The sequence below is a fragment of the Anoplolepis gracilipes genome, unplaced genomic scaffold (genome assembly GCF_047496725.1).
Source record: "Anoplolepis gracilipes unplaced genomic scaffold, ASM4749672v1 Contig24, whole genome shotgun sequence".
Lineage (NCBI taxonomy): Eukaryota > Metazoa > Arthropoda > Insecta > Hymenoptera > Formicidae > Anoplolepis > Anoplolepis gracilipes.
In genome coordinates this window covers 185297-257385 of record NW_027328672.1, presented here as the reverse complement: position 1 = coordinate 257385, position 72089 = coordinate 185297, and the positions used below count along the sequence as shown (strand labels likewise).

Sequence of the window (72089 nt, the reverse complement as noted above, 5' to 3'; positions counted from 1 at the left end):
TATATATAAAAATATATATATGTATTTATGAAAATAAAAAAGAAAGAAAATAAATAGAGTTTTTAATTTACTTTAAATTAATATTTAATATTAATATATGTATAATTTAATCATTAATATTTAAAAAAATTTTATGATAATATCTAAATTTTTGTAATATTATATATATATATATATATATATATATATAAATAGGTCTTTATATTTGTCTCACTCATACGAACAATGCCGTTTCTCTTTTCTTTTTATTTATTCTTTCTTTATTGATGCATTACTAGGAGACCGCGTTTTTCAACTTTTTATTTCCTTTCTATTTTTGTTTTATTAAATTATTTATCGTGGTGCCATAGCGAAGAACGCATTAATTATCGCGATAAGTGTTACGATGCCTCAAAACTTGTGTCCTGAGATACGAGGTCGCATCGTCGGACAGTGGCAGGCCGGAAGAACAGTAGCGGAAATCGCTGCTGCGATTCCGTGCTCTGACAAAACTGTTCGACGATGGATACAACGATTTGCCGATGGTGGTGATCATGCTTTGCATGATCATCGTCAGCATAATCGTAGGCCTCGTAAAACCAGGGCGGAAGAAGATGAGGCTATCGTTGCCGCAGCAGTTGAGCAGCCCTTCGGCGCTGTCCAAGAGGCTCTCAACGCGGCAAACGTCCAAGTATCGGATCGGACCGCCCGGCGATGTCTGAACGAAGCTGGGTTACATTGTTACCGTCCAGCCCACAAAATTCCGCTGACTCCTGTTCATCGGGAGCAGCGCATCGCGTTCGCTTTGGAGAACCTGGTGACGAGCCGTGAGGAGTGGGAGGCTGTGATCTGGACCGATGAAAAGGTCTTTGTATCATCTGTCGACCGCACACCTCATGTATGGCGACCAAGAGATCAAAGGTTGCATCCGAACCATGTTGTGCCTCTTCACAAAAGTGAAAGGATTTCGTGTGGAATGTGGGGCTGGATTTCGGGAACTGCAATCGGCGAATTGGTGCAAATTCCCTCGCGGATGAACTCTGCGGACTATATTCGCATACTGGAGGATGTTCTTCTTCCTTCAGTACGCGCAATTTATCCCGCAGAGGATGTACCAGTTATCCGGTTAGTGCAGGATAACTCCGGAGTCCATACTTCACATGAAACACGGGCATGGTTTCGGGATCATCCGGAGATTCAATTGGTCAACTGGCCTGCACGTTCACCAGATCTAAATTTAATCGAAAATGTCTGGGCACAAATGGTTCAACGATGGGAACCAAGACGGGAGAGGACGGTAGCAGCGTTAGTCAACCATGCGAGAGAAGTCTGGGAAGGGCTTCGGCATCGACCAGACTTTCTCGCAAACTTGATTGATTCGATACCAAATCGACTCAATCAAGTTATTGACCGGGACGGATACTGGACAAATTACTAATGAAATGCAGCTTCCGCGCTTGTCCCACGATCGGCCCTTTTCAGGGCCAATAAAACTTTCACACCGCGAGGAGAAGCGTCTATAGGCGTCTCACTCGTTCGTATACTCTGATATATATATATATATATATATATATATATATATATATATATATATATATATAGAGTATATATATATGTATATGCTCTGTATATATATATATATATATATACAGAGTATACGAACGAGTGAGACGCCTATAGACGCTTCTCCTCGCGGTGTGAAAGTTTTATTGGCCCTGAAAAGGGCCGATCGTGGGACAAGCGCGGAAGCTGCATTTCATTAGTAATTTGTCCAGTATCCGTCCCGGTCAATAACTTGATTGAGTCGATTTGGTATCGAATCAATCAAGTTTGCGAGAAAGTCTGGTCGATGCCGAAGCCCTTCCCAGACTTCTCTCGCATGGTTGACTAACGCTGCTACCGTCCTCTCCCGTCTTGGTTCCCATCGTTGAACCATTTGTGCCCAGACATTTTCGATTAAATTTAGATCTGGTGAACGTGCAGGCCAGTTGACCAATTGAATCTCCGGATGATCCCGAAACCATGCCCGTGTTTCATGTGAAGTATGGACTCTAGGCGTCTCATATATATATATATATATATATACGCTAGTTTTTGAGTTATAAGCATATATATATATGTATATGCTATACAGAGTATGTATATATATATATATATATATATAGTGTTACGTCCGAAAGCAGACTCGTCTTCTTTCTTGCGATGCTCGTTTTTTTTCAAACTTTTGACCGATCGATATATCGATTACCTCACAGCTGACACGGACGTAACAGTATATATAATTCTATATAATTATATATATATATAATATTTTTTATATATAAATTCTCTCTCTCTCTCTCTCTATATATATATATATATTTTTTTTTTTATTTTATATTTTATATATAATTATATGTAAAAATATATATATATATGTATGAAAATAAATAAAAAAAGAGAGAAAATAAATAGAGTTTTTAATTTACTTTAAATTAATATTTAATATTAATATATGTATAATTTAATCATTAATATTTAAAAAACTTTTTTATGAAGATATCTGAATTTTTGTAATATTACGCAGCATAACGTTATCTTTCCTAAATTAGTTACATTTTTATATAAGTATTGTAAATTTACAGTTAAATGCTCGTTGGTTCATTTGTGACAAACCATGAATTCGATCAGATATCGATATTGTGTTATAAACCCGGTAAAAAATTTGTATATATAATCAGACAAAAATAGTCGTATCTAATTATACAAATTTATATACGAAATTTGTCCATTTTATATATGATTATATATAATTATTAATAATTATAAATAAAATGTTGCAGGCATTGTGTATAAGTATGTATAAGCTTACATATACATAATTCTAATTGTAGCTATCAATCCATTTATATATAAATATACGTAACGTTTTATACGGTGTCATCTATAATAATTATACATATTTTTACACAATTGTGTTGAATCCTGTATAATAATATTCAATTCTGTATAACTATACATAAGAAATTTTTTATCGAGAATTTAAAATTTGAGTTTTGTAATAATACAATTACGAAAAATATTTTATATCACGAATTATCATTTCTACACGTTTATTTATAAGTAATTATAAATTTAATTACAAACGGATGCAAGTTTACAATTACTGTTCTAGTGAATCTCAAAATTACTCATAATGATACATGTATATATATATTTTTTTAGCAAATTTTTTTACATAAATAGAAAAAAAAATACGCAATCATAAATAAATTAATATTTAATTAGAATAATCATATTTTTTTGATATATGTGAAACCGAACTTCTAATATTTTAATATAATATAATTATAATTTTACGAATGCCGGCATTCGATGCGCAGAGTTCAGCCACGTTTCTTGAAAGAATAAAAAAGAAAGCATGATATAAGCGCGAGAGCGAACGAGACGCATATAGAGACAACGCGGTGTCCTATAGCTCTCTCGCTCATTCCTCCTGCATTCAAGCGTAGAGTGAGTGAGGCAGTGCTACAGGACACCACTAATCGGCATCACGTCTTGTCATGCTTTCTCTCTCGATCGTGCGGCTTGCGCTAAGGATGCAACATCGAATTGCCTCCCACTTTTTTCTCCTCCGCTGCATGAACTCTGCCGCGCTTCAAGTGACACGTACGTACGCGCTGCATGTGTATGTAACGCTCTCGGTTGTCATACACGTACGTACATACACATTTACCGACGGACACCATTTATGCCGGTGCGTGTACGTGTATGTTTGTGTTTAGTAAGAGTGATGACGGCGAGGTGGAGTGAACATTGACTTATATTATCGCTATTACTTAATTTATGCTATTCTATTGACGCGTACTTAATATTATGTTTCCTTTTTATTTTTCACGTACTGCAACTAGAGTGACAAAACTAAATGGGTAATTATAATAAAATTAAGATGTTCGACCGATTTGGCAGGCCGTTTCTCTTCCCTTTTTCAGGTGCTGAGGATGCGGACTAGAAGGTGATATACCGGGTGGCCGGAAAATAGGTGAGAATTTTCATTAGACAACTAATTAATTATTTTCCTTTATTTTTAGGTAGGTGATAGGGGAGAACCAGTGATGGGGATAAAACAAGAAAAAGAAAAAAAAATGTTCTAGCCGGAAACATAATAAAAAGGTATTTATCGGCTTAATCTAATTTTGATAATAACTATATGTATATATATATAAGAAGAAAAAGAAAAAAAATTTTTATAGGTGCTTAACGCTTACTATGTCTACTTAACAGGTGGCATATGGAGTCAACGGACAGCGACTGGTGTCAAGCGGAGGCGCTGGACGTGACATACATATACAGGGTGTCCCGAAAATGTCGGTAATATATTTTAATGGCAGGTTCTTTAGAACATTTTAAGGCGAAAAATTTAATACAAAAATGTCGAGGCTACAATAGTTTTCAAATTAAAAAGATTTAAAGATCACGAATGACAGGCTAGGGCGATTTCGTGCGCTCAGGTACGGCAAAATAACAAGTGATAAAAGAATTAGATAAATTAGATATATTCATAGAAGCACTCCTGTCATTCGTAATCTTTAAATCTTTCTATATTGAAAACTATTATAGCCTCGACATTTTTGTATTAAACTTTTCGTTTTAAAATGTTCTAAAAAACCTGCCGTTAGAATATTTATCGGTCATTTCGGGACATCCTGTATATAAAAGAAAGATGTAAGTTGAAGAATAAGAGGATTAAATTTAAAAAAAATTTAATAATAAAAATCCACTCTTGGCCAATATACACGTTTTTTTCTTGTAAAAAATTATTTACAAATAATATTAATAAAAAAATAATATTAATAATAAATACTCTTAATAATTTTAATAACAAAACTTTTCTAATAATATCTATCAATTTTATATGGGCAACAACGTATGTATATGTTGTTGCTCAACGGAAACCGCGAGAAGGTGGTGGTTTCCTCCGTCAAGAAGAAATATAAAAAAAATTCCTTTCATTATTATATTAAATCTAATAAAATTACACACACACGCACGCACGCACGCACACACGCACGCACATATTATATATGTAAGTGCCGTCTGTCTGTCTGTCTGTATGACCGCGAACTACTTCCACATTTGTGGACCGATCTCCACGAAACAGGTGTCAAAATGTTCCTAATTCTTCTGGGATTATGACGATGTGGTTTTTTTTAATTTTCATTCCACCCACGCGTCCACTCACGCATCCACCTATGCGCATTTATGGACCGATTTTCGCGAATTTGGTACCAAAATTTCGCAAATTTTTTGAAGAAAGTTGCTGTGTGTTTTTTTTTAATTTTCATCCAACCCACGCGTTCACCCACACATCCACCTACGCTCGCATATTTATGGACCGAGCGAGCGCGCATTTATGTTACCGATTTGTACGAAATCGGTACCAAAATTTTGCAAATTTTTAGAAGGTTGCTATGTGGTTTTTTTTTTTAATTTTCATTTTACCCGCGCATCCACGAACTACTTCCATATTTATGTTTTCCTCAAAAAAAATTTTTTATTTAATTTTTTTAAAGATTTTTGTGCAGATGTGTTTAAAATGTTTCGAAATATCGAGATATATCACATTTTCATATATATAATTTTTTATTTAATTTTTTTAATTATAGGAGGCTGTAAAAAAATTTTTTTCTAAGCACTCACAAATTTAAGGCACAAAATAACGTCTGTATATATAGATGATATCAGTTATTGATTAGTAATTTCATAAATAATTATATGTATATATAAGTGTATATACACAAAGTGTATATATACAAGTTGATAAATTCAGACAGTAAATATCAGTTGATAATTTCAATACTAACTGTCATATGGAAGTGAATAGTCAAATAAAATGGAAAACGGTATGATTAATAAAAAAGAAATAAATGGACAACATGGGAAAGAAGTGGATGAAAAAAAAGGTAAACTATTATTAATTGTTATTAATAACTATTAATAATTATTATTTTAAATCTATAATAATTTTTATTCTTTAAAATTTTAGTACCTGAGGATGAAAATCATTCAGAAATAAATAGAAAGCAAAAAGAAATAGACGAATATAAAAATGGTAAATGACTTTTATAACAATAAAAATTAGAATAAAAATTAAAATGTGATATATATATATATATATATATATATATATATATATATATATATATATATACAGGGTGGACCATTTTAATCCATCCAGTCGAATATCTCGAAAACCAAGCTTGGGAGAGAAAAATGTTTCAGACAAAAGTTGTGTGGTTTCGAGGGGACCATAAGATGGTACCATTGGTTTGACCTTGAAAAGTCATTTGAAGGTCATGTAAAGGTCACTTTAAGTTTTTTAAATGGAACGCCCTATATATTTTTACATATTCTTGTAGCTCATCTCGAGAGCTTTCCAAAACATTTATGACAAAGTATTTTTCATTAAGTATTTTTTAAGTTATAAGGCTTCAAAGTTGCAGTATTTTGACATAAAATACAAGATATCTCATAAAATATTCATTTTTTGATTATCTTACTCTAATACTTTTATGCACAGAATAACTGATTTTTCAAAAAATTTTTTGTAAGTGATTTAATACTTGAACATGTTACGATATATGTAAGATTAGTGGATAAATAATCCATTATACTCAAACTTTGTTATTTATTTTATCATAGATTGAGTGTATTTACCTTAGTCAGGACACATTTTTGCTCTCTATCGCCGTTTACATTTTATACTTTAGTTTATATTTAAGAGAGCACTGAATTTATTTATTTAATAAATTTAATGTTGTCCTTTCGAAAAATCCTCAAAATAATCAAAAAAGATACAATGCTTCACAAGTTAATGAAATAGCTGTAGTTTTTCAGAATGTAGATGGTGAGCCTCCATTTGAAAGAGACATTCGGATTTATAATAAAAATTCGAACGATGTTCAACAAATATCAATTTTGGATAAAAGATGTGATCCAATGTGTTAGGTTAGGTTAGGTTAGGTTATCCGTTGTTGTATCCATACGGATGGTATTCAGAACTTAAATCATATAATCCTAAATATCCAGAATTTAACTCAAATCGATTATTATGCTCACCTGTTAGCACCAAAAGCTGAATTTAGTCAATTTAATCATTTAAAAAAGCAGGAAGTTGAGGTATCAATTTATACTTGATGCCTATATGAAAACTGAAGCCAATAGACTTAATTATATTAAATTAAATCAACCTCAATTAAGAACAGAACTTTATTCAGGATTAATGGATTGCCTTGATAATCGAGCAGAAAATGAGGGAATTAAAATTGGTGTACTTGTAATATTATTATCTTCATTTATGGGTAGTCATGGCAAGGAACATGCAAGAAAGTTACCAAGATGCCATGTCTTTGGTGAGAAAGTTTGATAAACCAGACATTTTTCTAACCATGACTTGCAATCCTCAATGTCCCGAAATTAAGGATAACCTTGATGGATGTCTAATAGAGTTTCGACCTGATTTAATCGTTAAAACATTTAATTTGAATGTAAAAAAGGTTTTAAAAGATTTAATTCAAAATAAAATTTTTGGAAAAATTATAGCTTATGCAGGTGTGATTAAATTTTAAAAAAGTAGGCCTACTTCCACATTTGCATTTACTTGCAATGTTAAGCGATGAAGATAAACCTTGACTTCAAGAGGTCATCGACTGATGATATGGGCTGAAATTCCTAACGAAAAAAAATATCGAAAACTTAATAAAAAACTTTTGGAACACATGATTCATGGTCCATGTGGAGATCCCTCGAGGAGATATCCTTGCACTGGGGATGATGGAAAATGTTCTAACGGTTTTCCAAAAGAATTTTGTGATGAAACTAATGTAAATGTAAATGGATATCCTATGTATCAACGTAGGAATACTAGAAAAAAATACATCGTTAGAAATAAAGAGATTGATAATCGATGAGTGGTGCCATATTCACCAATATTGAATCATGAAATATAATCGACATATCAATTTAAAAATATGTTCATCAAGTGAAGAGCGTAAAATATCTATATAAATATATTCATAAAGGATTTGATTGTGCTGCAATTGAGGTGCAAGCACGAAGTACTGGTAGCAAGATTCATTAGAATAGATGAGGTTAACTCATTCCTGGGTATGCAAGATATGTTGCTTCAGAAGCAATGTGGAGATTTAACGGATACGATCTATTCATGAAGTCTCACACAGTAATAAGATTGGCAGTTCATTTGCCTGATCGCCAAATAGTTTATTTCCGAGCAGGAAATGAGGAATAAGCTGTTCAAAGAGAGCTCAATCGAGATACTACATTGACTGCATGGTTCAAACTGAATCAATATGATGAAAATGCAATGCATTTTCTTTACACAGATATTCTTTATTATTATGTTTATGACAAGAAAATTACTAAGTGGAAGCCACACAAAAAAGGTGGTGAGAAAATAATTTCAAGGCTATATACAGTGAGCATAAAAAATAATGAAAGATTTTATCTACGTCTCCTTCTCCTACATGTGAGTGGAGCTAAATGTTTTGAAGATTTAAGAACTGTAAACAGAGTTATATATAAAACATTTAAAGATGCAGCAATTGCGAAGAATTTAATAGAAACTGACGATCTATGGGCACAAACATTAGAAGAAGCAACAGAATAAAAAATGCCTGCACAAATTCGAGAGCTATTTACCTATATTTGCATATTTGGAAATCCAACAGATGTACCAACTTTTTGGAATAAATACAAAGATCAAATGAATGAGGAGGATTGTAAACAACAATGTTGTCGACCCTGATAATATGGCTTTAAATCATATACAAGAAATTCTGAAAAATAATGGAAGTAGTTGTGAAAACTTTGAATTGCCAAATCCAATTCCAGTGAATATTTACGAAACAGAATATAATGTGGATGAAGAAAAAAGACGTGGTGATTATTTATTATCAACATTAAATGATGAACAAAAACACGTATATGATATAGTCATTAGAGCAATTTACAATGAGAACGAACCTCAGCGGTTATTTTATATTGACGGGTTTGCAGGAAGTGGAAAAACTTATCTATTTAACACATTTTTGAGTGTTATTCGAGGAAAAAACGAGATGATTATTCCATGTGCTTCAACTGTCATTGCTGCACTTCTTAAAGGAGGAAGAACTTATCATTCTCTGTTTAAACTTTCAATTCCAATTGATGATGGAGCTAAATCAAATATCAGAGGAAACACTCAGGCTGCACGAAAATTGATCTCTGCAAAACTCATCATATGGGATGAAGTGAATATGACTGTTGGACATGCCTTAACAGCAGTTGATAAACTCTTGAAGGATCTAATGAAGAATCAAAGACCATTTGGAGGAAAAAGTAATTTTATTTGCAGGAGATTTCAGACAAAATCTTCCCGTAGTGCCACATGCACAAAAAGCAGTTATAATTGAATCTGTAAAATACAATCCTATATGGAGGAATGTAACTGAGATTAAATTAGAGCAGAATATGGAGAGCAGAGAACTGGAGAAGAAAAAGATTTTGCATATTGGCTAATGCAACTCGGAGATGGTAAATTATCAAATATTGATGGACTAGATCTCGATACAATTGAAATACTCCAGGATTTTATATCAAAAGAATCTCTTAGTACTGAGATTTTTGGTGATAGAATCACCATGGAGCGTATTAGAGAAAATCCAGATCGAGCAATTCTTTGTCCTAAGAATGAAGATACTTTCATAATTAATGACGAAATTCTTTGTCTAATGGAAGAAGAAAAAAAGAATATTTATCAATTGACTCTATTGTAAGTGATGATCCACAGAAACAATTAAATTTTTCAACTGAATTTTTAAACTCTGACACCTTCTGGAATGCCAATTCATCGGCTTAAAATAAAAATCGGTGTTACAATAATCTTATTAAGGAATTTAAATATTAAAAAAGGATTATGTAATGGAACAAGATTCATTGTTATTAATCTGAAAAATAATTTAATTTATGCGGAAGTTTTAACAGGTCCTGCTCGAGAACAGATTGTTATCATTCCAAGGATAGATTGAATTACAAATGATTTTGAACTGCCATTTAAATTTAAACGAAGACAGTTTCCTATTCGATTATCATTTGCTATGACAATAAATAAATCCCAAGGACAAAGTTTAGAAAAAGTTGGAATTTATTTACCACATCCTGTATTTGCTCATGGTCAATTTTATGTGGCATTTTCTAGAGCAACCAATAGGGAAGTGTAAAAATTAAGATTGATGAATTGAGTAATCAAGGACATCTAATTGAAGGAAGTGAAAAATGTTTTACAAAAAATATAAGATACAGAGAAATTTTGTAAATTGAGAAATTAAAAAAAATTGTACTAATTAAAGCAAGTGAAAAATGTTTTAAAAAATATGTTATATAGAGAGAAATATATAATAATATAATATAATATAGTAATAATATAATATAGTATAGTAATATAATAAAAATATATAATATAGAGAGAAAATATTATACGCTTTGCGCGGTCCAAATAAAAAGGCTTTGAGGACCGCGCCAAGCGCGGTCCGAAAAGCTAGTATATATATATACTACAGCTATTGATAAAATTATTAGGCACCCTTAAATTTTTCGTATTTCTTATTTTGTTAACAGTATATAAATACTAAAAAGATTAAAAAATTTTTAAAAACTATCGATAGCACATTAAAACTGAAATTTCAAGCTTTAAAATGTTTTTCTAATTTTTCGACGAGTATCGACACATATCTGAAAAACACGGGCGGGCGGGCGTGCGTGTATGTGTGTGTGTAATTTTATTATATTTAATATAATATTGAAGGAAACATTTTTTTACATTTCTTCTTGACGGAGAAAACCACCACCTTCTCGCGGTTTCCGTTGAGCAACAACATATACATACGTTGTTGCCCATATAAAATTGATAGATATTATTAGAAAAATTTTGTTATTGAAATTATTAAGATTATTTATTATTAATATTATTTTTTTATTAATATTATTTGTAAATAATTTTTTACAAGAAAAAAACGTATATGTTGGCCAAGAGTGGATTTTTATTATTAAATTTTTTTTTAAATTTAATCTCTTATTCTTTAACTTACATCTTTCTTTTATATATATGTATGTACATATATATATATATATATATATATATATATATATATTATTATATATATTGTGACCGTGTAGACTTTTTCGGTTAATTACCGCGTACGCTCCTTGATACAATTTTTGGCCGACTGGCCTACGGCACACCTTCGGCGCGATCGCTTAATTGATCGTAGTTCGGCTCTATCGGAACGATAATGTTTGGGCGCCAGGCGCGAAAATTCGCGCCGTCTCCAATTAAGACAATATTGGCAGGTAACTCAAAATCGTGAAGCAATTACGATCGCGACGGTAACTAAAGTGGCTAGTCGATACTTAAGCGGCAGAGGGGGGGGGGGTTGCGTAGGAGCTGAACGGGATCGAGAATCGATATTTAGTAAGCAAGGAAATCTCCCGGAAAACAGACACAATTATTAAATTTAAGAATAAATATATTTGACAAGCATTCGGGAAGTAAATATAGTATACAAGAAAACTCTCGGTGTGGAACAAGAAAGCCTTCCGGAGAAATTATTATAAATGCGACAACTAGACATGTACGTCGCACGCTCGTCGCATACGAAGGGCGCGTGACGGCGCGATGTCGCGACCGAGGTATCGAATTATGCGTGATTTCAGAGGAATTTAGACTTCTTCACAGATCGCTCGCGACTTGTTAAGGTCGTGGCGATCGTAAAGATACATTATTCAATAATATGCGGCAGATCTCGACCACGAATCGCCCTCTAATCGCGCTAATCGATTTACGCTAAAACTTCGGGAACATACGTAAACATGCGCGGTCGGCACGCATCGACCTCCGCCATCGATCACCACGGTACTTATAGCATGTGTTATACGGCGTGGGAAATTCTCCCAATAAGCGGGATGCAGATTCGATGTCCTTGTACACAAAATTATACTCGACGAAATTACGTTACGTGTATTGTTCCCGGATCACAAGTCGATAAATGGCGCGGAACGTAAAGTCGCACGCGACACGCGGTATACGAGCTCGCTTCCCGACGGATACAATTTATCATGCGGTAACAAATTTCGACAACTAAACGATACGTAATACGGTAACACAATAATGACTATCGGCGGCGACTATTGAGAGAGACGTTATGCCCTTTTACGACTCGGACGAAATGCGGCCCTCACAAATCTCAACAACGATACGGCAACAAATACGCGACGGCAGAATAAAATCTCCCCGTGAATCGCGACAACTAAAATTACGATAATTATAACAGGGCGCTTTCGTCCGAATCGTACGAGCTACCGGTTTGGCGGTCTTTCAATCCTTCTTCTTCTCCGTCATCCGGTCTCGCACGATGATCTTGGGTAGTCGGGTCGATAGGCCTGTCGTCCTCGATCGCTCGCCGAACAGTGACGAGCGTGAGGCTTGCGGGAGACACGCCGGTGACCTCGTACGTAATCAGGCCACCTGCGGCGCTATCGTGGTCCTTAGGGCCAATCGCGGCCGCTCCTTATCGCGGCCCGTTCGATTCGGGTTATCGACCTTGTGATCCTTCGGTCTCCGCGAGACAACTTCTCGGTGCGGCTTACCAGTAGCTTCCGGTCGGCTCGGTCCGGTGCCCTTGGCTTCCCCGGACCCCATGGTTGAGTCCAACCTTCTAGCTCCATAGTCGAGGCTCCGATGTTCAACATATCGGGAGTGGCCATCCCCTTGACCGTGCCTTTCCCGGTCCTTCGCTCTCGGTATGCTCCTGCAGATTTAAACCTTTTAACGGCAGTCGATGTTTCCGCCGATTTATGAATTATCAGATAAAATGTACGGTCCTTACCGGGCGTGATCTCTCCGCATTCCTTCACCTCCACTCGCCGTCATAACCAGGCTCCTCGGACCCGCGTAGCTGTCGACTAGAGGTTGTTGTCGCCAAACTCGCAAATAACGCGCGAAAATAAAAAGTAAATCTCGCAGGGCGCTCTCTCTATTATTCGAGGACGCAGATCCCGCGAAAATCCTTCCCGATCGGGCCTTTCGACTCTTGTGATGGACGAAAGAAAACGTCACGTCACAATATATATTAAATACGGAAAACATTTTTTTTATCGTGATACTCTTTCTTCAGACATATTTATTTATAATCTTTATACAATTAAAACTTTGATAAATATAAGATATTGCATAAGTGAAACTAATTTTTCTATTATTATATATATAATTAAAAATAATTTTTTATAATTGAGACTTTATTAATTCTAGTTTAATTAATTATAGTTGAAAAATTTACTTTGGGAGGGCAAAAACATTGTTCAAAGTAACATTTCATTATAATTAATTAACTTAGAATTATCAAAATCTCATATTTAATAAATCTTAGTTTCAATTACATAAATTTTAAAAATGTCTAAAGAAAAAGTATAAAAGGTAAAAAATATTTTCTGTATTTTATTATATCAATAAAAAATAATTTTATTACATTATTTATTATGATAATAATACAATATATTTTTTCAAATTATGTGAATATAATAATATGTGTATGTATGTACATGTATAAATTCTCGAATCTCGAGCCACTAGCCGCTACTGCTAACATCATTCTAGAGACATTAGCTATAGCTCTCTCTCGAGAGAGAGAGAAAAGGACAGATCGTATGTCTGTCCTTTCCTACTTCTCGAAGTTTGCCAAGCGCCGGGCGACACACGTACACGACTCTTTTGTTGTGTGTGTGGCCCTACCACGCGGCCCGCTTGAAGGCAATCAGCCAAGAATTGGCATCTCTGGAGGGGTTGGCTATAAATCTTTTATTTATTAATTCTCTGATGGTAGCAGGATTTATTACTAAGGAACGGGGACCTATATCGGTATCGATAGGATGTATGGAATTGTCTTTACAATCTATTATATAAGAAGGATAATCTTGATTAGAAGAGGAAGATTCGATAAGGGGAGTTTGTTCAGAATCTTGTTTAGTATTAAAATATTGAGCGATTATTCTTTGCATTAAATGTTTTCCTACCAGCACGTCGGGTTTTTGGCATAACTACTTTTAATGGTGTTGCTTTCACGAGTCTTTAGTATGAGATTCGCTTCGGCAGACAATCTGAATTTAACACCGGGGATTGTGTGTCGTAAGATCGTGCGGCCTGGACGTATGTCCTTATCCAGCATCTGAACTCACTACACAAATCCGGTTTATTATTGCTGAATACATTTGATTCAATAAGCTGAATGAACTGGGTAGATTGAAAGAATTTAGGGATTGAATATTCTGTTGCAATTATTTATTCTAATTTTGGTTTATGTTGCTTCCGCTAATCTCTATATACGAAGTTGCTTTGGCGATCACAAATCGAATTCTATCACCGGAGATTATGTGCTTTCACAAGTTCAACTATTTGATTGAAGCTTGCTTCCGTCGTGAGATCGTGCGGCCTGAACGTATGTCCTTATCCAGCATCTAAACTCACTACGCAAATCCGGTTTAATGTTGTTATCTAGTTAAGGCTGAATATGCCGTGAGATCGTGCGGCCTGGATGTGTATCCTTATTCAGCATCTAAACTTACTGCGCAAATCTAGTCAAATGATTTTAGTTAATCTTGAACGAGTTGGATAAGTTCGTATAAGTATAAATCAAATATTCAATTATTTGATAAGTACGTGTTATAATAATAGAATTTAGAAAAGAAAAATCACTGTCATTCGGTATTGCAATAAATCTCTGTTATCACCAAATAGAGAAGATGACCCTATGAGGAAAAGCGTAAGTCACTGCTAGTCAGTAACGATTCAGGAACTAGTATCTCGAAGGCCTGCAGGCGCAACGCCACTGTAGGAGCTTACTCTACACCTTTTTATTGCTTATGTGGATGCGACACGCTGAATCAAATCTCGTTTTTGTATGTTTGATATAGGGTGGTCAGAATACAATTCACTTGGCACTAACGAGAAGCTGAGGAAGTTCTAGGAACTCCATAACACCATGACAAATATCATATATACAATGAACGGACGCACAGAAGTGACCTTAAGACAGGATATCATTGAAATAATTTAATAATTCAAAGGTTGAGTTATATTCAACTGAGAAATAATTTAAAGTAAACCAGAATAATTTGAAATTATGTTATAACGACTGAAAAGAAAAGAAGGTGATATTATGTTATAAGGTAGATGGTAATATAGGATAAGAGTATAGGATACAAGTATCGACTGAAGATCAGTGAAGGCTGAAATATTATCATGTATGATGTAAAGAATAAAATAATATAAGTATCGGTATAAAATACAAGTATTAATCGTAAAAATGTAACATTGAATCTATAAAATTAAAGTATTATTCATGAAATAATTCTATCTCAGAATTATTTTATCAAAGGAGTCAGTCAAATAGTATAAGTATAAGATTCAATGGATTCAGTGGCATAAAACAGTATAACTATTAGCATGTATGAAAATATTCTAAGTCCGAAGAGTATAAAATATTTCTAAGTCCGAAGAGTATCAAAATATTTCTAAGTTCGAAATATGAAAATTTTATAAGTCTTTATTCAGTATAATACTTAGTACAATTTTACTTACAAGTATTTAGCTGCTAAGAGAGTTCTACTGCTGCTGGTTAGTTGTTGCTGTCTTGAAAATTTTTAACTGAATGTTCTGGCTAGGTGTTTCTTCCTTAGTTGCTGTCAACTGAATGTTCTTCCTAGTTGTTCCTTGTTCAAAATTTGCCGACTGAATGCTCTGGCCGTCCGCGGACACGCCTTATATTCAGATGAAGTGTAGGCCGCGGGGATCGGAGGGTCGCGAGCTTGTAGGCCCCTCGGTATGTGCAGAGGTAATTCTTAGGACTAAGCGCGGCAGCTTACAAAGGGATGCCGCCGTCTAATCAATCTCGCAAGATAATGCTCGTGCAGCATGTAACCTGATACCTTTTCTCGCACTAAGGCCTTATAATATTTAATACATGATTTCTTTTATAACGCTAATTTTCTTTTTGTATTAGCAGGGAAACCGTTAATAATTTTATAAATATATATATGTATATGTATAAAGTCAAGAATTTTTACTCTACATTTTGATATAAAAATTAAATAATTATTCCGACATTTAATGTTTTGTAGTATACTGAAGGTTATTTGTTATAAGCATATAATATTTTAGCATGTGAGTTGTTTTTATAACTCTAATTTTCTTTTTCTTATATTAAAGTAATTGTCAGTTATTTTATGAACATATATATATAAAGTCAGAAATTTTTACTCAACATTTTGATATAAAAATTAAATAATTATTCCAACATTTAATTTTTTGTATTGGGATGTTGAATAAGTTCTCGCTGTTTTTTCGTGAAAATTATTGCTTTATTTAAAAAAATCAGTAAAAGACCTGTCACTGAAAGTATTGTCCATCGTTAGCCACTACTTTTTCCCATCTTTCTGGCAGCATTTGAATTCCACGTCGGAAAAACGATACGTCTTTTGAGGTTATCCAAGAGTCGACCCATTTTTTGGCATCTTCATAAGAATAGAAGTGCTGCTCAGCCAGGCCATGTGCCATCGATCGGAACAAGTGGTAGTCGGAAGGGGCAATGTCCGGTGAATACGGCGGGTGGGGTAGGACTTCCCATTTAAGCGTTTCCAATTAGATTTTCACCGGTTTTGCAACATATGGCCGAGCGTTGTCATGCTGCAAAATCACTTTGTCGTGTCTCTGCTCGTATAGTAGCCGTTTTCCCTTCAATGCTCGGCTCAAACGCATCAATTGTAGTCGGAAGCGATCTTCCGTGATGGTTTCATTCGGTTTGAGCAGTTCATAGTAAACTGCACCCAGCTGATCCCACCAAATGCAGAGCAGAAGCTTGGATATTCGGCTTTGCCGACGATGTTGATGCATGGTCAGGCTTACCCCACGATTTTCTTAGAATTATCGTAGTGTATCCATTTTTCATTGTGTCACGTCCATCGCCTCCGCTTGACACCAGTCGCCGTCCGTTGACTCCATACGTCACCTGTTAAGTAGACATAGTAAACGTTAAGCACCTATAAAATTTTTTTTTTTTCTTTTTATATATATACATATAGTTATTATCAAAAATAGATTAAGCCGATAAATACCTTTTTATTATGTTTCCGGCTAAAACATTTTTTTTTCTTTCTTTCTTGTTTTATCCCCATCACTGGTTCTCCCCTATTACCTACCTAAAAATAAAGGAAAATAATTAATTAGTTGTCCAATGAAAATTCTTACCTATTTTCCGGCCACCTGGTATATCACCTTCTGGTTCGCATCCTCAGCAACTGAAAAAGGAAAGAGAAACGGCCTACCAAATTGGTCGAACATCTTAATTTTATTATAATTACCCATTTAGTTTTGTCACTCTAGTTGAAGTACCTGAAAAATAAAAAGGAAACATAATATTAAGTACGCGTCAATAGAATAGCATAAATTAAGTAATAGCGATAATATAAGTCAATGTTCACTCCACCTCGCCGTCATCACTCTTACTAAACACAAACATATACGTACACATCACCATAGACACACGCATCGAAAATTAACCACCACCCGGTATAACAAAAATATAAAGAAAACCTATATAACAAGCTAAAATCACGCAAGGAAAGAGATCACAACTAATAAGCGGAAATACAACTCCCGACATATGTTCACCTTAATAAATTGACACCCGGTATATAAACTAACATTGTCATATTATCCAAACATTAGTATAAAATAGTGTTTAACAACCGACCGATTCATTTGGTTAAATTCCATAAGCTTCATATAATAAACTCCGATCGGTACTTTTGGGACACCCTATATATGAACTTTCATTAATTATTAAAACTGAGCAAGCCAAGTAACTCGTATGTGCAATTGTAACTTCCTATGCACAGTCTAAATCACTTTTCTCAATATATCAAAAGTTGTCGCAACATCGAAAAGCACCCAATTTTTAACGGTTTAAACATCACATAAAAAACCCGCCCAGTGACCTTAATTAATTATTTCCTGGCGCCTTGACTCATAAAGAACCAAAAAAAGTAGCAACTTATAGGGCTACAGCCCCGCCATAAAAAGTTAAGCGCACATTGTTGTAGACCCATTTTACTCCAGGAACACCTCATATTTTCAACTTTAATAATTCATTTATTTTAATCCGCACCTCCAATATATAATTATGCCTTCACTATTAAATGCAGTTTAATATCCCAAAGCCGAATTAATACCACAGTAACGTACATATCTAATGATTCTGTCACCCAAATATAATAACTTGTCAATTTTACTCATACTCCACCGCAGCACAGTGATTTCAGTAAATTCAAATTTTAACAACAATAAAAGATTCGATTAAACCCATCATCTGCATAATAATTCCTTACCATGAATCCAATTTGGTTTGCCAATAAAAATCCGGTCAGCTATCATTTATAATTATTTCATATATCAACCATGAAGATAACTCGGTGCATACACATATCATATATATATATATATATATATATATATATATATATATATATATATACATATTATAGTGAAAACAATATAAACATCCCATAAAGAGTTTAAAACGAATAAAACTCTGGAAGATAACGAAAGTTAGACAGTCACACTCAAATATATACAATTACTTAATTAACTCTTACTTATACAAGGTGTCTGAAATAACTTGAACGTGATAATATTCTCAAAACTTCTTTATCATTTTATTGAGGATGAATGATAATTACAGTATACATATGCATAATAAACAAAATGACCATACCTATATATATACGGTGGTACAATAATACACACATCATACACTACATAAACCAAGTATAAACACATAATGAACACCCAGAAATAATTACATAGATACACGCTCCTTAATAAACACACCATAAAATTATATAACAATTGGCACCTAATATACCCGGTGATACAAAAATACGCGCGTTATAAACTTATCATCTACACAATGTTTAATCAGTATCTGACTATTATAGACATATTATCCACCCAGTAACACGCAAATACACACACCCTATAAATAATTTATATACATAGTGACGCATTAGTACGCACAAACGACGCATTCTCAATAAACCTATTATAAACTTATTACAGGCATACTCATATATTAACATACGCATAATCAACATATCATATACACGGTAACACAATATTTCCGGATCTTATAGCTAATTCATACATATTCCATACGCATTATTTAAATTACACACTCAATCTCTCACAATATAAACTTGTCATAAATTTATGCATTTATACACACTTACACACTCCTCATCCATTCATTGTAAATATATCCCGGCATATTACATGTGCATTTATACCACTATTACTTACATATATATGTATATATATATATATATATATATATATATATATATATATATATATTATATATATATATATATATATATATATATAAACTTTTACTACTAGTTATAATGATATACATACATATAGTTATATAATAGCGAGTTTAACGTCTGTAGACTAATTTAGACCTTGTAATCCACGAATAACATTATGCGACATCATAGATAATTGTTAATTAATAAGTTAATTAGCGAAATGCTCTCATATCTCTACAATTATTTAAGTACAACGCTATAATACAATGCGGCGATAAGTAATTAATCAGATAAGTTATCGTAACGCTAGTAATAATTGCGATATATCTAGAAATAACGATGTAAATATTATATTATAATGCTAGTCCCGAAGCTTCTAGAACATTCAGGAACCGCCGGATCACGTGAAAATTTCGGACAAACACCGTGATCGCTTACTATTGCCTGGCGCGTGATATCCGTGACAAACAAGCGTGACCAGGATCAGACCACGTTGCGCGCGCTACAATTCAGAAGGTGGGAACCCTCAGCGACCACGGCTATATAAACGAGAGCACCGTGCGCTCAACATTGAGTATTCGGCTTTTGCCCCGACAGTAAAATCAGTTTGTACGGTTCGTTCTGACAATTCAGTTTTCGCTCAGTCAGTATTCGATCAGCAGTCAATATTCGATCAGTTTACCCAGTATTCATACTCGATTCATACAGTACTCAGTAAATTCACTGTACGTACAGACAGTCATTCATACGATTTAATAATCGGTTATCTTAATAGCATTCGATCGTACATACGCTCTTGCAAATTTTCACACAGTGTAATTAATATTATGTCTTCGAATCAGTGTTTCTAGTTTATTACTCGGTATTATTCACACAAAATCATTAACTCAGAGAGACCTCGAGACTAGCATATCGCAAATACTATTAATTAGCTTTCAGTTTCTTGCGTTTACTGTCGTATAAATTTATTCTTGATTAATTGTTTCCACTGTCACTATTATATTTCCTTTCTCTTTTTCGATTTTCACGGCGCTCACAATACATATCGAATTCTATCTATCACTTTCAAAGACGTTTTATCTTAATTTTCATTCGCAGTAAATTATCTCTATCAACAATATAAGCGTTATATCTTTTCTTCTCCAGACAATCAGATTATTATTAATGCTGCCTATCTATAATATCGTTTAAGCGTCCGAAACCTGTCCACGCGTGAAATTATAGTCAAAGGAAGGTTCTATTAACTGATGTTGTAACCCTAACATTATTGTAGATCCACCTTCTCGTATACACCCGCGTGACAGTGTGTTCCCCAGTGGTTCCTGTAACACATAATAATTTAGTGAAGTGAGTACGTTGTCGTTATTATTAAGATATATTCGTGTGATCATTAATCATATTGTTTACGTGTAATTTACTCGAAATATACATACCTGTGTCAGTTCGCGGCCCCTGTCCATTCCGGGCGTCGGTCATCTTCTCGGTGTGAATTTTTCTCGCCGTTAATCTCTCGTGTCCACACCTGTAAATATAGAGACAAGCTTTCTATTCTAATTTTAATACTGAAATTATCGGGCAAATTAGTGCTACTTATCTGACGAGGTCATCCTTCCTTCACGCCTACGTCGGGCTCTCTCTTTCATCCTGCGGCGACGCGCGCCTCTCCCAGGGCGTTCCGGTTATCTTGCGTCGGTGCGCGCCTCCTCCAGAGAGTTCTTGTATTCCTTATAGCTTCTTCTTTAATTTTTTTTTCTTTCTTTTTCCATATCCGCTCACCAGTGGCAAGGTCCGCGACGTCCGCCTTGACATACTCAGAGTCTCAAATATCTGTAACATATAATTGAAGAGATTAATATTTTATTCGGACGTCTTCATAGGGTGTGTCATTAAACAGAGAGCGATAACCATCCTTACCTACACCGTAGTGCGCCTCCTCCAGGGCGATCTACATCCTTCCTACGTAGTGCGCCTCTTTCAGGGCGACTCTACGTCCCTTCTAGCAGTGCGCCTCTTTCAGGGCTGTTCTGTCTTCATCCCTCGTAGTGCGCCTCCTTCAGGGCTGGACTACCTCTATCTACGTCGCACGCCTCTCTCAGGGCGAACGACTCTCATCTCTGAGGAGCGCCTCTTTCAGGGCATTCCGCCTCCTAGCGTGCACCGCGCCTCTCTCAGGGCGTCTCTCACAATTCCTCCGATCGCTCTTCTTGGTCTGAAATATAAAATAAATATTAAATTAAAGTAAACTCACTAAGGCTCACCCTGTCCCCGCAACCCGTCAGATAAGGTCAAGTCAACTCGTTTAGCAATTTACGTTAACGCGTATATGTTTTTTTTTCGTTCTTTTTCCTTTTTCATCACTCGCGTTACTATTGCTAATCCCTGTCTATATCCCTCCGCGTATTCAACCATGGCGTTGATTATAATTTCGCTTACCTCCTTAGCTGCGTCATGGGTCGGTCACGTCGAGCAGGGCGTGCTCATCAACTGAAGCGCCTCAACCGGTCACTATACCAAGGCGGCTCCTATTTAACGGTCCGACCGGCCGCGTCTCTACCAGATAGCCAGAACCCAGCATCCGTCGGGTACTTCACATACCCTCCATTGGGAAACCATACAGTGGAGTCCTCAGCTCCTGACTCGTTCCATGACGCTGTCACTCCACCGGCATCCAGTAGCGGGGCCAAAGCGTCGCTTTCTCATATAGGCCCTTACCGCCTATTGAATACCGTCCGTGGCCCGTGTCCCCGCCGTTGATAGATTTCGGAACCGCTGAAGCACCTATCGGTTCGCCTCCCGATATTCGCCCGTGATTTAGTTGTTTATTCGTCTTGTAAAATATAAGAAAATATAACTGTACATGTATGTTTAGTATAAAATAATGATAAATACATCTAAATTAGTATACGTAAACAATCTGTACTCATTGTCTACTCACATCACATCCTCCTCACCATCCTTACCCATTACGTCCCGACCGCTAGCTTCCGGTGCAACGCTGATCGTGACAGGTTTACCGCTCGGCCACCGCGATCCGCGTACACCAACCACCGCAACCGCACCTCGCTCGCGATCCAGGACGTAACACACGATACGATGCAAAAATCCTTTCCTTTTCTGCCGTTGAAGCAGCTGTTTACACGTGAAAAGACGCCGTTCGACGTCTCTCGGCTTCAACTGGTACGGCACCCAATGACCTTGCTTTTGAAGCATTCCTAATGCTTTCAAACGTTTAGAAACTGTTGTGTGATCAACTCCTAATGATTCTGCAAGTTCAGCTAGCGTCTGACATGAGTCTTCATGAAGTAATGCCTCCAATTCTTCGTCTTCAAACTTTTTCGGTGCGCCAGAGCGTTCTTTATGTTCAACATCAAAATCATTATTTTTGAAGTATCTAAACCAATCTCTGCATGTTGTTTCCGACAGAGCATGGTCGCCGTAAGTCTCAACAAGAATTCTGTGTGCTTCAACTGCAGATTTTCTTTTAATAAAATAGTGCAGTAAAGTTCACCGCAAATACTCTTTTTTTGGCACGAAATTTTACATGTTTAACACTATGAAAAACAAAGTTGTTTACACTTTGGCGAAATGACATACAGTGATGCCAGAAGTCCGACGAGAACAATGCACAACTACAAGCGAAAACAGCGTACGTGTGAGCTCGGCGCTTCGGCTAGCTTCGGATCGTAGAAGAAGATAGATATATCGTTTTCTATCTCCTTCTTACCAAGCCTTCGCGCGTCGCCCGTCGCTTTCGTGTCGGCTTGGTAAGAAGGAGATAGAAAACGATATATCTGTCTTCTTCTACGATCCGAAGCTAGCCGAAGCGCCGAGCTCACACGTACGCTGTTTTCGCTTGTGGTTGTGCGTTGTTCTCGTCGGACTTCTGGCATCACTGATGACATACACTGAATTTCAAGCTTGCTTTTAGTACTTCTATATAGATGCGTCACCATCTTAAACTACACGCAAGCAGTTCTGGTAACGCCATCAGTTGGAAAACAGCGAGAACTTATTCAACGTCCCAATAGTATACTGAAGGTCATCTGTTATAAGCATATAATAGTAGTAGTAGTTAGTAGTAGACGCTTATTTGGGTCCCCTTGGGGTTTCCAACTCATACAACTTTACATGTGTGTTTTCTGGGGAACACCAACCCCTTACAACCTCCTTCTTATTCTCCCTTCTATACATTTCCTCGTCCTATTTACATCTATGTATAATTCTATTTCTCATAAATCCCCCTCGCACCTCATCCCCTCTCACTATATACCCTCCCTCTTCTTACCTTCTCTCTCATACTTTCTTATGTCTAGCCGCCCACTCCTGCATACATACATACGTTTAAAATCTCCCCACGCGGTCCTGGCCTTGAGCGACCTCACATTTTGAAAACCCCTCTCTCTACTCCCGTTCTGTTCCTCTCGCTCTTCGGCCCTCTCTCTACCCTCTCCCCCTGCATTACCCGCTTCTCTCTAGAAAACCTCTCTCTCATATCCCATCTTCCTCCTCTCTCTCCCTCTCTCCCTCTCTCTCTCTCTCTCTCTCTCTCTCTCTCTCTCTCTCTCTCTCTCTCTCTCTCTCTCTCTCTCTCTCTCTCACCCTCTCTCACTCCTTTTCCTCTCTCTCCTTCTCTCTCTCACTCTCTTCCACATTCTCTCACTTTTTCTCCCTCTTACCCTAGCTCATCCTCACGTTCACCTATCTTGCCCATTATAAACCATAATTACGCCCCTTTCCTCTCCGTGTTTGGCCCTTTTTCGACCTTACATACTGATCCCCTCTCCCTCCCTTCGGCCCACCCTTTCTCTATCGTTTCTCTATCCCTTCCCTTCTCCCCTCCCTTCTCTCCTCTTTCCCTCTCACCCTTTCTCTCACACTACCGCTCCTCATAACCTCTCATCACATGCATCTCCTATCTGCGCCTGTCAGCTCCCATCCGAATTGTACATTTTGTATCAATGATGAGATCATAAAAGATCGAATATATGTAAGAGACTTTAGACAAAGCAAATATTAAATAATATAAAATTAATTTACGTATTATTTGTAAGCAATGATAATATTAAAATGAAGAAAAGTCATTGCACGAGAACTTGTAATGTTTAAAATTTAATTACACTTGGGATGCGTACATAATAAACAGTCTTTTCAATTAAGAAATCTTCAAATAATTTGAAAAAGAAATCATAAAAAATCTCTTACGTAATAAAACAAACTTTAGAACCGTTAATTAGGCTAATATGAAATATTGTAATATATAAACACTTTCACTGTGGTTACAGAAAATGAAAAATAAAGAAGCAAAGCAAAATATATCGAATTACTTTTTCTTTTTTTACATTATTGGCTCGGGTCAATCCATTCTATGCGTCCATTATGAATAATAATGCTCATTAAATAAATGACGTTAGAGTAAGATGATAAAGAATAATAGATAATAATAGAAGATATAATAATATAAAATGCTAAGAAATTCTTTCAAGGAGGAATGAACTTAAAACATTGGATGTACGCATGACGAGCTTGGACACGTCCGAACTCGAGCAAAGCAACACGTCCCCCCTCCAAACTCTAAATATAAAAATATAATAAGTTTTTACCTTTGGAACTGCTGTTGAAACTCAATCACTCTGATTTTTGAGAATCGTACGAATCTCCAACAAATACAATGGCTGCAAACTCACTCGTTCCTTGTCTTAATAGGTTAATAGGCTTAAAACGATTTCTTCACTCTCAATTCACTTCACGAATATTAATGGAAAATGCCAAAATGCACAAATACACTTATACGACACAGTTAAACAAAATAAAATATAAAATCCAGCAAAATTTTAGGCTTTAGGAACACTTCGATGCAGAGATTCTGAGCTCTACCTTTACAACGCAAAGCCGCCGTGCTAATACCATTGCCGTTGTGATATGGAAGAGACAAGAGAATAACGCACACAGCAAACTGCGTACGCCGCGTATATGGCGCCTAGCGACAAACTGTTCTGTGCATTATTGTTCTCGCTTGTATGCGTTAAAAATTTTTTTTATAAATTACATATGTTTTTAAACGTTTTTTCATTACATAAATATACGATTACATAAATATACGATTTTAAGAAGTAAAATAGACGTAGATTCAGTCTAGAAATTAAATTTTTTTTCGTATACTTGTATACTGTTTTTCAACGCATAAAATCCGTTTTGTATTATATATAAACATAATAAAAACCGATAATGGTATAATTTATATTTATAAAACGGCAATTCATTAACGTTTTAAAAACATAAATTATACCATTTGTATAATAGTATTTTTTAAACGTTTATAAATAAAATTTTTTTATAAATTATATACGTTTTCAATAAACGTTTTTTAAATTACATATATACGATTTTAAGAAATAAAATAGGCGTAGATTCAGTGTACAAAGTTAAGGTTTTTTTTCGTATATACGTATACTATTTTTCAACGTATAAATTCCGTTTTGTATTATATAAACGTAATATAAATATATATCATTGTCGTATATTATACAATAGTATAAAAACCATAAAAATTTTAACGTTTATCTAATATACCTATACCATTTTTATACTAACTTTATGTTTAATAAACGCTTAATATACCATCATGCGCTTATTGGGTATTAACATTCACTATTGTCCACCACTTTAATATAATTTCCAAAAATTTTGCTGATTCAAAACCATATTTTTGATTGATCGCAGCAAGTGTAGTTTCATGAAATACATTATTTACTAAATTTACTTTTTATCGTTCTAATGTACTTGGAAAAATAGTTTTAAAATTCAATTTAGGTGCTAACTTAAGTAATTGATTACATTCTTTATGATACAATTCTTTTATGTGTGAAAATTTTGCTCATAGAATGAAGGAAACACGTGTGTATAAAGCTGGCGTATTATTTCGTGGAAACTCATAAATAATTAAAAGTTCTGACTTTATTTTCAATAGTTCTAGAGTTCCTGATAGTTTAAACAAATAGTCCTGGCAATTAAAGCAAAAAAAATGCCTTCGGACAAACTGAGATGCCAACTTCACGCAGCATCTCACTTTGTCCTACGACATTTTCGCTATCAGTAATTATAAAAAATTGAAAGATAAAATAAAAATAAAAAACAAGTCCCATAGATACAGATATCGAGGTGAAACGTTGGTCGATTATTAAGAGTTCTGCTCAATATAAAACAGTTCTCATATAATTATGGGCTTGTACAATGCCTTTTCAAAGAGTTCTGACATTTAAAATAATTAGATAATTTTTTTATTAATTATTTTATCCGAAAAACGCATAATTTCATATATAAAAATGAGATGCCGGTGGATTATCAAGAGTTCTGCTCAATATAAAATAGTTCTCATATAGTTCTGGGCTTGTACAATGCCTTTTCAAAGAGTTCTGACATTTAAAATGTTTGGATAATTTTTTAATTAATTATTATACCCGAAAAACGCGTATTTTCATATATAAAGGTGGGGAAGGAAAGATGACGGGTAGAGAGCGTGAGCGATAGTGAGAGAGTGGAGAAAATTTGGAGTGTTTTAAGAGGAAAGGGAAAGTTGTGAGTGGAAAGAAAGGGTGGAAGGGAAAGTGGAGGGCCAGTGTCATGTGAAAAAGTGGAGTGGAGGAGGAGGGTGAACGGAGATGAGCAAGATAAGGTCTGGAAATTTGGAATGAAAAGATGGGAGAGGATGACGTGGGAGAATTGGTGACGGGAAGAATGAGAAAGCTAGTAGGGCGAGGAGAGAGACGGGGATCAGAAGGCGGAGGGACGATAGTGAAGAAGAGAATAGAGGAAAGAGGCAGTGAAGAAAGGAAGAGAAAAAAATAGTGAATGATGTGATAAAGGAAATAAGTGGAGGAACGGGGTGACGAAGAGAGTGGAGTGGATGGCAGAGAGCGGTCGGTACGCCGAGAGCGGTGTGCTGGAGCGGGCGGCAGAGAGAAAGGAGTTCAGGGTGACAGATGGCGGCAGGTGGGAGATGGAAGGCGTATCGTCGAAGAAGATAACTGATAGATCAATATCGGAAAAAGAGGCTGGCCGAGATATCGATTTGATAGGGGCGAGCAAGCGTAATAAGGAGGTGCACGTGGTAACAGGTGCAGGTTAGGAGAGAAAGTGGTTAAGGAAAAGAGAAGGAAGGATAAGAGTGGGAGAGCAGAGTAAAAGAAAGAAGAAGGGAAGTGGAAAGAAAGAGGAAAAGGTCAAAGAGAGATGGAGGAATTAAGACAGATGAAGAACGAGGTGAAAGAGATGAGAGAGTGTATGGTGGAAATGTTGGCGGTGATGAGCAGGATTTACGAGGAATTAGAGGCAATGAGGCAGATAGCAGGCAGATACTCCTCTACGGTCCTGGTAGAGAGTAGATCTGCTTTAGGGACACGCCCCTGTCTATGCGAGCCATGGTTTTCCTCACAACACCAAATACCTCGTGAGGGAAGTCATGTCCCAACCTCCCTTCCTCCAAACCACCACATACATCCCTACCCATCACAAACCACTCTTCCAACCCGTCCGGCCAACGTGGAAGAAAACTGGCTAAAAACCTCTCAATATGGCGATTTTAAAAAGAAAAGGAAACATACCCTAGGTGGGTGGATCAAAGAATGATAAATCCCACACCTCGAAAAGGGTCTGCCTCAAGGATTCTGGGGGAGGCAAAAAGTCGCCTTTACCATAAAGATACCAAACCGTACCATCATAAAAAACACCTAATATATGTAGCAACATACAATGCTAGAACACTTTCAACAGATGACAAATTACTGAAACTAGAAGAAGAACTTTCAAATATCAAATGGGACATACTAGTCTTAAGCGAAGTCCAGCGCATAGGAGAAAACCAAGTCACCTTAAATAACGGGAATATCCTCTACTATGCAGGAGAAGAAAAGGCAGTAAGAGGGATAAGATTTTTAGTCCATAAAAGACACGTCACAAGAATTGCAGACATCAAAAGAATAAGCCCCCGAGTTATATACATGACCATTCAACTCAACAAAAAATACTCTCTGAAAGTTATTTAAACCTACGCATACTTACAAACGATCACTCAGAGATCGAATGCTTCTACGAAGATATAGCCATAGCTATACAAGACAGAAAATCACACTACACCTTATTAATTGGAGATTTTAATGCTAAAATCGGAAGTAAAATTGATGAAGCTGAAACCGCGGTAGGACAACATGGATTGGGCGAGAGAAATGAAAGAGGAAACACTTTAATAGATTTTTTACACAGTAACAACCTCTACGCAATGAACACCTTCTTTCAAAAAAATGACAACATAAAGTGGAACATGGGCAAGCCCAGACGGTAAAACTAAAAACGCTATTGACTTCATATGTAGCAACAGGAAAGATACTGTCAGCGACGTGGATGTCCTGAATAGATTCTCGACAGGCAGAGTTCATCGCATCGTAATAGCCAAAGTAGAATTAAATATAAGAAAAGAAAGAAAAAAATATAGTCCTTAAAAAGAATCGCAAAATGTGGAGTGCTTCTAAAAACACAATGCTCCTGAATGCACAAATATGAAGAACAAATATCTAAGTCCCTAAACGTAAATAACAATACGACTATAGACACAATATATGAAAACATTACAGGAAGCGTAAATACAGCAATCGAAAAATGCTGCAAAAGCAGAGACAAAGATCAAAAACTAAATATAAGGACAAAATCTTTAATAAAACAGAGAAGAGAAATGACAGACAAGACTACCGAAGAATATAGAAATATCAATAGGGAAATAACTAAAGAAATAAGAAAAAACAAAAGAGAAAAGAATACAGAAACCATAAAAATTACAATAGAAGAAAATAAAAGTTTAAAAGTCTTAGCAAGAAAAAACGCGATAGGGAGAAGCAATATAGAGTCAAAAACAATGGTAGCACGGTAACGAACAAAAAAGACATAACACAAGCCATAGAAGTTTTTTATAGACAGTTATACTCAACACCGAATAAAAAACCAAATGTCAGTATCCCGAAAATTCTAAATCAAGGCTCAAAAGATCTTCAAGAAATCAGTGAGGAAGAAATTACATCAGCTTTAAAAGATATAAAAAACAATAAAGCACCTGGCGAAGACGGCCTCCTGATAGAAAGCCTCAAAATGGGTGGACGAAACATCATTAAAGCCCTTAAAATCCTATTTAACAAATGCCTTATCGAAAGAACAACACCATCTCAATGGGAGAGCGCATAAATTGTCATTATACACAAAAAAGGGGATAACACCAACCTCGAAAACTATAGACCAATCAGTCTTCTCAGTCACATATACAAACTCTATACAAAGATTATAACGACTAACGAATAAGCTCGAATTCTTTTTTTCAAGAGAACAAGCGGGCTTCCGAACAAAATACAGTATCAATGATCACTTATTTACAATAAGACTGTTGATCGAAAAATGCATAGAGTATAATAAACCATTCATGTTAATTTTTATAGATTTTAAAAAGGCGTTCGACACAGTGGACCAACAGAAAATATTGGAGGCACTCGCCGAATGTCGAATCGATCACCGTTACTCCACAGCTATCAACTACATATACATGACATCCACAGCACACGTAAAGATAACGGACAATCAATAATTGACAGGTTCAAAATCGAGAGAGGACTGAGACAAGGCGACGCGCTTTCCCCTAAATTGTTCGTTACTCTGCTGCAAAGTATGCTGAACAAAATAAACTGGGATGACATGGGAATTAATATCGATGGAGAAAATTTAAGTCCTTTGTTTTTTCGATGACATCGTCCTAATAACAGACGATATAACTAAGGCACAAACAATGTTACAAAACTACATAAAGCGGCAGAAAAGGTAGGCCTGGAAATAAATTTGTCAAAGACACAATATATGACAAATCTGGTCCTAAGCAACCCCCTTAAAATTAACAACAAAAATATAGAACAGACACATCTATACACAAATATTTAGGACATAAGATCAGTATCGGGCGAGACAATCAGACACACAAAATTCAGCGCCGAGTGAGTCTGACTTGGGCAGCATTTGGAAAATTAAAATCAGTATTTCGGTCCAATCTCGCAACATGCTTGAAAAAAAAGTGTTTAATCAATGCGTCCTTCCCGTATTGACATACGGCGCAGAAACACTAACAATGACAAAGAGGAACATCAAAAAAATACAAGTGATGCAACGGATGGAAAGATCAATGTTAGGAATCACTTTTCGAGAGTCTCGAATACAACTATAAGACTCAAGACAAAAGTGAGAGATGCTGTCGAGGCTATTTTGCATTCAAAGTGGAACTGGGCAGGACATGTCGCCAGAATGACGGATGGCAGGTGGACAAAGAAGATAACACAATGGCGTCCAACACAAGAAGCATATCGAAACAGAGGACGGCCGCCTGGTAATTGTTAAGTTTAACTATTGTTTTCCTAGCTTTATTTCTAACTAACATTCTTTTTTCTACAGAGAGTTTTTTTAAATTGTTTTCTATATCTTTTATGTACTTAATTATTAGTTTGTTTGTGTTGTTCTCAGGTAAATTAAAATTGTGGCCTAACTGTAATAGGGATTGTACATCTGCAAGAATATAATGGTTAGAGAAACAATTAAAAAGTTCTCTTCGGCAAAAAATAGCTGGCCATTTAATAGATGCAAGAAAACCAGCAACAATATGGCGTTTAGAAGAGGCAAATAAAATTATGAAATTTGGTGATCAAAAGCCACCAGTTTTATTTTCACTTCGTGTTTTACGTAAAGCCAAGCAAAATGAATTAGACAATCGTTTAGGTATTACTGATTGTAATCCAATAGGAAATTTACAAATATATAAATACACTAAAAGACCCGGTTCATCAATACATGGAAATAGGCTTAGATCCATTTTATATTACGTATTGGTCTGAAGAGCAAATGACTCTATACAAAATAATTAATCGTTAAAAAAATACATATTTTACCATGGACGCTACAGGCAATATAGCGCAAAAATTGTCAATGCCTGATAGCACAAAATCTGCCCATCTTTTTCTATACCAATGTGTAATTGTGCCGAAAGACAAACGTGGTATCCCAGTTTTCTAAATAATATCTGCAAAACAAGATGCATCTCTTTTAATTTACTTTCTACTGGAAATTCGGAGAGCGGGTGCTACAGTGCCGTTTGTAATAATAACAAATTTTAGTCGCGCAATACTAGTTACTTTAGCACGTGCATTTGCGGATAGTACTGACCTTAAACATTATTTATAGCGTTGTTATGAAATCGCTGTAAATAATAAAGATGTGGCTCTACCAGCCTCATATTTAAGGTTGGATGTTAGTCATGTAATAAAAATAATAAGTAGTTGGGAATATTTACGACATTTGCCTAATAAAGTACGTCAGTTTTTCTGAGATGCATTGCTCAAGCATACCAAATGCAATCTTTGGACGAATTATGTTCTTTTTTAACCTCCGTACTTGTTGTAGCTTTGAGCGAAGACGTTGGTTACACTGATGGCTGTCTGTTCCAGCTGAGACATGCTTACGATCTGTAAATAATTGTGTTAAAGGTGTACATGTTGAGGATTTTAATCCTCAAGATCTTAAAGATACATCAGAATTATTTAGATTATTTCAATTCTGAAGACACTCTGTTACATTTTAAAACTGGCACTGAAATTGCAACGTCTTCTTCAATCGAATCGCTTTTTGCTGAATATAAGACACGAGTTTTCAAAGGATGCATACCGATGAGGGTCGATAAATTTGTAGCCAGTCTTCTGGATTATCTCGACGGCAGATTATGTTTGGATAATGCTGCAAATACTTTTTCTGCAGAACAAGAATGCAAAACATCCCCGAAATAATGATCGACACAAATAAATTGTAAATCTGAGGATGATAAATATTCCGACTTTTCCAGTAAGTCGCATTTTAATTCAACATCGATTTCTAACATTAATGATAACACTATTGCAAACAGCGTAAATTCTATTAGAGAGTGGATATAATTTGCCCATGTTCGAAATGGCCACGATTAAATTTGACCACATTCGAAACAGCCACGTTCGAAACGACCATGTTCGGAATGACCACGGAAAATATTGCATGGAGTTCAATTTTCCCACGTCCAAAATGGTCATGTTCGAAATGACCACGTTCGGAATGGCCACGGGAAATATTGAATGAAGTTCGATTCGACTACGTTCGTAATGGCCACGTTCGAAACGGACACGTTCGAAATAATCACGTTTAGAATAACCTAACCACGTTCGAAATGGCCACGTTCGAAATGACCACAAAAAATATTGCACAAAGTTCGATTTGGTCACGTTCGAAATAGCCACGTTCGAAGTGACCACGGTCCTGATTGACTACGTTAATATTAACCACAATAATATTGACCACGGTCTCAATTGACCACGTAAATATTGACCACGGTCCCAATTGACCACGTAAATATTGACCACACATACACACACACGAGGGGAGGTGCAAGGGGGGCCTCCGGCCCTCTCTCTCTCCTACACCCACCCCGCCCACCTCGCTTCGCGTAGAAAGTTGCAACCCATGTAAACTTTGCTTTGTCTTGCAACGTACATTGCACGTACGTCAATATTAACGTGATCAATCGGGACTGTCGCCATTTCGAACGTGGCTATTCCGAACGTGACCATTTCGAACGTGGCCGTTTCAAACGTGGCCATCACGAACGTGATCAAATCAAATTTTATTCAATATTTCCTGTGGCCATTTCGAACATGACCATTTTGGACATGGCCATTCCAAATGTGGCCGTTCCGAACGTGACCGTTTCGAACGTGGCCGTTTCGAACGTGGCCGTTTCGAACGTGGCCAAATCGGACGTGTCCATTTTGAACGTGGGTAAATTGAACTCCGTGCAATATTTTCCGTGGTCATGCCGAATGTGGTCGTTTCGAACGTGATCAAATTTAACCGTGGCCATTTCGGACGCTCCTATTACAGACAGTTTTTACGATATACAAAAGAATCATTCAGAAGCATCGATATGCTCCATTTCTGACGACACTGTAATCCATTAAATTTTTAAGAAAATTGGAGGGGTTTAAAAAACAAAGATAAATTTACCAACATTAAAAAAATCATACTTGAACAAATGTCCCGAGTGGGAAAGTATCGAATCAACAGATTTTTATCCCAATAATGAAAAATGGTAATTTATGCCAGCCAGTTAAATTACAAAGACACTATAATGATACAAAATACATACGCTTTTAACTCTCTTTTACATATAACTGCACACATGATAGGTGTCATACAGAGTACAAACGTATTGTACAAGATATGGATGATTCTTTCATGCAGTTAGCAACAAAAATTGTATTTAAAGGAAAAATAACTAAAAACGAGTACACTGAAAGAGCATCCATCCTCAATAATTTGTTATTATTCCAACAAACAAAGTACACTAGACATTTCCAATCGTTAGACGCTATGTGTAACGCTGCTCACCTAGCCGAATATACTTTCGCCTTGTAACCCAGTCTTTGCAGAAGCAAAAAATGGGAAATTTGTAATTACTCCAATGAGAGAAACTTCGCGACTATAAGTATTAACGTGGATGTCTTATTACATAAAGGGCTTGAAGATATCCAAGATGCCATTGATGACGTAATTATGTCGAAACAAACTTGCATAAAATATAATAATTCATGCTACATTGCAGAAAGATATGGTCCGCAGATTATAATAGATACAAGTATTTTAATAGACAAAAATTATTTAAAAAATATAGAATTAGAACCTAAAAGCTATAGTTTACATAGTATTGCAAAAAACATTATAATACGTGATAACAAATACGCATTAAGAGGAGTCGTCAATTACATAAATCATGCACAACATTACAGTTTTATTATTTACTAATGTCTCGTAGTATGAATATGACAACTTAAAATTAAAGAGAACACAAGTGTCTTCAACGAAATATATGATAGTGCCACACGTGTTAATATATGCACAAATAAAATAAAATACAGCTAATTTTATTTTTTATTTATCAGTTTTATTTTTAAGATATATTTATATATATATATATATATATATATATATATATATATATATATTCATTCATGTAAATTTATGTATATTTTTATTATGTTATATGTTTATAATAAATTATTTTTATGTATCCAAGAGTTGTGCGATTTATCAAGTCCCAGCCATTTCACAAAAACTTCATCGCCTTTTTTGCGTATCACCTTTTCCACGAGATACACGTCGGGATTAGCAACACGTTGTAGTTCGTATTCGTAGAATCCTCCGGCTACTGGATTTCTGCGCGAATCTTCGAGTAGATATGTCGCGGGATTAGTATTTTGTATTTTGACAATTTTAAACACTTCGGCTGACCAATTTGGTGTGTAATCTTTATCAAAAATGGTCTTGAATTTACTCACACGTATTGAATCACCCACTTTGAATCTCGCTGGAGCAGCAATTTTTACATTGTTGTATACTGTATTTAAAAGTCTATCAGCGATTGTTGGAGTGACATCGATAGGTCTCATATTGATAGTGTGATGTTTTCGCGCGTTATATTCTGCAACGAGTTGGGATAAAGCGTCGATCCACTTGTAATTACCATTTAGCGTAAACAATTTCCACATATTGTTCTTTAAAGTGCGGTTGAATCGTTCCACGATCGAGGCTTTCATGATGGAATACGTTGAATAATGATTAATGTTATGTTTTTTCATGAGTTTTTGCACATTTGCATTATAAAATTCCTTTCCTCTGTCTGTTTGAAAATTTTTCGGACATCTTCCACCATCTCGAATTAGTTTCGCAATCGTTTCAGACATTTTGTTTCCGCTCTTACTTTTGAGCAATATGGCCCACGCATACTTGCTCAACACATCGATAACAGTAAGTATGTAATTGAAACCTTTGTTGACTCGTGCATAAAGACGCATCTCAACCAGGTCTGCCTGCCACAGATCATCGAATCCGCGTACTATGACGCGTCTACGCAGAAAATTTTTTCTCGGAGCGTGCAATTCTTCCACGAGTTTCGCTTTTCAGAGTTGTTTTTCTTTTCTTGTATATTTGATCGTGGCATATTTCATAATAATGTAAAAGTTCATGTATAATTTTTTATGTATCTTTTCCTGAGTCGGATGTAGTTTGCACATGTGTCTGAAGCATTTTCGGCATTTCATGCATCATTATCTGAAGCGTTTGCACGCGCGTTTCGAGCGCAATAATTGTTTCCTCAATTTCTTTCTGTCTATTACTCAAAAGTTCAACACTCATTTCAACGTACCGTTTGTTAGCAGCATCGTTGTCATCTTCCGGTTGCGCTACACATCGTATCTTGCGCAACCTTGCGTCAAAACCGGCGCTAATCAGACACAGAGTGTTATCTCGCACATACGTTCTTAGTAATCCGTTCCATTCATAGTATGCATTATTCGACGTACCGAGCGATACTCCAAATTTATTAATTGACATTTCAATACGAAATGTTTTGACAGAATGACTAGTATCGTCAACATGTTTAATTTATAATAAGACCTGCCTCGCAAAACTCTTGGATAATTGACATAATTTCATTGCCATGAGCATTGTTAGCTGCTCGACGTGAAGCTTCCAGCAGCCGCAAACGATCTACCAATTCGTTGGGATCGTTTCAATGCACGTATTCAATATTATTCTCACTCAGTGTCATAGTGCGTGGTAGGTTTATACCTTTTCCAATTTTTCTTTTGATAGGAAATAATGAAGCGATTATATATTTATATTTGTATCCTTTGTTACCTAATACTGGATTATGCACACTGCTATCACGTCTATGCGCGTTTGTCGCCAGTAATATACTTTTATATTTATGCATATCGTTCTCTGTATATACAGCATCGTCGGGAATTCTCTTGAAAATTAATTCGTAGAGACCCGGCGTCCCCGCATATTTTACTCCATTGATAATTATATTATCATTCTTATCCATTTCGAAATGTTTATCGCCGAGTATCATTCCTTTGTCGGAAAATTTAACACCATATACGTAATCCATCTCGTTATTTACATCTTGACCCAAAATTGCTCCGATATATCTTTGTCCGAGCAAAACAAGATGTTCTCACAACATTCTGACTCTCGGATGTTTGTAATTGACGTTGAACCGACGTCACAACCGTTTCGGGTGTGGTCTCAAAAATTTCTTCGATGGAAGGAGACAAGATTATTTGAGGTTGTTGTACAGCTTTTATCGGAGTCGATTGTTTCATTCGCTTTGATTGATTTGGTGTAGAAGTTATCAATGAATCGTTTGATCGTTTTTGTCCTCCATTTGATTTTTTTTCATAAGTCAGTGTTTGATCGTTTCTGCTTTATGCTCTCTTCTTCTTCTCTGGGTATACCAAACGACTCCACTTTCGATGCATCAGATTCTACATCGATGGTATTCTCAATAATTTGTTTTAGAGGTTCAGTGATCGACTTAAAATGTTTCCAAAGCGACGTCTTCCTCAATTTTACCAGTTTTTAAAGCGTGATATTTTTTGCAAATTGATTCGCTCGTTTTTGCAATCTCTCACAATCTTTTCACGTTCATCATCAGCATCATTGTTGTTTATCATGATGGATATTTTGTAGACGTTGTTAGATTGATGTGTCGACAGCGACTAACCTCTACGGTATTGCAAATTCATTAAATCCTTTTCTATATCGTCCATTGGTCAGCGAGCTGTCTTTATCAATAACTACGAATCCATACTTGTGCTGCCAGCATTTCTGGCATAATGCGTGAAAATCGTCGTATGACATGTCAGTATTTACATGATCGTTGTACACATGTTTCAGGTTTGTACTATTCTGTTGAAATAAAATCAACAGATTCGCATTGTCGCGTATAAGATGCTTGGATATCTTGGCATACGTTTGACAAAGATAGAAACAGTCGACGCTCGAGTGTCGACCCATTGCAAAGTACTCTCTTATCGTATCTTGTTTATCGCACGCCACGTCATCAAAGATAAAAATGGAATTCGGAAGCGCCTCGCTTAGAGCAACGACTTCACTATTATTAGAAAATGTGGAATAACCAATTTCATCTATCGGTGTCAATAAATATTGATTTTTCGGTTGTTGAAGCGATTTTGAATAACAGGTTCTCAAAGCGAACACCGTACGGACTTTCAATTAGACTTATCAATACATTAGTTTTACCACAATTTGAAGGACCGCAAATAATACCTCGTATAGTAATTGGTAACATGTTTCCAAGTGCTTGCGTATTTCTTTTTCAAGCATTAGTCTATTATCAAAGTTTATAACTTTGATTATCGTCGCTTGCCGCACAAACCGCATTTTGAGAATGAGTCATGAGACCTATTTATAGATGTGCATCGAATCGAAATCGCTAACAGTATTGAAAATGTTTTTCTCATTATGTCGGACGACAGTCATATTTTCGAGCTTACCTCTGAACAGTTGCAATATATACCAAAGATTATTTTATTGAGACAGTTTAGCCGCTACGTGGAACGTCTGTGGGACAAACTTCCCGAACATATAAAGGCTGATTCTGAAGTACAATGATATCGTAGATGTTTGCGACATTATAATTTACCGTGGCAGTAAACACATATCGACGGTCCAGCACCATTTATTAAAGACTGCTACGAATGTCAGCGAGAATTATAAGAGGTAGTGGTCTATTGAATCGTGCGATAAACGCACTTCCTATCGAATTACATATTCCTGGATATCAGTTTTGCGGACCGGGAAGTCGTTTAAAAGAAAAATTGGCTAACGAGGCGATCGAGGTATCAATCCATTGGACGCTGCGTGTCGCGACCACGATATAGCTTACTCGCGAAGCAACGACCTCGGCGAACGACACGTTGCGGATCGTATACTAGCTGTGAAGGCGCGGGAACGTATTACCGCGAGGGATTCGACTCTTGGTGAAAGAGCGGCTGCTACGACTGTTTGGACGGCCATGAAGGCAAAAACGAAATTTGGTATGGGAATGAAGATGAAAAAATCATTCAAAAAGAAAAAAATGTTGAAAAAACGAATACTTCCAATAGCAAAGCGTGGTGGTATTTTACCGATTTTACCATTGTTGGGAGTAGTCGGTTCTTTGGCTGGTGGAGCAGCGGGAATCGCAAAGGCTGTAAACGATAGCAAGGCCGCGCAACGCCAATTCGAAGAAATGCAACGTCACAATCGTGCTATGGAAGGTCGTGGACTTTATCTCGCTCCGTACAAGCGTGGACGGTGGTTCTCAACGACTGCTAAGAAAAAAAACGTTAAAAAAACGTTAAAAATGCCTGCGGGTGTAACAACTAACGTACAATTGGAACAACTTATAAGACGTATGCGCATTCCTTTCTTTAGAGGTGTTTTCATGCGCAATAATTTACCGATAAGCGGCGTGCGACGAAACGAGAGCTACATTGTCAATTTAGACGACGTTGAGGCTCCTGGTACTCATTGGGTAGCATATGCAAAGAGGGGAGATAATGTTGTGTATTTTGACAGTTTTGGAAATCTTCAACCGCCCGAAGAATTGGTGCAATATTTTGGACAGAATGTAACAAAAATTGAATACAATCATGCGTCTTATCAAAATTATAATCAGAGTATTTGCGGACAATTGTGTCTACAATTTCTTCAAACGATTAAATTTAAAGCCTAACATTCTACTGTCGTGACTCAGTATTCGACATGTCACTGACACTTACGTTGACTGGTAAGAGTAGCATTCTTGCCGTAAGCTACTTTCCAGCCATAGATTTGAACGATGATGATTACGAACTTGGTTTAACGGATTTTGAAACTTATCATACGATACCGAACGTGAATTCCTCGAATAATAAATTTTACTTTGACAACGACGACACGGAAATTACGATTCCCGAAGGATCGTACGAATTGCATGGTATAAATGAATATCTAACGCATGCAATTTTACAATACGATTCCCACAACATTGTTAATAACAATGATGAGAAATATCCAATAGTGATTTGCGCTAATCATAATACGTTGAAAAGTGAAATTAAATGTATATACAGAATAAATTTTAATAAGCCTAACAACATAGGATCGTTGTTGGGATTCTCCAATCGTGTATTGCAGCCGCGGAAGTAGTACGAATCAGCCGATAAATATTATTAACGTAAAGATTATTCGTATAGAATGCAGTGTGACCGCTGGTGCATATAGCAATAGTAAGCGTGTACACACGATACATGAATTTTCTCCGAGCGTACCACCAGGATATAAGATATCGGAAACGCCCGCGCAAATTATTTATCTACCGATCGTCGTGCGAAACATTACTGATTTAACGATACGTGTTGTGGATCAGGAGGGTCGATTGCTCGATTTTCGAGGAGAGGAAATTACCGTACGATTGCACGTACGACAACGTCAAAAATAGTATGCTCGTGTTGAATGAAACGGAGCACGCGAGAGACAATATTTTTACGAGGGACAATACTTTTGCGAGGAGGCGAGCAGTGTCTGGTGACAATAATCAGATGTCTGGTTACGCTAAAAAGAAGCTCAGCGTTGAATCGTGAATTTTTAAAGTCTTTGGGATTTGTCGTACGAAATAATTGAAAGAATGATTGACATTTTGAACATTGGAAACGAACCGATCTTTGACGACCATATAGTAAAAATTGAAACTCATACGTACAATCCATACGCAAATACAACACTTGGATATAGCGATGAGATACGGATACCTATACAGCATCAGGATTTGTACACGTTGCCGTGCGAGAGTTTCCTTTACGTCGAAGGAAAATTGACGATAAGGGAAAAAGGATGAACTAATGATATTGGGAAATAATTGTGTTGCATTCATGTTTGATGAACTTCGATATGAACTCAACGGTGTGGAAATTGATCGCAACAGAAACGTTGGAATAATTTGCACGATTAAAAACTACATTTCCCTTACACACAAGACAAGTAAAATCTTGCACAATGCTGCGTGGAATATAGTTGCAAATAATGGTGAAGGTTACATCAATTTTTGCGTGCCGCTCAACCTGTTGCTTGGATTTTGCGAGGCTTATAAGCGCGTTGTGATTAACGCTCGTCATGAATTGATTCTAATACGTTCACGCAACGACAACAATTGTCTATTTGGAGCTCAGGCTGCTGAAGCTGAGATTGAATTACACAAAATACAATGGCGTATGCCTCACGTAATATTGAACGAAATTAGTAAACTGTCCTTGCTACGAGCGTTGGAGAGCGGTAAATACTTGAACATGAGTTTCCGCTTGTGGGAGCTATACGAATTTCCTTTGCTACACAGTACGACCAAGCATTCGTGGACTGTGAAAACTGCCTCTCAGCTGGAGAAACCGCGATACGTAATCTTTGCATTACAGACTGATAGAAAAAATGTCGCGTCGAAAGATATTACCAAATTCGACGACTGCAAATTGACAAACGTTAAACTCTATCTAACTTTGATTTTTATCTGTATGATGATTTAAATTTGGATTTTGATAAAAAGAGATACGTTATCCTATTCGACATGTACGCGAGTTTTCGTAAATCTTATTACGGATGCAATAACGATAATGTATTATTTACCATGGCAAAATTTCTAGAGTGCGGTCCTCTCACGGTCATTGACTGCTCGCGACAAAATGAGTCTGTCAAAAATGCTACCGTGGACGTAAGAATAGAATTTGAATGTAAGCTAGACGTACCCGCAAATATTACCGCATATTGCCTCATCTTATACGATCACATTGTCGAATGTAACCCGTTGACAAATGTTGTCCGCAAAATTACATGAATCAGGAATAATCCCCTCCAATGTTATAACATTATAACATTATAAAATTAGCGATACTCGATGATCGACATTAGTCGTCCGTCGTAGTTCTCGCCAATATCCTTTCATTATGGTTGTGCCAACGTTTATGGATCTGCAAGGATTTATCGTTGGAGGAAAGTTTATTGTGAAAGAAATTGCGATTCTGACAAAGGGTTCTGTATTCTCTCATTATATTTTTACGAGTCTTACACCATTCCGTTTGCTCAAGAGATCTGAGAGATTTCAAGTTGCATGGTTGATTGGAAAACATCACAATCTGCAATGGGAAAATGGAAACATTCCGTACTACAGGGCCAAAAGTTTAATCACCGACGCCGTGACGTTGAAAGATGCATCTTCTCGAGTGTATGTCAAAGGACATGAAAAACGAGAATGGTTGGCAAATTTACTGGAAGACGATGAGAGAATCGATCTTATTATCGAGACATTGGATAACGACTATGATGACGTTCCTGCTTTAGATAAATTAGATGCTACTCTGCGTTGTGATAGACATGTACGAAATTGTGCTTTACAAAATGTATTTAAATTATTCAATTGGTGGTCGAATCATCATCATAAAGGTTCGATCAATCCATATTTATAATAAACTATTGTTACAATACATGTGTATTATTATTATTCTGGTAGCAGGAACGATCTGCGAGTGGAGAGTACTCCGCTTCGGTCGAGCGTTCTCGACGATCGCCACTGCCGCAAGTAAATTCCCCCGTATCCAGATCATCCAGAACACGGAAGACAATCAAGTCTCGGGGTGGAAAGCGAGCCGCCTCCGACGAGGGTTTTCGTTGTCGACCGATCCTTCCCCGCGAGTTCTCCGCGAACCCTTTCCTAACCCGCAGGATGGAGGGATTCTCGACCGAATCGAGACTAGGTAAGGACTTAGGTAAGGATGGTTATCGCTCTCTGTCTAACGACACTCCCTACGAAGACGTCCGAATAAAATATTAATCTCTTCAATTATATGTTACAGATATCTAAGGCTCTGGGTATGTCAAGGCGGACATCGCGGACCTTGCCACAGGTGAGCGGATAAGGAAAAAGAAAAGAGAAAAAAAATAAAAGAAGAAGCTATAAGGAATACAAGAACGCCCTGGAGGAGGCGCGCACCGACGCAGGATAACCGGAACGCCCTGGGAGAGGCGCGCGTCGCCACAGGAAGAAAGAGAGAGCCCGATGTAGGCGTGAAGGAAGGATGACCTCATCAGATAAGTAGCACTAATTAGCCCGATAATTTCAGTATTAAAATTAGAATAGAAAGCTTGTCTCTATATTTACAGGTGTGTGGACACGAGAGATTAATGGCGAGAAGAATTGACACCGAGAAGATGACCGACGCCCGGAATGGACAGGGGCCGCGAACTGACACAGGTATGTATATTTCGAGTAAATTACACGTACACAATATGATTAATGATCACATGAATATATCTTAATAATAACGACAACGTTCTCACTTCACTAAATTATTATGTGTTACAGGAACCACTGGGGAACACACTGCCACGCGGTTGTATACGAAAATGTGGATCTACAATATTATTAGGATTATAACATTAGTTAATAGAACTTTTCTTTGACTATAATTTCACGCGCGGACAGGTTTCGGACGCTTAAACGATATTAGATAGGCGGCATTAATAATAATCTGATTGTCTGGAGAAGAAAAGATATAACGCTTACATTGTTGATAGAGATAAATTTACTGCGAATGAAAATTAAGATAAAATGTCTTTAAAAGTGATAGATAGAATTCGATATGGAAAAAAATGAAAAATATTATTTTCTAAATGATTTTTAAATAATTGCAGCTTTTTGCGAAAAAAATCGACATAACTAATTGCGAAATTATTTGATTGGTCTTTTGCAGCTTCAAATTTAAAATATTTAAATGATTTGTCATGTCAGTTATAAAAGCAAGTTCACAAAGAGGATCTAAATCTTCGGAAAAAATTTAAGTTCATCAAATTTTGCAGGAAATTCTTCTTGTAAGAAAAGGAAGATTTCTTTTCTTATTGCAAAGAATTTTTCTAAACATTTTTCTGCGCTAAGCCACCCAACTTCACAATACAGAGGTATATCTGTATAAGTTGCATTATGCTCTTCGAGAAAGTGTTGAAAGCTTACGATGAGAAAGAAATTTGTGACCGCCTTTAATTGTATTAACAATTTTTGTTACAATTTTCATTGCGGTACGTAGTTTTACAACTTTCTCACATAATGCTTCTTGGTGAATTATGCAATGAATGACAGGAAAATCAGTCTCAATATTATGGTAAAAAGCCATCGAAAGTATAAATTCTAAACACTTATTGTTTATACGTGTTGGGATACATATATACACACACGGCAGATATGTACAAGCGCGGATACATTCAGCTACCCAACCATAATTGAATTCTGTACATTGATAACGTCTACTGGTTCCACATCCGTATTCCCTTATTCGCTTTGTATATTTCATCCGTATGATACACTGATCTATCCAACAATCTTCTGAATCCACAAATCGAGTAAAACTGCGTTCATTGGAATAAAGTTCATTGTTAGGATACTCGAGAGGTGATTTATAATTATTACAAATTTGGACGGAAAATTTTTCTTTTGTAAATCGACCGGTCATTCTGTATAATCGCAATCATACACAGTCAACAGCTTCAAGCTTGGCGGGTGAAATGTTGCACATCTACATTTTGCATGCCTACTTCTCGATCGTGAATAAATTTTGGTATCGATATTCGTGAAAAAGTCTTCATTTTTCACTGTCATCGTCTCTAATAAGAGTGATTACATGTCTCCTTCACATGTTTTTCGAGTTTTCTTATGAAAGGCCCCATTGTAAGTAATATTGTTCTTCTGTCTTTGACAAAAACAGTCATAAGAAATGTCTATAAAAATAATAAGTTCAAATATTTATCACCACACATGCAAAATAATAGTTTATTTTTCAGACACAGATCTTAGTTTGTGCAACAGTCATAACGCGAAATTTTCTTTATCAGCTATAACAAGATCGTATTAAGGATGGTTATACACGTTCCTTCATAGATCACCACTAATAGTTTTATTTCATACATTAATCTTTCGTACAAAACGGGCAAAAATTACATGGCATTATTTGATAAGGATTCTATATCCGATTCAGACGAATCGGACGAAATGTTCATCAAGTCATCCATGAGCGCAAAGTTTTCTTTATCAGATATAACAAGAATGTCACAAGGATGATCGTAAGCTCTCGTTTTCTTCACCAGATATGACAAGATTATCACAAGGATGATCGCAAACTCTCCTATGATACACACTCCTCCCAAATATATATTTTAATCTCACATCTCCGTTCTTCTTCTAACTCGAGTATTACGTTTCATCTAAATCAGCATTTTTCAACATCTTTAGCAGAATGAATGTAGATCCAACTATACACAGAATACATTTTATAAAGAATAGGCGAAGAAAGAAATAATAAAAATCAGTAATAAAAAAGACAACTGTCGCTCTACACAGTATTCATACAGATAATTATAATAAAACGATTATTGAATCACGACACAATCAAATAAACATTAAACAGACATTGTATCGAACATTGATCAACATCGATTGAAACATCGATTCAACCATGTTTGAACCACTATCATATATCAAACGAACGTCGATCAACATCAAACAAACCTCGATCAACATTAAAACGAACTATGATCGGTTCGTAATCAGCTGTCATTGATCGACTACTTGTTTAAAGATGTTAAATATTCCACATCTATTGTCTGCTAAAAATGCAAACTAACAGAAAAATGCATCACGTACTGTAATATAATATTCACCACACAGATGTATACAAGGATAAGGTATATAATACTTGCTATAAGGAGAGGATAAAAAAAGATATACGCATATGTATTTTGACAATAGTTTATTATAAATATGGATTGATCAAACCTTTATAATAATGCTTCGACCACCAATTGAATATTTTGAATACATTTTGTAAAGCGCAATTTTTATATGTTTATTGCACACAATGCATAGTAGATTCGAATTTATTTTCAATCGTCCAATTTAAATAATATTCTATTTAACTTTCCTAAGATTAGTTCCTTAAATTCTAAAATAAATTAATATTATTTAGTTTATAGAATATGAATATAATTCCTGTGTTTTCTATATTATGCAACAAATATATTTTTGCATACTTCTTTATTTATAAAAAATATATAAAAATATTAGTATTTTTTAAACTTACCATAAAAACATAGATTTTCATTTTCTACACGTAAAGCAGAATTTTATTTTTATAAAAGATGTACTATCTGTAACAATTTTGTTGTTATTATTAATATCTGAAAAGAAACTAAGTATTAGTATTTTTTTTACAAATATCATATAACGTTAATAAATTGTAGCTAATGCTCATCGTTTTTGCTTCTACATTAAACAATATGTTTTCGTCTAATATATTTCTTCCAATATGTTTAGATGTACTCTGTAACTCTTTGTCATACAACACAAAATTTTGTTTCTGTGGAAGAGCTGGCAGAATTTTTTCTTGCGTAACACTATTTTTCTTTAAAGAAATCTACATCTTTTTTCAGAAGAGAAAGATAAATATTTTTTTTGGTTCTTATACGTCTTCTTTTTTTCTCGTTCTTGTAATTCATTTGAAGCGAGACCTGTATCATTATTTGATGTATCTTCTGCCAAAATTAATTTTTGTATACCTTCTTCGTAAGTATCTGAATAATATAAAATAAAAGTGTAAAAGAAGTTATAAAAATTATTAATAATATATGCAATATTACATGTAACTAATAATATATACAAATTTATGTTTTATATTATTCACTTACTCGCAATGCCAAAAATTTTTACTGGTAACTCCTTTCAATCTGACTTTTCTCATAGTATCTCTCTTGCCGTTATAGCTTTATTAATACGAAACTTTGTTTTAAAGTGACAAGGCCAAATACATGTAAACGTATCTGCGTTGTACCATGTAGCAGGTATTAGCTGCAAACTATCATTAAATTTCGCAATGATATATTTTTCGTTATCCATTTCTGTGTTGCGCAAAATGAACGAAGATCATGTAGAAATTATGTATACATATTTTATTATAAAAATATGTATATTATGTTACGCACAAAATTATATTTCATGACATGGTGATTTATATAAATCTTACATATTTCAATTTTGTACCAATAACACAAATTTCTTTATTTTTTGTGTAACATTTATATAATCAGAATATTATTACCATTTCATAATAAGCAGCAATTATTAGAAGAATTTTTACAATTATTAATAAATTTTCCATTTGATATTCTGAGATACTACGATTCAACATCAACGTTATCAAGTATTGGGCCATTCTTGTGTAAATTTGTACATGAATATATCTTATTATTATTATTATCATGTTCTACAAATAATTAAAATTACAATTTTCAATTTCATTATACCTTTTAATCAACTGTTGCAATGGCTTTTCATTTTTCCGTAACTGTCTTTTTATAAATGTCATAAAATTTTCGAAACTGAACGCACAAAAATTATCGAGTGGACCATACAGTCTTACATCAGAACATATACGTAAAAGATTATGCACATTATGCGATATGTATTTATGTTTATCGTATAATATTTCAATCGACTTAACAAAATAATGAAGCAAAGCTTCAGCAAAATTTTTAATTCTTCTTGACATAAATTTCGACGTGTAAGAATTGTTACAGCTACATGTAATGTGAGAAAATGAGTATATATTTTTTCTTGTAATATATATTTCTTAATACAACAGGACTGATTATAATAGAAAATTTCTAAATTCTGCTGCTTTCCACTGCTTAACGTCTCTTATTGATCTAGGTCTTCTAACAAAATCAACCGGTGTAGTATTTCTAAATAAAATCTGTAAATGTGATATTTTATTAATAACTCTTGCGTTTAAACATATAGAAGTTGGACCTTTCGTCCACAGTAGTATCATTTTATCATAACTCCTAAACAGATCAAATGCATATAATCTAACGGAGTGTTAGTTATAGGTAAAAAATTGAGAACATTATGTAGAATAGAAACACTAATTTGAAAATCTTTATAGGCATTAATCGCAAATAGGGTGGTGGTCGTCGAGGACGTAATTGTAGAATGTTGCGGCGCAAATAAAGTCTTGTAACTAGATAACTTAAGATACCTTTTTATTCATTACACGTTCAGCACGTGGGCCTTAAGGGAATCATCAAATTCGACAATTGGTGGGTACATTGCGTACCAATAAAGTCAGTTATCCAGAAGACAAATCGTTACCAACATTTTCACTTCGTTATTTACATAAAGTATGAAGTCGAAATAAAGCACGAAAGAAGAATACGAGCGGAGAAGTCTGAATTCAAGAAAACCTTACAAGCCGTACAGCGCAACATTGAGGTAGAAGACCGAAGACTAACGCTAACTGTTCCTGTTTAACAAGTGCAGCAATAGGTGCAATAATTTCGTAATCTACTCACCAATAAAACCTTGGCAAATAACTGCTTAATATACAAGGTATAAGGTCAGGCAGACGCTGCGGAAATACAATACAACGAGCAAAGAAGAAGACGAAGCATCCCGGAACCTTTCCGAGAGAACGACAACGAAACTCCGTGGATAGCCGACACGTAAAAGGGCTACTTCATCGGACTTCGAGTCAACAGCATCTTGGAGCAGCATCAAACATTCCTCAGTCCCCAGCAATGATTTTATACGCCGTATTACTGTAAGCTAATGAACTACAAGAAATCCTAAAACGCATTATAATACAGATAGTTCCGAAGAAGGTAGTTTAGAAAATAGTAGTTTAAGAAACACAGCAGCTTAGAATTTAAATTTACATTAAGGTAAAATCGATAATCATAAACGATCAAGCGGCAGATTTTACGCAAAATCAAGACGAGACGAGCCACAGTCGTAGATCCTCTGTTTCGTCAAATAATAGTTATTTTTCTGTTCGGAATAATTTAACACTTTTACCAGTTTTTAACGGCAAAAATATCCCAACATATCAATTTATATCCGACTGTAAAGAAATTCTCGAATTAGTCGAACTGGTCGAAAGAACCTTCTTTTTCAGAGCAATCCTTCAAACAAAATTAACAGGCAAAGCCGTACTAGTTAGATCCTTATATACGATAACGAATCTCGACGAATTATGTAGCGCGTTGGAAAAAGAATTCAGCAATAGCAAAACTTTTGATCATTGGGAACTCGAAATAAATAATCTCAGGCAAAATAGAGATGAATCCATTGAAAATTATATTACCAAAGTAAGGAAATTAAATTCTGAAATGATTATTGCAATTTCTAATTATCCTGATCCAGCAGCAAGAACAGGATTAAGAGTTTTTGCTATTAATAAATTAATAGATAACTTTTTCTGCGGATTACACAAACATATCGGACAACATCTCTTAGCACAGAAATTTAATACATTAGAAGAAGCAATAGAAAGTGCAGTTAGATTCATACGAAAATCACAATATCACGCAGAAAGATTTAAAGTTAATAAATCTAATGTTCAAACTATAACTTGTAATTATTGTAAAAAAATTGGGCATTCTAAAAATGAATGCAGGAGAAAAATTTTTCATACACAGAACCAAAACGGAAATTCAAATCCAAATTTTCAATATAATTATAATAGACGTGAATTTAATCCTGTGCAAAATTTCGACAATAATTCTGGAAATAGATTTAATGTACAAACCAATAGACACCAAATAAATAACGAGCAAAATAACGATAATCGGTATAGTTCAGGTAATTCAAATAATTATCGCCATAATATAATAATAGTAATAATCAACCTAACAATAATTTAAACTATCAAGGCCAAGCGACAGGCGTGCAACGCTAGGGTCATTGAGCCGTGCAAATCCGATCCACCTGATCAAAACAGAGCTCGAACATACACAATCCGAACAAATTCCCGAAGCGTCATCTCAATCCCTTTCGGCGAGCTCAGAAATCTAACGGACAAATTCTTATTAGATACGGGTGCTGACATAAACATATTAAAGCGAACATTATTAAAGCGAATGCCTTGCTCCGAGACACATTAGTATATCAAGATAGAAAAGTCGAAATACAGGGCATAACGAAAGAAAAACAACAAATTCTCGGAACTGTACATCTAAATTCAGAAAACGGCAATCATGAATTTCACGTAGTACCGAGTAAATTTCCATTGACAGAACAAGGAATTATCGGATCAACCTTTTTACGTCTTGAAAATGCAAAAATAGACTTTGAAAAACAAACGGTTACTATACGAAATAATAAAGTATATTTATTAGAATATAGTAATATGTCAACATTATCGACTAGAAGCATATGCCCATGTATAATTAAAGCTAAAAAAAAATAATATTAATGACGGATTAATAAATCGACAAGAAATATCAAACGGCGTATTTCTTATAGATAGCATCGTAAAAGTAATTAACGGTAATATACATACATATGTAATTAACACGACAAAAAAAGAATTGAATATCGAGACACCCATAATTGACGTAGAGCCAGTGTTAATCAACACGAGCCCGAGGGACAGCCTTGCGTGCGTAATTAATTTGGTGATCTCAAATAATCTAACAGATAGATTAATACTATTGAAGGAAAATCTAAAATTAAATCACCTAAATGAAGAACAACTTTCTATATTACCTACGATAGAAAATTATAACGACATATTTCATTTACCGGGAGATAAATTAAAAGGAACAAATCGAATCGCACATTCTATCCCTACTACGGATAACGCTCCTATAGCCGTTAAACAATATAGATACCCACCTATTCACAAGGAAGAGATTAAACAACAAATTAACAAATTACTTGAACAAGATATTATTCAACCGTCTCTTTCATCATTTAATTCACCATTATGGTTGGTACCTAAGAAAGCGGATGCTAATGGTAACAAAATATGGAGATTAGTGATAGATTTTCGTAAATTAAATGATAAAACTATCGGCGATGCTTATTCTTTGCCTAATATAACAGACATTTTAGATCAATTGGGAAAAGATATTTTTCGTGTTTCGATTTAGCGTCGGATTTTCACCAAATTCCGATGAGTCCGCAAGATTCAATAAAAACAGCTTTTAGCACACCTAACGGTCATTTTGAATATAAAAAGATACCCTTTGGATTAAAGAATGCCCCTGCAACATTCCAACGTTTAATGGATTATGTTTTAGCAGGTTTACAAGGAAATGTTTGTTTTGTTTATTTTGTTGTGCCTCCGTGAGGGGGCACAGAGTTTTTTCAGGATTCGTTCAGGGAAGGCCGGGGATACGGCGGGCAGTGGCCTCTTTTTATTTTAATCTCTCTTCCTTTGCAATATCGTGTATCCTCTTTATTTATATATAATAAATAACATTTTTATTGTCTATAGTGTGATATTTCTCTGGTATGATATTAAGTCACTGCTCCCAGCGAACGTTATGTCACTCGCGTTTATTATCGGTTAAAGTGAGAGAGCGGTATCTCTCGTATGCTCTGTCGCACAGGTAGTCTGATACGCGATGACTTATCTCCGACGCGCGTATATCTCTTAGTTATTCGCGTATGACTCTGTTGAATCTGGTCAACAGCTGCTCGTGACGATTATTACTCGTTAGAATCTCTTTTACGACTGCCCGTCGCTTCATCGCGGCGGGTGCTGTTCTTTTCTCCGAACTGCATGGTTTTTCGGAGAGGGTCCCTTAGCAACATGACCAAATATGGTTATGTTGCTGAATTCGCGTTTTAGTGCAGGCGAGGAAGTTCAAAATCAAATTTCCTCGCTTGTACTTTTTGCAATTCGGCGACATTTTTCCGGTGCGTCTCCGAGAGCGCTTTCCGGTCTCGCGTTCGCGCTCGGTCTCGGGTGCGCGTGGCTCGCTGCGTCAGCGACTCGCGCGATTATCGCTTCGGTCGCGATGCATTCCTGCATCTTTATAATTATATGTATATATATATATATATATATATTCATTAATTAAATATATAGCCTTTTCTGGGGCTATAACAATTTAGACGATATCGTCATTTATGCGAAATCTTTAGAAGAACATAAACACTTAATCAACTTTTTGAACGATTAAGAGAAGCCGGTCTTAGCTTGCAACCAGATAAATGCGAATTTTTCAAAAAGGAATTGATTTATTTAGGCCATATAATTTCAGACAAAGGGGTAAAACCTAATCCAGAAAAGGTGCAAGCAGTAAAACAATATCCCGTTCCAAGAAATCATAAAGAACTTAGACAATTCTCTTATTATCGACGTTTTATCAAAAATTTTAGCTCGCTTACTCATCCATTTACGTCACTTCTTAAGAAAAATATACCATTTAAATGGGAAATGCGATAGCAAATAAATTTTGAAAAAATTAAACAATTATTGTCAAGTGAGCCTATTTTGCAATATCCAGATCTTAATAAAGAATTTATATTAACTACGGATGCTAGTGATGAAGGAATCGGTGCAATTTTATCACAAGGAAAGATAGGAAATGATCTTCCAACCGTCTATGCTTCTAGAACGCTCAATAAAGCAGAACGTAATTACGACACTACGAAAAAAGAACTCTTAGCCATCGTATGGGTAACAAAGCATTTTCGACCATACTTATATGGTAAAAAATTTAAAATAATTACTGACCATATACCATTAGTTTGGCTTTTTTAATGTTAAAGATCCGTCATCTCGTTTAATGCGTTGGCGATTAAAACTGGAAGAATACGATTACGAAGTTCTACATAAAGAAGGGAAACAAAATACTAATGCGGATGCTCTTTCAAAATATACTGTAAATGTGACATTTGCGGAGGCGGAATTGATTCAGTCCAGCACTTCTTGCTGGAATGTCCCCTCTTTGACGCGCAGAGAGAGATACTGCGAAGCGTCGTACCGGAAGGTGAATGGCAGTGGCCGGATGTGGCACGCTTCTTCGTGTCAAACCCAGAGGCCCTTTCCGTATTCACCGATTTTTGCCGAGAATCCCTCTGGCTGAAGGGATACAAAACGTAGATTAAATATTAGGTAGGCGCGTTGTTCAACCGAAGAGGTCGGAGCCTTCGGGTATGGGGGTGTGAGCCCGTAATCTTCTCGGGACAACCACGCTCTCGAGCAGCGTTCGCGTCGCGTTAGATAAAATTAGGTAGGACTCCATTTACCTTATTACGCCCACCTATCCCACTATTCCCTTCGCCCGACAGGGTCAGAAGCGTTCATCCAGGTCGGGATGCAAATGGACAGGCCTCCTCGTGGTCCCCGTGGGCACGACGGATAAGATAGCGGGGTGAAGGAGTCGGATAGTGGCGAATGCCAGCCGGCGGAGTTTATGTCACCCTAAGGAAGGAAGGATGGGCTTATTCGTCGTGGCCAAACTGTCCATCCTGCACACACGAACCAGCAGGCGCTACTGGATTTTTCCATCGCCCGTCTCGGGGCGGTTCCGATAGACAGTGGATGTAAAAATGTGGCGTATGCCTGAAAGGGCGAGGTAGCACGGGCCTTTCCCATTCGTGGGAACGGCATCACACATTAACTGTAAATGTGACAGTATCTTGTTGGTGCATACTTTGGATATCAGAAACTTAATAATGCTAATGTTTTTTTTCTTTTTTTGCACCTTTAAGTTAACGACTTAATTATTAATGGTTATATTTATAACGAAGACATTATTAAAGTCTCATTATTTGCTTTAATAAAGCGATGCACCTGTCAAATCTTTTACATTATCTATAAAAAGTCATACCGGGTTTAACAGTGGTTTAATCAAGGGCAAATATATAAATAATAGACTCTGCTTTCCATGTAAAAAGAAAACAATACTTTAAGAACAGATGAGTTATTTGCGATTAATACCTATAAAGATTTTCAAATTAGTGTTTCTATTCTACATAATGTTCTCAATTTTTTACCTATAACTAACACTCCGTTAGATTATATGCATTTGATCTGTTTAGGAGTTATGATAAAATGATACTACTGTGGACGAAAGGTCCAACTTCTATATGTTTAAATGCAAGAGTTATTAATAAAATATCACATTTACAGATTTTACTTAGAAATACTACACCGGTTGATTTTGTTAGAAGACCTAGATCAATAAGAGACGTTAAGCAGTGGAAAGCAGCAGAATTTAGAAATTTTCTATTATAATCAATCCTGTTGTATTAAGAAATATATTACAAGAAAAAATATATACTCATTTTCTCACATTACATGTAGCTGTAACAATTCTTACACGTCGAAATTTATGTCAAGAAGAATTAAAAATTTTGCTGAAGCTTTGCTTCATTATTTTGTGAGTCGATTGAAATATTATACGATAAACAGTACATATCGCATAATGTGCATAATCTTTTACGTATATGTTCTGATGTAAGACTGTATGGTCCACTTGATAATTTTAGTGCGTTCAATTTCGAAAATTTTATGACATTTATAAAAAGACAGTTACGGAAAAATGAAAAGCCATTGCAACAGTTGATTAAAAGGTATAATGAAATTGAAAATTGTAATTTCTTATTTGTAGAATATAATAATAATAATAATAATAATAAGATATATTCATGTACAAATTTACACAAGAACGGTCCAATACTTGATAACGTTGATGTTGAATTGTAGTATCTCAAAATATTAAATGAAAAATTTACTATTAATTGTAAAAATTTTTCTAATAATTGCTGCTTATTATAAAACGGTAAATATATTCTGATTATAAATGTTACACAAAAAATAAAGAAATTTGTGTTATTGGTACAAAATTGAAATATGTAAAAGATTTATATAAATCACCATGTCATGAAATATAATTTTGTGCGTAACATAATATACATATTTTTATAATAAAATATGTATACATAATTTCTACATGATCTTCGTTTATTTTGCGCAACACAGAAATGGATAACGAAAAATATATCATTGCGGAATTTAATGATGGTCTGCAGCTAATACCTGCTACATGGTACAACGCAGATACGTTTACATGTATTTGGCCTAGTCACTTTAAAACAAAGCTTCGTATTAATAAAGCTATAACTACAAAAGAAATAATTACAAAAGGTATGTCTTGTAAATAAATGCGAAATCTACGTAAACATGCACAATAACTAAAGTTTCCAACTCAAAACTATCATATTGTTACGTCCCAGCACCAAAAATTTTTTCATTAGCTTTAAGAAAACACCAAACCTATAATCTAAGTCTAAGTAATAAGTTACCGACTACATCTTAGCCGATAAGTTACTCATTATATAAGTTATTTATTATATTTGTTACCGACTCTAGCCGATAGTTCAAAAACGCTAATCGTAAATAGCCGCCTTCCCACCATGAGACTCCCCCGCTATTCCGAACCCTTAGATAACCCTTTCTACGCATCCACCCCACTCTTCAACCTTAACCCGCACAAACTAAAGAACGGAACAGTCTCGAAATTCGACACTTTAACTCAAGACTTTGAGCGATGCACTTCTTTCTCTAGAAGTGCTCCTCATTCTTGCGATTCCATTTCCAAATACTATTCCACTCCAACACATTTTTCCATATCCATATTCGTTTCTATTTCAGTACGCGATCCTATTTCACACAGTTCCACCTCAACACTATTCTACCTCACACGAGCGTACTCCATACTATTATTTCATTATACTGCATCTGTACACTCAACACCAACTCTCCGCGCCGATAGCTCTCAGATTTTATTCACGCGTTACCTCTGTAAACCATTCAATGTAAGTGTAGCTAAAAATATACATATATTTATGAAATTTCATTATGTACTAATAACTGAAACGTACCTAAAGCCAGTTCGCATCTACGTTCGGCGTCATATTAAGTGCTACTCCGATTCCCCGATAAAACCTGGTTTCGACCATTAACAAAGACCAACAACACAGCGGTGCGGACGATTGCACGCTCATTACTATTCCTATCCTGCTAACATCGTGCTAATATTCTGCACATACAACACTTCTATTCTAAGACCAAAGTTTACACCTACTCCCGATAGCATCGTGCTAAGATTCTGCACATGCCCCCTCCCTATCTCAAAACCAATGGTCGAACCCAATAAGTACGCGAAATTAATTCGATCTTTTTCGTAGATGCCAAAAATAAGAAGAGGCGGACACAAATATCACGCGCGGCGTTTGAAGCGGATAGCGAGTTCCTCGGGACAGAACGCCTCTATTTCGACACAGAGTACGAGGCGTACTTCAACACCGCCTTTCGAGCGAAGGAGGCCAAACCTCTGAGGAAAGACATCCGCATAAAATCCATAGGATATTTTCGGTGGCCGTGCAAGCTAACACTGTTAGACACGCAGCGACTGTTCCCCCCTCTGCCGCCTCCGAATTACGTGCCGGGAGACCCAAGGAGGACGCGTTACCTCCAGATACGCAACGAGATTTTATACTTGAACTATGTATTCCACCCCCGAGCATTGGGGTTCCGCGGAACAGCCAATAATATTAGATTAATATTACACGGAACGAAACGTAACAATATCCTGTAATAGAACTACGTAAAACACGAAAACTTGGAAACGTGCACATTTTCTCGTGCCGACGAGAGATACCTTTTACGACCGACCCTTTTTTTTGCTTTCTGCGTTTCACTTGGGCCAGCTCACTCCTGACCGAACCCTTTCAAAATAGTATTTTTCCTTCGCGTTGCTGAGTTCGTTTTACGATTGACCTTTTTTTTTGCTGTGTTTTGCGTTGACCAGTCTCGATCTCGACCAGGTCTTCCCGAAAAGAATATTTGGCTTCAAAATAATATTCGTTTCAAATAATATATAACGCGCGCTTGTTCTATCCGACAAATTGTAAACAACCAGCATTTAAACCTGATAAATAAATACAAGAAACCTACTTTTCATTATTTGATTATTCGTAGTCCTAGCTACCCCTTCCCCTGTCCTCGACTGCGACTAACAATAACGTTTTATACGAATAATAATAATAACTAACTATAACCTATTAACAACACATCTACATGTGTTACGGACGACTGCGCCCCGCTCAGGAGGGCCACCCCTCCCCTCCAGCCGTCGAAACGCACCGATTAGAGAACGTTCATTGCACCTACATCTCAGGATTTGCTCATAAATCAGAACTTACTCCGTATTGCGCGTCTTGCTTCGTGAATTCAGATAATATCGAGAGGGACTCTTACGCATACTTTAACGTACACCTCGCCATCGACAGCACGCGCTATACTGGTGTATATTGCATGGCCTGTCTCCGTAACCTAGCGGAGTTTTTCCCATTCGACTGCAAACTGTGTGTCAACGCCTACGCCGACTTCCTCAGAGGTTTAGAAATAGAAATATCTCCTACTATTCGTTAGCGGACCCGATTAAAGTATTCGTTAGTGAAACTATTCTTGAGAGATTCACATTGCAAGACTTCTCTTAATCGTTAATCGCCGTTTTCGCCACTGCCGTATCACTACATATACGACATCTGGTAACACCACCGCCGACAATAAAAAAAAACACAACGCATCGCACCATCACACCTCCTAATACATCGCCTTCAAGAGGTGAAACATTCATCGTTCGGATAGCCTTAGTCGCGGGGAATCCCCAGAAGTTTAGCTTCTGAAATAAGCGACTGATCAGGTGAAAGGTCCGAGCACTCTCTGGAGCCGCGACCCCGCTTGATGTAACAATATCGTGTTTCAGCTTCAGTAGTTCTTCGACTAAAATAAAATACGGGATTCATTTTATTGTCATTCTGCTTTTGCATCAGAATTGCTCCGAACCCATGAATACATCACAGTGTAATTCCGTATTAGCTTTTGGATTATATACAGCTAAAATTGGCGCTTCTACTAATTTATTTTTTAACATTACAAATGCGTTTTGTTCACATTCTTCAATTTTAAACGTAATATTCTTTTTTAGAAGGTGATATAATGGTCGCGCAATAATAAAAAAATCTTTAATTAATCTTCGAAAATATGAAGCTAATCCAACAAAAGAATGGACTTCTTTAATTATCTTGGGTTCAGGGAAATTCTGTACTGCTATAACACCCCTATCTGTAAGTTGTTTTCCCTCTTTTGATACCTTATAATCTAAATATTTCACCTCCGAGTATAAAAAAGCACACTTCTCCAGTTTCAATTCGAGTTTATTATTAATTAAAACTGTAAAAACTTTTTTTTAAATCTCAAGATGTAATTCCAATGTCTCAGTCAACTAAAATATCATCTATATAAATTACAACATTGCCATATCTTTTATTAATTATGACATGACTTCATTTACAAACCGTTGAAACAATTGTGGTCCAATCTTAAGGCCGAAAGGCATTCGTAAATACTCGAACTGACTTAATGGAGTTACAAATGATGTATACCTTATCGATTCTGACGCCATTGCAATATGGTAAAAACCGTCTTTAAGGTCCATTGAACTATAAAATCGTTTGCCCCGTAATGCATCCAACTGGTCATCAATCAAGGGTAATGGATAATTGTCGCGTACCAGAATCTTATTTAGCGCGCGATAATTTACGCACATCCTAATATCTCCTGATTTTTTCCGAGTTAACGTAATTGGGGAAGCATACTCTGAAATACTTTTTCTTATTATATTTCTATATAATAAATGCAATAAATCATCTAAAATTTACTGAACTTTTTCTTTTTCTGAAAAACCTAATCTTTGAGTGCCAAATTGCACCGGTTTATCATCTTTCAAAATTAAAGTTGCTTCTATTTTAACATCAGGAATTTCTGGTCTAACAGGTTTTACATAATAGTCGCGAAAGATATTTTCAAATAATTTACGAGTACTTGCCGAAATATCACAACTTACATTGATATTATTGTACTCTGATTCATTCCAAATAAGTAATATTTCGCTTACTGCTTTATCAAAATCTGGATTATTAGTCAAACGATAATTAAAAGATTTTAATGCATTTCTACCTATTAATAATGTAACAGACATCGTGTTATCCGACGCTACACCAATAGTTTTATTATATCTATCCATCGTTATATCAGCTTTAATTATTCCTTTTACCTTTAGTTTAGAATTGTTAATACCATGATATCTACTCCATTTCGGTCCTGGAATTTGCAAATTTTTATTATTTATTAAACTTTCCTGAATCAGAGTAATTGGACATCCTGTGTCGATCTGAGCGATACATGAAAATGATATGCCTCCTTGAACCTGTAAATCAGTCACTCTCTGAAATTCATCTCGATGCTCTCCGTGCACATTCACGAAATGAATTCGTCATCCTCGTCGTTCTCTTCGGAATGTTCGTAATTGTCGGATTTGCTTTCCTCTGACACCGATTGTTTATCTTCTTTAATTAGTCCTACTTGTCCGTCGACCTTTCGATTAGTCGAATTAAATTTTTTTTTAACTCGATTCCTTGATTTTCTTATTTCTTGCAGAACAGTCTTTCGCGTAATGGCCTGCCTCCACACTGATAACATTTTATAATGCCTCTAGCATTTAATTTTGGACTGTCTTTTGAGACTGTTTTCGAAGCAGTATTAGACTTGAAGTTCTTAGAATTTTTACGATGAGTTTGAAAGATATCTTTTAAATTAATTCGCTGAAATGCTTTTGAAAGATTGCATCTTCGCTTGATTTTTTAATGTCTTCGATGGTATTCCTTCGATTATATAATCAACTATTTCTTCTTCTGCAATTGGAACTTTATTTCCTTTAATCATTTTATCGTGGCAGTAGTCGCTAAATAATTCATTTTTTTCCCACATTCGATTTTCTTTCTAATCTGTTTAAAAGTTGGTTAAACATCGTGTTTATTTTCTCCAAAAGTCTATCCACCTTCATCGACAAATGTTCAACTAGAGAAAAATACCAATCGGCTGCTTTCCCATGCAATTTCGACCCAACCAATATTTTTGCAGCATTTTCATCAAGCTCATATGTATCTCTCAGTAAATTAATTTGAGCTCTCCAACGTTCAAAATCATCGCCTGAATCATTGTATTCACTGAGAAGATTGCTGACATTCTTGATATTCAATGTAGTTCGGGAAACTGTAGACAAACTATTTCTTGGGCTATTTCTTAGTGACGCTCGTAATAAATCATTTTCCCGACGTAATAGTTCGATCTCTCTTTGCATTATTTCACGTTCTCTTGATAATAATTCAATTTCTCGTTGAAAAAAATTATCACCTTCCGGAATGATCTCTCTTGCTCGTACAGTCTCCTCTTGATCGCCATCCTCAGAGTTATCTTCAAATATTTGCTGTTGAATTACTTCAGTCCCCAATCCAGGCCCCAGAAGGATCTGCCTAATGTATCCTTGCAATCAGTTCAGCCTTACATCTTGACGTAGACAATTGATGTTGTCGTAAAATATCTTTTAATTGTATCACACTAAGCGCATTTGCATCCATTTTGTCACAACTAGTACAATAGATTTTCCTTGTATGCATACAGCAATACTTGTTTCAATAAATTCTTCCTTTTGCACGCACACAGCAATGCTAATATGCACACAGCAGTATTCGTCTCGTACGCACATAGCAGTACTAGATTCTTATATCCCACTTCTGAATTTGTAGCAAATAAACACAACTCAAATTTTATAAGAATCTTTTATATTTTTTAAATTGTATAACGTCCATTTATTATTTTCTTTTTTTTATATCTATGTAATGCCGCCTTATTTTATTTCACACCGCCGTGTTATACCCGCTCAACCAACTTCGCGCGCTACAAGATAGACAGAATTTACTTGATAGGACTGAGATTGTTTACAAAATTGACTGCAATGACTGTGACGCAACGTACATCGGACAAACTAAAAAACATTTAAACACACGGATAAAAGAACACAGAAATAACATAAAAATGCACGCTAGCAATCATTCGGTCATTAGCAAACATAGGACAGATTTCATGCATAATTTTAACTGGTCAACACCGACAATATTGCATTGTGAAAAGCATATTAAAAAAAGAGAAATTGCAGAAATGTTTTTTATTAAGTTTTATGATAACAATTAATTTAAAAAAAAGACATTAAAAATTTAAACCCGATTTATATAATAACATTCTCAGTTATTTTTAAAGAACTTTGATCTCAGGCGCGTTTTGTTTGTCACTGTTTTCGAAGATATGCTTAGTCTACTTTTTGACGTGTACGTGTGATGTTTAACTTACAACGCTTTAATTTTTTAACGTCTTGAAAGATACGTTTCATTTGCGAGCTCTGTTGTTAGAGTAAGATAAATGTTAACAAACATAACTTAATAATTATTAAAGTTATTTAATACTGTATTATGTCAATTCTTATGCAAATTGTTGATTTTTACGTTTTAGACTTGAAAAGAACCTAAACCAAAGATCGAAACGTTGTCATCATAAAAAGCTTGTTCTAACTTTGAATAAATGAATTTAGCTTATTTCTGCCAGTTTGGTCGCTTAAATATCAAACCTTCCGAATCATTTCATCACTGGCAATATTAATTATTACTAAAAAATTATTTTGTATAAATTATTGTCAGGTTAATACAGGAAACTGTGACATTGATAAAGATGAAATATTACTTAAATGTACAAACTTTGATGAAACAGATATGTTGGAAATTCAGACAGCTATTGATAACAATGCTTCTTCTGTTAATCTAGAAATAGATAACTATGAATATCGCTCTATGCCAATAACGGAAGAAAATGCATTTACGTATATTTGTGGATACTTATTAAAACGCTGTTTTATAAAGCATACATGTGAAACATGCCAATTACTACTTTTAGAAAAAAAGTAGTAATCTAAATACTTTAAAATTATATAGCTATTTTAGAGTATATGATAAAATAGAAAATACATTTGGCCGTTTGGGACTTCCGCTTCCGGTGCGTTCAATGGTGATACGTGGCGAGTGAGAGATTTCTTCAAGTGAAGTGTACAAAGGTTATAGTAAGAGAGGAGAGCTGAGAGTGTGTGAGGGTGAAAGACGAAGAGTGAGGGTGACGAGTGAATGTGAAGAGAGCAGAGGGAGCGAGATATAGGGAGGAAGAGAGGATCAACAGGCAAGGAAAATAGTGACAATTAGGTATAGAGAATAGAATAGTGAAGAAGGGTAAGTGGGCAAGAGGAAGGAGGCATAGAGAGCTCAGGCATAGAGGAAGGAGTAGACAGAGGGATAAGACGGATCATAAGGGGATAAGGCGTGAACGTAGGGGGCGTTAGGAGAAAATAGAAAGGCGCGAGAAAAAGAAAGCATCAATGGCGGAAGGTATAGGGAGAATCGGGAAGCTGGGAAAGGAGAGAAGAGGGAGCGAGGGGAATATGGAGGATTGGATAAAGAGGAAAAGAGAGGAGTGGGAGAGAAATGAGGAGCAGATATTTGTTAAAAGTAGAAAAACGGCTAGATCTCCGGACAGGAAAGAAGAGAGAGGGTTAGAGGAGATGATGAGGAGGTGAAAGGAAGAAATGGAGGGGATGATGAGAAAGGGAATGAAGGGGTGGAGAAAAGAGTTAAGAGGGATAGAAGAGAGGTGAAAGGAGGAGAAGGAAGAATTAAAAAATTATATTAAGGGGTTAGAGAAGAGGGTAATAGAGTTAGAAAAGGGGAAGAAGGGGACGGGGGGAAGGAAAAAGGGGAAAGAGGGGAGATGGTGAGAAGGGTGAAAGAGATAGAAAGGAAGATGGAGATGAAAGATAAAGAAGAGAGAAGGAAGAATATAATAAGAGGAGCGAAGATTAAGAAAGGGAAAAGAAAGGAGATGGTGGAGGAGATCTTAAGGGACATAAGGGCGGAGGTGAAGGTAAAGGAGGTAAAAAAACTAGGAGGTGACAGGGAAAAGATAGGGAAATGGTGTTAGTGAGGCTGGAAGATGAGGAACAGAGAAGGGAGATATGGAAGAAAAAGAGTGAGCTGAGGGGGAGAAAAGAAAGAATTTTGGAAGACTGGACATGGCAGGAAAGGAGGATGAGATGGAAAATGGAAAAGATTGCAAGAAAGGAGAAGGCAGAAAGAAGGATAAGGATGGGGTACGGGAGGACGATGATAGAGGATAAGTGGTGGAAATGAGATTAGGAAGTGGAAGGGTTGATAGATGAGGAAGGGTGGAGAAGAGGGGAAGAACAAAGGGGAAACTAGGGAGTAGGGTAAGTGAGGAGAGGAACAAGGCTGAAAAGAAAGGAAGAGAGGAAGAGAAAGGGGGAGAAGGGGAAGAGAGAGGATGGAAAGTGGTTTTTTGGAATGTGGCAGGTTTGAAGAAAAAAGATGAAGAATTCTGGAAAGGGTTAAGAGAGTGAAATGTGGTGATGTTATCGGAGACGTGGTTAGATGAGAAGGGTTGGAAGAGAATGAAAAAGAGGTTACCAAATGAGCTAAAATGGGGGGTACAATTGGCAAAGAGGGAGGGAAAGAGAGAGAGGCCTAAAGGAGATATGTTGATGGGTATAAGGAGAGAGTGGATAGAAAAAGGAAGTGAGATAGAAGGGGGAGTGAAAGATATAATGGTGGGGAGGGTGAAATGGAGGGAAGAAAAATGGAGGGTGATAGGAGTATACGTGAGGGAGAGATTAGGGAGGATGACAAGGGAATTAGAGAGATGGGTAAGAGTGGAGGAAGAGGGAACGAAAACGTTAATAGGGGGGAATTTCAATGCGAGGACGGCGGAGAGGGAGGAAGAGCAGATGAGGAAGAGCAGGAGGAGAAGGGAAGGCGATCGAAAGATAAAAAGAAGAATAGGGAGGGTAGATATCTGAATAGAATTTTTAAAGGAATGAGGGCTGGGAATCCTTAATGGGAGGACTACAGGAGATGAGGAAGGAGAGTTCACGTTCACAGGAGGGAAGAGTGATTGATTATGTAATAGGAGATGGGGAGGTGGAGGAAAAGATAAGGAATGTAAGGGTGGGGGATAAGAGAGATTCAGACCATCACCCGATAGAAGTATGGGATAAGAGGAGAAGGAAGAGGTAGGGAGGAGAGAAAAAGGAGAGAGAGGTTCTGGAGAAGTGTATGGGATGAGGAGGAAAAAAGAAGTTTGGAAAAGCTGGGAGAGATAGAACGAAGAAGCAAGAAGAATAAAGGATGGGAAGAAATCGAAAAAAAGATAAAGGAGGCAATAAAGGTGATGGAGGAGGGAAGGGGAAGAAGAGATAGGGGGAAAGAAGGTTGGTGGGATGTGGAGTGTAGAGAGAGGAAGAGAGCAGTAAGGAAAGAGTTAAGGATTTGGCGAAAGGAAGGAGGAGAGGGGGAGAGGTATAAGAGAAAGAAGGGGGAGTATAAGGAGTTGTGTGAAAGGAAAAAGAAAGAAGATAATGAAAAATGGGAGAAAAGGGCAAGGGAAATTAAGGAGGGGGAAGTATGGGAATTAGTAAATAAAGAGAGGAAAAGAGGTAGAAAGAGAGTAATTGAAGATATCGAGATGGATGAGTGGAGGGAACACTTTATGAGGTTGCTGGGGGAAGTTGAGGAAAGGGTGGTAAGGGGGTATAGGGAGAGGAGGAGGAAGAGATAGACTTAGAAGAATTTAGAGAAGTGATAGGGAGAATAAAGAATGAGAAAGCAACGGGAATAGATGGGATACCAGGGAAAGTGTGGAAGTACGGAGGAAGGAGGTTAGAGAGGTGGACATAGGAGTTTTGTAATAGGGTATGGGGAGGGGATAGGTGGCCTGAGGGATGGAAGGAGGGGATGATAATACCAATAAAAAAGGGGGAGGGAGTGGGAGACTACAGGGGGGTGACACTGATGCCAACATTATATAATACATCTTGTGTATGCGGCAATACTGGCGGAAAAACTGAGAGAAGAAGTGGAGGGGAAAGGAATTGTACCGCCGAATCAGACGGGATTTAGGAAGGGGATGGGGACGATGGATAAAATATATGTATTGAATTATCTGATAGGGAGGCAATTGGAGGGGAGAAGAGGGATGGTGGCATTATGCATGGACTTGACGGCAGCGTTTGATTCAGTAAATAGAGGGATAGTAATGGAAATGATGAGAGGGCGGGAAGTGAGAGAAGGACTGATAAGGAGGATAGAGGAGACTGGGAGAGACAAAAAGTAGGGTAAGGATAGAGCAGCGAATGGGGGAGAGTTTTTGGACGGGGAGGGGAATGAAGCAAGGATGCCCGCTAAGCCCGATGTTATTCAATATATTGATTGCAGATCTGGAGGAGGAAATGGGAAAAGTAAAGTGGAGAGGGGTTGTGTTAGGGGGAGAGAGAATATACACGCTGGCGTATGCGGATGACTTAGTGCTGGTGACGGAAGATGAGAAAGGAATGAGAAGTATGATGGATAGGCTAGAGGTATATGGATAGAAAGGGGCTAGAAGTGAATATAAGGAAGACGAAGATTATGAGGTTCAGGAGAGAGAGGGGAGGAAGGATGTCAAAGAGGAGCTGGAGATGGAAAGGGAAGGAAGTGGAAGAGGTAAAGAAATATAGATATTTAGGATATACGCTACAGAGAAATGGGGGACAGGAGACACAGGTGAGGGAAAGGGTTAGGACGGCAGCTTCAATAATGGGACAGGTATGGGGGATAGGAAAGGTAAGATTTGGAAGGGACTGAGGAAGGAGGATATGGCTCTTTGACAGGCTGGTATGGACGGTATTGGGGTATGGGGTAGAGATATGGAGATGGAGAGAGAGGGAGGGGATGGAGAAACTAGAATAGAGACACTTAAGGTGGGTACTGGGAGTGGATAGCAGGACACCAGGATACATGATAAAGAAAGAACTACAGAGGGAGAAAATAAGAGTGAAAGCGAGAAGAAGAGCATGGGACTACGAGAAAAGGTTAAGGGAAGGAAGGGGGGTTGAGTTAGCAAGGTGTCTAGAAGAGATAAGAGATAGGAGCAAAGTAGGGGAGGTTGGGTCGAAGTGGGAGGAGGAAAGCGAAGGGTTTTTTAAAAATAGAGGGATAAGAATGAAGGAGATGGAGGAAAAGGAAAAGACGGGGGAGGACTGGTATAAGGGAATAGAAGATAGCGACAAAGAGAGGCAGAGGAAAGAAAGAAGGGGAAGGATAGAGGAGGCTAGATTTAATAGATGGTATAAAAAAGTTAAGGGATACCGGAATATTTAAAGAAGGAATGGGGAGAGAACAGATAGGAAAGGGTGGCTAGATTTAGATTGGGGGGAGATGAAGGAGAGTAGGTACTGCGAAGAGCAGGGGAAAAGACAATGTAGACTATGTAGAGGGCAGGAGGAGACGTGGGAGCATATATGGGAGGGTTGTAGGAAGTGAAAGAGAGGAGAAGGGAGCTGGCAGGATAATGTGAAATGGGTTCTGGGAGAGGAGAGGAAGAGAGAGGAATGGATAAGGAAGGTGGAGAGAGAGAGAGATGGGAGGGAGGAAAGTGATAGGAGAGAGAATGAATGAGGGGGAGAGAATGAGAGTGAATGGTAGGATGAAAGGAGAGAATGGAATCGAGGGGAAGGGAAAGAGAAAGGAAAATAAAGTTTTTAAGGCAAGAGGAAGCAGAAGTCCGGCGGAAAGAGGGTGGTGTGTGTGTGTAGGGAGGGTATGCGATTGGGGGGGGACATAGAAGGGTCGCCCACGATCGCAAGCCCTTCAAAAAACAAGTTAGGTTAAGTTAAGATACGTTTAGCGGTAAGTTAGGTTAAGGAAATTTTGTATCGAGTTGAAAACCCCAAGGGGAATCAATAAATATACCTATCTATCTATTTACATTTGACTGTTTGCTTATTCCAAGTTCTCTATTTCTACAATATATTTAAAAAATACATACAAAATTTTTTGAAAATTTCTTTATTATTAAACAATTTAATATAATGCAAAATTTGACATCTATTCTTTCAAAAATAGAATTTTCTCGTCCATGTAATAATTTTCCGAAAATTTATTTAATTAAACTTTATATTAGAATCCGTATATTTTATAATCGAGATTTCAAAGAACAAAGAAAACATAATAAAAAATAACAATTCTACATAATAAATAAAAGTTTATTAATATTAATCTTCATATTTATTAATATTCATAATATTTATATGATAATAGTTATACATATGTATATATGTATAATATTATGTTTCATAATATACATAATAGTTTAAAATTTGCCGCGCGCTTATCCTGGCACGTATTGGCCGATCTTTATTAATTTATATCTCATTAATTATTGCGAATTTAGCAAAATGATATAAGATTTTTCTCTTCAGTTTAACACGATCTATCTACCCACGAGAGTTGATCCGCCAATTCGGGGACACCCTGTATATCGATCCCGTGGACGTAACAATGTTTATCAATTTTAACATCTTCCAAAAAGTATAATAGCATCGATATTGATATTACTACTCGAAGTATTTATATTTATACTTATAAATGTATCAATTTATTCATGTATAATTTATCGATTATATATCAATATATTTCTATATTTCTATATGTAAATAAAATGTCTTTTTTACTTTAAATGTGTCCAACTATATATTTTTGCTTTTAATATTTAATTAATATATATAATGTTTATTCTTATAGGATTACATAAAGATGGCGGATGGAGAAAATGGGCGAGTTAAGAAATCGGATTATTTTTGAGGTTTTTAGAAGGATAGGGAAAGTGGAAAATAAAAAGTAAGGACAGATGGGAGAGCGGAAGGACAGTGCTGTGAGTGAAAGTGGAATGAAGGAAAAGGTCAAGCAGGGAAAAGAAATATAAGGACGAGAAAATTGGAACAAGAGAATGGAGAAGGATGACGTGGAAGAATTGGGAAGTGAAGGAACGAGAGGAAGGTGGAGCGAGGAGAAAAGGAGTGGATGCGAGAAGACGGAGGAAGTTGGTAGAGGAATATAGGATGAATTTGGTGAGAAGTGAGACAGAAGAAGAGAAAAGAAGGAAAAATGGTCAGAATGAGAATGGAGCCAAGAGGTGAAAAGGGGAAGGAGAAGACGGCAGAGGCAAGTCGGTACGGAAGAGCGGAGCAGAAGGGCGGCATGGCGGAGGGAAAGGGGAGTGGAGTAATGGCAGCGGACGACAGGTGGCGATAAGCGGTGGAAAGAGATGCAAAACCGAGAGATGGATCCGATAGATCGATATCGGAAGAAAGATGGTGGAGATATCGATCATAATAGGGGTGAGAAGAAGGGCTAAAGCATAAACGGTGTCAGGTTGAGAGAGAAAAGAGGAACAGTGAGGTTAGAAGTGCAAGTGTTACGTGAAAGAAGAAGAAAGAGAGAGGAAATGAGGAAAAAGGGACAGGGAGAGATGGAGGAGCTGAGGGGGATAAGGAATGAGATGAGAGAGTTGAAGGAGTGCTTGGGGGAAGTGTTAGTGGTGGTAAGGAAGATTTGCGGAGAGCTAGAGGTGAGGAGAGAAAACAGGGAAGGAAAGGTGGAGTGTGAGAGGAGAGAAAAGGCAAAAAAGGAAGAAAAGGAGAGAAGAGCGGCGGAATGGCAAGGGGAAGAAGAGAGAGGAGAAAGAGAAAAAAAAGGAAGAAAAAGAGAAGAAAGAAAAGTGGGAGAATATCTGGAAGAGGATGGAGGGAAGAGTGGAGAGAGTAAGAAAGGAGAAAGAATAAGGAATGGAAAGAAGAGCGAGAGCGAGAAGGGAAAAAGAGGAAAGAAAGAAGAAGAGGAAGAGAAACGTTTTATGGAGAGGAATAGAAGGAGGGGATCAGAAGGAGAGGAGGTTTATTGTGAAAGGGATTGTAGAGAGGGAAGTAGGCAAGAAGTTAAGGATGGAATAGATAGAGGAAAGAAGAAAGGAGGACGGAACGTAGATGATGCTGACAGAAATGGAGAAGAGAAAGGACAGGGATGAGGTGCTAGGGAAGGAGAAATTAGAGGAAACTGGGGTGTGGGAGTAGACGAGGACCTGACGTTGGAGAAGAGGAGGACGAAATGGAGGATCGGGGAGGCAGAAGAGAAAGAGCGAGAGGCAGGAGAGTGATGGCGACATGCAGGGAACTAAGCGTGGATGGGAAGAGATGGAGATGGGTAGAAGAAGAGAGGAGATGGGAGACAGAGGAGGAAGAAAAGGAAAAGGAAAGAGGCAAGAGGATAGAAGAAGAGTATGTCTGAGAGAAAGAAAGAAAGGATTGAGGGATAGAGGGAAGGAGAGGCGAGAAATGGATCAGAAAAAGGAGAAGGTGCTATTAGTTTGGAAGGAAGAGAGGAGGGAAAGGAGAGGGATATCATAGTCGAGAAGAAGGAAGAGAGAAGAGGAAGATGGCTGAGAGGAAGAGAGGATGGACACAGAGTCAATTGTTAAGAGACGGAGAGGACAGAGGGAATCCAGAGGAGAGAAGAAAGAGAAGGGAAGTAGGAAGAAAGGGGCGTGAGAAGAGAGAAAGGGCGGAGAGAGCAGGAGTGTGAGAGGAAAGAAGAGAGGAAAAGGGAAGAGAGCTCGGAAGAGAAAGGAGAGGAAGAGACAGGGAGAAAGTAAGGGGGAGGAAAGGAGGAATAGGGTTGAGAGAGAAAGGGTAGGGTGCGAGGGAAGGAGAGGGAAACAGTTTGTAAGGCTGTACAATGGCCAAGTTCGGGGAAGAAAAAGGGAGGGTTAAAGTGGAGGATGAGGAAGGGGTTTGATAGAGATTCAGGGAGAATCTCGGGAGTATAATTATGTAAAGTGTAAATATGAAATGCTGTATGTTTGGATAAGAGAAAGGAGATTGTAAAGGGTATGGTGTTCCTTGAAAACACCCCGGAAACCTGCTGGACCCGGAATAAATGTATCTATCTATCTATTTATTCTTATAATTTTATTTTGTATTAATAATATTAATAAAACGATATCATAATTATATTAATCATATTTGATATTAAATAAAATATAATTAATAAAATAAATGGTAAATCTATTCAAGCATTGTCAAAACATTTGGCGCATATATTTGGACAATAATAGTTGTCAAGCAGTTTCTATTATTCAAATTAAAGCGCCCTTACACAATCAACAATATGGCAGATGGTTGTCATAAAGATCAAAGGTATCGACACAGAGTGTACTTACTTATACTGTGCCCATAGGCGCTGAGTCTCAATAAATAGAGTGCGGCCGTTCGGCCCCCGAGACCGTTAGTAACGGCGTTCCGTTATATGACAATACGACTTTTTATTTATTGTAGGTATGATAATAATTTATTAGCTATTATTCGTTTAATTCTATGTTTGACCGGGACGGCCAAAAGTTAGGATGTCCGAGCTGTAGGCAATATAAGTATTGTAATGATAATAATAAGCGACGCAGAGACCGTAACGGTCAGATACATGTTTAATTGCGGGGCTGTCTTTCTAAGTTATCGTCTCGAAAGTCGAAGCCAGAATGCGCAGGGTTTACCTTCCACCAACGCGCCGACAAAAATCAAGTGATCCGTGATTTCGTCAAGTAATTGACTCGATTTTCGGAATGGGGAAACTCTTCGGTACCGCTCTGTATAAAAGAGTGCGATACTGACAAGGGAACAGTTGGAAGTGTCCCTCACCAATTTTAATGACCTTCGGATATGTTGTAGAGCATAAAAAATATTAGACTTATATTTTTTTTAGCAGCGTATCTCAACGTTTAGGGGTTGAAACAACCCTTCGAAGAATAACGAATTTCGTTTTTAGCGAATATCTTTGAAAATATAAGATATATGAAAAAATGTTTCATACAAAAGTTTTATGGTATTTTGTACTCTTTACATTAGTGTCATTATATTTTTTTAAAATGTCAAATTTTTTTCAAAATTTACGCATTAACATCTGCGTATGGCTCTCATTGCCAAGTTTATAGTTACGTATTTGTAAATATTTATATATTTCGAATTATTAAATTCACGCTGGCTAAAATCGTCTTTTTCGGTTATCAATCAATAGGTTTATAAACAAATAGACAAGAGAAATATCGGTGTGAAACTGAATAGCTCAGCGGTAAGAGCAATCGCCCAGCAAGCGAAAGACTCGGGTTCGATTCCCGATTCAGCGACTTCGCCTTGTATTTTTTTCTCGTCTACATCTCTTTAGGGGAGTTAGAGAATTCTCAAAAATGAGAATCTATTTCTTGGTAAAATACACCAAGTAAATTATGTGCCCTGTGCACGATTCAAATTTCGCGAAAGAATTAATTTCTAAAGAAATTTTACGCATTAACATCCGCGCATGGCTCTCATTGCCAAGTTTATATTTACGTGTTTGTAAATATTGGAGCCTTATATATTTCGAATTATCAAATTTTTTAATAATTTACCACCCCCATCCCTTATTTTGCAAAATTTTAAAAATTTTGTAAGAACAAAAATTAAAGAGTATCAAAAGCCAAAATCCATCCATGTATAATAGTATATGGATTCCATGAATCAATTTTGAGAAAACAAGATAACTTCGTGCTATAGGCGCTGCGCTATAAATTGTTGCGCTCTTTCTTTAGTTGTGGCACATTAAATAACTGTCTCTTGTGCATATATTGGGATTGAAATTGTTACTAACGTAGTTTCATATGAATAAGAATTTTTTATTAGACAGAAGTAAAAGAATACCAACATTTATTGCATGGATAAGAAAAACTGCTAAAAACTTTATCAGTATTCATCAGTAACTGAAAACATATTTTTTAAAGAAATCAATACAGAATTAGTTTATGTATATAAATGTATATGTCTTACATTTATGACATATATTCATTACAAAGATGATGTTCATGGAAAAAAATGTGTTATATAAAGCGATTTTCTACACCAAGAACAAGTTATTATTGCTGTTTTGCCATAAATATCGCATTTTACTTTAGAATTTTTTTTAAAAACAAAATTATACTGGTGTTTCAAATTCTGTCAATCTATTCTGCATGTATCCACTTTGAAACCACGCATATTTAAATAAATTTTGAAACCTAGGCGACGAGATCTGATAGTGCATTAATGATTGTAATTTTAAGATATTATTTCTAGCATGAAGATCCAAAACAAAATCTAACAACGTAACAGTATCAGAAAAGTATTTAATAAAATTATTCCACAACCAAAATCAGTATATACGTCTAATGGCTGTATTTTTCCCGTTGTAACGACGGGAATAGTTAGGAAAGCAATATCTGTTGCAGAATCTGGTTTAGTTTCTGAAATTATGTTAGGACAATGTCCACTCCATGAATCTAATAATAGTACTGATTGTGGTCCGACATTCGGAAAAAATACTTCCTTTAACCAAATGTTTACATAATTTGATGTTAATTTGCCTAATATTGAAGTCATAACAAAGATATTAGGCGCCTTAAATAATGTTTCCTGTACTCTTGGACCAAACGTTCCTGTAACTTCTTTTAATACTATAAAGAGAGGTGATAATAATCTGCCATCAGCCGAAATAGTCGGTTGAATTATATGTATAGCTATGCGTGGTTGATGATACAGACTGTACTATATAGATTCTATCTTTTTTATATCTTTTTCGGCTAAAGTACAACCTGAGTGAAATTCTAACTGAAATCTACTTTGATACGAATTATAAATATTTTCCACTCTATATCGATTAATATAATATTTTACATTTGTAATAAATGTATCGCATTTATTTTCCAAGTCTGCTTTTGGTAGCACAGATTTTTTTGTTACGAATTTTGTTATTTCCGAGACACAATATTATGTGCTTTTTTGAATCTTTTTACCCATGTTTCTGAGGCTTTGAATCTTGGCGCATTTTCTTTTACTTGTGCTTGAAAAGCCCATCGAGCGATATCAATATCATGATTGATGATTTTTCTTTCAAGTGCTTCATTAAAATGGTTAATTGTATATTTAGAAATTTTTTTAATTTTTCCAACCCATTACCACATTCA

At 36.3% G+C, this 72089-nt stretch overlaps 1 long non-coding RNA gene across 1 annotated transcript; it reads right to left on the bottom strand.

Moving 5' to 3' along the window:
- Window positions 1-45306: 45306 nt before the first annotated feature.
- Window positions 45307-46265, bottom strand: LOC140675863 (uncharacterized). Its single transcript, XR_012048495.1, has 3 exons — window positions 46129-46265; window positions 45525-46014; window positions 45307-45386 (listed from the first exon to the last, which is right to left on the bottom strand). It is a non-coding gene; the product is annotated as an uncharacterized lncRNA (long non-coding RNA).
- Window positions 46266-72089: the final 25824 nt, after the last annotated feature.